Below are 72,089 nucleotides of genomic sequence, written 5' to 3' on the forward strand. Positions count from 1 at the left end.
GATTTGGCGACAGTTGAGCAAAAACGAGCTGTTTCCATGTGAAACGGTGAAAGGGTTAATCCCTGCATAGAAAACGATTATTGGAGCATCTATTCTCAGTTACAGTAAACTGAGGTAGTAGAACGACCTTATCAATCTTTGATGCAAGGGCACAAGGGCAATTGAAGATGCCATCAACGTACACCTAGACATGCAACAAATACTGAGCATATTTGACTATCATCTCTATTAAATTTAGAAATGAAAGAAAAAAACAGCTTTATTGTCAACAAACAATGTCACATTACACATCTTTGAACCAACATTTCTTACATGGTGCTTTCTTTTGGGTGCCAATGAGAGTAGATCTGAGAGATACTCATGACAACTGCCTGCAACAACTTTTACTACAGACACAAGCAGAGATTCAAGAGTTCAGAACATTTCCAACGAAGGCTCACAGTGAACTGGCATGTTCTTCAAAAAAAAAAAAAATCAGGCACGATACCTTCAACACACTACCGTCATGTCACCGTCAAATTGCATAGCATGTGGAGAAGAACGACCATTTACGAAAACCACTCTCACGACACCTTAACACCAATAACAAATACATTTGACAGCTCTAATCCGGCTCTATATAAAAAATCTTTGAAACTTGGCACACTGTCTGTCGGTCCTTAAATCAACCGGTAGCGGAAAGCCGTAACCACCAAAGTAATTTAAAGCTTTACAATCCTATCAAGCTTATTTTGGCCTTGTAACTGCTCAGGCCTTAAAACATTTAGGTTCTGGGCCATAAGTATCAGCCCCAACGGCTTAAGACCTGTACGCAGCTTATTGTACAAACCCATTCAGAGCATTGCCTTTCTGATGTTCCACATCACAGGGCTCGTACTTGGAAGTTGAAAAATGAGGAAGCGCTTTTAAATGCCAAACTTCCACAATTCAACGTAGCCTTATTAAGCACGCAGGCCATCGTACTTATTATGTAACAAAGAGCATTAATTAAACCCGAGTGGAAGTCTCGGGTGTAGAGCTGGTCAGTAGTCTTCGAAGATGGCAGATTAAAAATTATTGGATACCGTTGGGTTGGGTGTTCAAAAAGACCCAAGACGAAATAGTAGTGGATGTAAACCATGATGCTGCCTGCATGCAGTTTTTTTTCCAGTGTGCAGTTTTTTTTTGCCCTGTCAAGCCACTTTTGTCCAGTATTTATCTTATCATAACACAGCACAACGTAGGCTTATACACAAGAAGTCCATGCTAGGAGCACGCAACAATTGCCTTTTGAAGTGGATGAAAGGATGTGTACACTGGACATGGCTTACATAAACCTGCGTTATTGCTATTAAGAGGTGACAGACACCCTCCCAGATATCGGCATACGTGAAGCTACACCTCCTCCCTCTGGTATCTTTCAAAATGTATTGGTCATTGCGGTAGGAAGTTATTGGAACAAGACCTAGCTACATTAATTTCAGGCATGACATCTGTTAAGACACTTCGAGATGAATGAAAAAAGCGGCGCATGGCATCCTATACAGTGGTGGTAAGCCTTAACAGACGCGTGCCTAGATATGTTATCAGCGTATCATCTTGTGCTAGAGGAAGGAAAGAAAGAAAGCAATGAATAAGTAAAAAAAAGAGGAGGAAAACAATCACAGCTCTAATGCCTGGCTCTGCTCGCACGGTGAAACCAGTGTTGGACGAGGCCAACAGGCTAAAATACTTTTCTATATTCAAGGTTGGTTATATGCACATCCAACTGCACAACCTCTTAGGCAACACACTCAACATTCGCAGCAAGTGAAAAAAAAAAGGAACCTTGCACATAAAGAGAGTTTAAAAAAAAAGCTTTAAAAAAAATACAACAAAAGGCTTTCATCATGAAGACTAGCCTTTTGAGACAGTTAAAAAAATGTATATGTGCACCCATACGCTGTCCTCTAGGTGAAGTGCAAAAGTAGCGGTAAAGAAGCACCGTGCATCATTCACACATACAGGAGAAAAGAAATGCTAGTTGTTTGGTTTGGTCAAAGCAGTTTTCAAGAACTGTGGAATGAAGATGGAAAGCACTGAAAAATATGCAAACACCCAGAGATTATGTGAGCCTCTTACAACAAACACGTCTAAAACAATGAATGAAACGAAAGTAGGCTTGGGCGTATATGTGTGGTCCATTCTCTGCACACGCAACTTGCTTCTGCTGTGTTGTGCCTCACTACTGATACTAAATATGACAAAATTACGTGATGAAATTGAGAAAAAGAAATCTGGAAATTCAATATTCAGCTTAAAACAGCTTAGATTAAAAAACAAAAGAAAAGGAAAGAAGTGTGGGGCACAATAACATTGCTGACTCAATTTTCACACTCATCAATTCAGGCAAGTGGCTTGCTTCCCAAAGGGTCCAACTGTTCAAGAAGAAAATCATCCTTTCCAAAGGAGAGTCCTCGGCTGAAACCATCCTGAAATGAGAGAAAGTGACTGTACATATGACTTGCAAAACTGAGAAGCTTAAAGGGCCCTTCAAAGGTCTGACCACTTCGAGCTGATGAGCACAATACATACACTGGGCGCTCACGATCACGTCAGCTAAATTTCCAACGCTACGTGCTGCAAAATTCAAGCTGAACCTCGCTCATTCTTCACCTCTCGGGCTCGGGCATGCACCCCTAGATGGAGGGAATGACTTGCAAGGAAGAGCCCTATCATAGCTTTCACAATGCACACAGTAGCATCGACACCAAATTATTCAAGGCGACGCGCTTAAATTGTGTAATCTGCTGTTTCAGTATTGAGCAAAATAATAAAACACACAAGTGGAATGTGTGCAATTTTTATTAATTTATATTTTACTCAAATTGCAGCGGGATGAAACTAACCTAATCTCCCTCCATTTCAGATGCATTGGTGTTCTCGCTGTTCCCGTGCCGTGCAAGTGCCAGCCCTGACAATTGACGCGTTTTTGGTGTGTTGTCAGACACCATTTCCACGCCATGCGTTTAGGTGTGTTAAACCAGGATCTGTGCCATCCTCTCCAAACAAGTGCACACTGCTAGTTCCATCCCGCAGGAACAGGCAGTAGACCACAGAGAATCCAGCACATAACACAACACTCATGCTCGGGCATGTCGCGCACACGTGACTGCGTGCGCATGACATGTTCGCGCCCATGTGTCATGTGATCCTCTGGCTCTGATGCCAATGAGAGCAGGGAGGGTATTTGGCTTGCAAAAGCTACACTGGGAAAGTAGCAGGAGTTGCAAGCTCGCCTCTTTGCATTGCAGTTTGTGCTGCGTCGAAATAGTGATTATCTCAGCTCTTGGTGAACAGATTTGAAAAGTTCTTATGGCAAAATGCTTATCACTGGGCACACAACAAGTTGCAGTGCCCAATGAAATTTTCTTACTTGACCTGGTGAGCGACTGTTTAAAACTGCACTATAATCATGATTGATTGATTGACTTGTGGGGTTTAACATCCCAAAGCCACTCTATGATTATGAGAGACGCCGTAGTGGAGAACTCCGGAAATTTCTACCACTTGGGTTTCTTTAATGTGCACCCAAATCTGAGCACACAGGCCAACAACATTTCCGCCTCCATCGAAAATGCAGCCGCCGCAGCCGGGATTCGATCCCGCGACCTGCGGGTCAGCAGCCGAGTACCTTAGCCACTAGACCACCGCAGCGGGGCTGCACTACAATCATACCTACGGGTGTTGCAAAACGGACATGAAACTGCACGACCAGCGGTACCGCTTCGAAGAGCAGAACACACCTTCATTTCGTTAAGCCTGCGGTCAATTATGCCAATCGCATTCTCCAGCTCTTGACCTCCAAGGTTGTCCGAGAAGTCACCCATGCCAAAGGGGTCTTCCTCTTTTGTCGGCGAAAACGGCTCTGCACCAAAGAGGTCCTTGGCGGCGGCAACACTGGACGGCGTGTCCAACGTACCTGCATTCACCACACCAATGCACCAGCTGTGTCAAAAACTGTTCTCGTGGAGAGAACACACAAAATCTGGAATTTTATGAGCCGAAGCCAAAGATGATTACAAAGTGGTTGGCAGAATGGGATTTGCCAAATTAATTTTGACCACGAGCGGTTTTTCAACAAGGGCCTTAATCTAAGTACTGTGCTCATGCTTCTATTTACAGTGTCTTAAGCGATCTCCTGCCAGTCCACTATGGATGGATGACTTACCAATGAATTGCATTGGAGCAAATATCACTGAGTGACCAGATTGTCTCGAGCGACTGCGTATACGATATTATCACTGGAAGTTTAGATGAGTGATGTCGCTTTTGTTTGAATTAATATGAACTTGAAAGATGCGATACCAACTGCTATGGTTTCATTAAAACGACACCATTGCACACTGGCATGTTGATTCGAAATATTTTGAAGTGGTGACAACAACAGGCTTGACGACGACAACAAACAAAAGGAAGAGTCGTACGACTATAAGCGATATAAAAAAAAGCCGTGACCAGGCCGACATTTCGACAAAAACTTTTTTTCAAGGCTAAAACTAGACTTGAAGCCTAGAAGAGTAGTCCACTTGTCTATATGTCGGCTCGAGCACACAACCCATTTACGGATTCTTTTCATTGCAAGCTTCTGTCTTCCCTTTCCAGCCATTTTTTTTTATAAGCGACGTAAGTATGACTCAACGCTGCCCATTATCATCATGAATTACACTTCAAAATAATAATTCTAATAATGCCACTTGTAGTGAAGACACGGCAAGGGCAAAAAATTTTTGTATTTTAAGACTGCAGCAAAATCAAGCAAAATAAAGAAATTCTTTGTTAGGGAAAATTTTTTTATAGACATGCTATTTTTTTTCTTTTGCCAGTAGAGAATTGGGAAGATGCCACTCAATATTCAAGTTGACTATTCATTGAAAAAAAAAAAGACTAACTTACTTTGTTTTCTTTTTTTGTAACTATAATTAAGTGTTCTAACATCACACTGAATAAAAAATGAGTAGTGTGAAGTAGAACTTAGAAAACCTGGCGGTGAATTCACCTTCAAAACATAACATCCGAGTGCAGACTTCACAGCTTGCAGTCAATGAAATGCTGCTGTCAGAGATTTACCTTCACAAAGCTGTAGTGCCATTTTAATCATTTCATACTAAAAGCAAGAAAAGCAAGAAACAATGAAACAAGTAATGCGATTCGCTACTGCTGCCACAAGAGCGAAAAAAAAAAAATAAGCAGAAAAAAAAACTACTGGTCAGTCAAGTGGTGAGCGCTTCAATGGTGTGAGCGGTGCGACTGCAGTAGGCACGGTCATGTTCCAAGTCTTTCTCGTTCACCCATCGAAAACACTGCTCTCCTGAATGCACCATTAAGCAAAGTCATCCATCTGCACTGCCTTCTCTGCTAGCCACAGAGCCATAGCCCATGTTTCAAAAGCAAAAACTACAATGGACTTTTTGAAGCCACAAGGAATTCTGGCAAAGCTTAGATGTTCTGCATAACATCACCATTCCATGAACACAACACTACCTGCAGCATTAGTATAGTTGCCTCCCACCAAGAAATATGCCCCTGTACAATTCACTAAAGCAGTTCAAGCACATTGCAGTGTGTAAAGTGCAGTCTTGAAAGCGACAATAATGTGAAGCTCATGTGTGCCTTTACTTACTCAGTCTTCCGAGCTGTCTTCTTTCATTTGGAAGTGAAAGATGCACGGACACATTCAGAACACAACACTATTGCAAAGCGTCAAGGTTTCGTTCTTAAGTATGGCTTCGAGGGAACTCACCGTTGGTGGACGCTTCTGAACACCCGTTAGTTTTGGCTTGCACAGGCTCAGTCTCTGCTCTTGGATTGAAGTCTTCCAGGTCATCCATGGACAAGTTTTCAAGGCGTGTGCCAACAGTTGGCACCGTCAGGCCAAGAAGGTCTTGTGAAGGCTGCGTGAAAGCCAAAGCAAAAAAGAAAATCTGGACTTCACACTCCTGGATGCCCATGTGTGATGCGTGTAGTGCGCATTCAAAGAGGGCACATACGTGAAATGTGCACGACATGGGGCACAACACAGGAAAAATTACAGAAAAGGTATCCAATCCGAAAACTACACGGAGCCTCCAAGAGCCAATCTGTTACAACCAGGAGAACTCGGGTGTCCTCGAAAAAAAGAACACCGAAAGGGCAGAAAAAGCTGCAGCTCAAGAGAGCAAGGGAGTTCAAGGATACATGGCAACTAGATCAAAGGTCCATGCATTGAATACGAGCAGTCAATTAGCGTACTGAGCCTCCAAGGAGTACAACAAGCTGGAGCCTCCTGTCATTGCGTTTCCGCACGAGGAGACCGCAGAAATGGTTGGTGGGCTTTGGCTCAAGACTTGCGGATTCCAGTGCTGGCAGGCAAAGCAGCGGCAGTTGGGCTACGGGCAGAAGCTGTGCGTCCAGTAGCCTGGTCAAGATTGTTCTTGGCATCTCATAGTGTCAGCCAGCACTTAATGTTCCCTGCTGTGTTCTACAGTGAGTAGTTTGGTATTATGCAGCTATTATGGTTTTAGTTTCTATTAAGATTTTGGCGCATTTTCGAAACCAATGGCCTTATCCTTGGTTATGCTCTCTTAGGCCAACCACGGGAAGTGGTAAGAGACCACAAAAAGAATTTGCGCCACACACACCATGATAGTGAAGCTACTGATTACAGAACTGATCGATGGAGGTTAATAGCCTTCAAATCTTACAGCTGTGTAACAGGACGCAAGAGTCCATTGTAGATGGCTTCCAAGTACCGTATTTACTCGATTCTACCGCGCCCTCGATTGTAACGCGCACCCGATTTTCACCGCGAAAAAAAAAAAAAAAAACGTAAGACATCGATTGCCACGCGCACCCATTTTTCTCACTGGCCCGCACGATCACACCACTCGAAAAAACGACTCCTTTCGGGAGCGTCTTCCATTTAAATATGAGGTACGGGCGAAGCTTGTGCCCATCTGACGTGTAACAGAGCATTGCCGTCACTGTAGTTTTACCGTGGACCAATGTCAGCACGCGAACTTGCTTCGCCCCCTTCTTCTCGACGGTTGTGGTGCAAGGCATGTCGAAGTAAAGAGGCGTTTGATCGGCATTCCCGATTTGCCCAAGCAGGTAGCCGTTGTTGCGCCGCAAGTTTAGGACGAACCTCTGAAAACTGTGAAGCTTTTCATCGTACTCCTCCGCAAAACTTTTCGCATATGCATGTTCCCCTTCGGAGGAAAAAGCCTTTCCTTTTCATAAAGTTGGTTAGCCAGCACCTGCTCGCTTTAAACTGGCTCCACATTAGACCTTTTTCTAAGACTAATTGCATAGCCCGCACTTGGAGCAGTTCTGTCGTCACGGGCCGCTGTGCCGCTCGCTGCTCAAGCACATACTCGCGGAGCAGCTCTTCAATTTGCGGAAACCGACCCTGCTGTGGTCCACTGAAGCCTTTGCGTGAAGCTTTGCTGTCGACAATCTTCTGCTTTTGTTTCTGCCGGTCCCGCACGCACGTTTCGAGAACTCTGAACGACCGCGATGCGGCCCGATTTCCGTCCGTTTCTGCACACGCGATGACTTTTCTTTTAAAAGCGGCATCGTGGTGCACTCGAGTTTTTGGAGTCAGCCCTTCCACGCCGATGCTAATGCACTACTAGATGACGAACTCCTCAGCACACGTACGAAGTGCCGCACATGGGAAACACATAGGCAGAAATGGCTGATGCGCCATGCCGACGCACGTAGGGGGCGGCCATTTTGGATTTGCCAATGGCAATAGATTGAACGTATTTTTTTTTTCGTACTCGATTCTAACGCGCATGCGATTTATGAACTCGATTTATGAACCTGTGGTCGTTAACCGGAAAAAAGGTGCGCGTTAGATTCGAGTAATTACGGTAATTCTGACTGCCAATGTTGCTAAGAGCCACTCGACTAAAGTAAGCTAAAGTGTGCTCCACTTTTACTTTCATCAAAATACGACAGTTGAAGGGATACTGCAAGTCAGTTTTGCAGACTCCCACAAGGTAGCATAAGGATTAAAAAAGGAAAGTTGACTACAACCTGTGTAGCAGGAACACAAGAAAAAAATCCAAACAGATTTCTTTTGCAGAAATTCATATGGATTTCCTTGTGGCTTCGTGTTAAAAACAGGTGGCTGTCGATTTTCCTTTCTTAAAGGCATACAAACTAAAAATTTAGAAAGTAAGGGAAGCATCAAAATTAAAGTAAGTTCTCGTATGCTGCATTTTTTTCATGCATGCTTACACATTGAATTTCAGAGAATTTCGCAAGCAAGGTACCGTAGATTGATGCACTGAGAGCCATAGCATCATGTGGGTCAGCGGTAGAAATAGCAAACAAAACATTCTAGCTTTGTGTGCTCCCATCGGCAGAGCCTACACAACTGTACAAGTGTCATATATGTGTTGACAGCCATAGGTACCGTATTTACACGATTGTAAGACGACTCGAATGTAAGACGACCCCGCCAAAATCGCATCTCAAAAAAAAAAAAAAGACCGCGCGCATTTTACACAAGGGAAATTTATTCACGTGGTTGCGGAGGATTATTCATCGTCGCTGGAGTCGTCCTCGCTGGTGCTGCTGCCGTCATTGCTGCTGCAGTCCCACAGCACGTCGTCGTCAAGTGTGAGTCCACACTTCCCGAACGACCGCACCACGGCATCGCGTGGGACGGCCGCCCATGCGGAGAGGATCCACCCGCACACAGTAGCCAGGGAGGCTCTCCTCACACGCCCGCTTGGCGTAAGTTCGCGGCTTCCTGACGAAATCCACTCGTTGTATTCGCGGCGCAGGAGGAGAATAGCAGCCCGCTTAAACGCTGTCGTAAACGAGCGCCGAGTGTTCTTCGAGCCTACAGCACTCATGTCAGACAGAAGTGACTCGAGAGAGCCGGTCGTGGACACAAGCGACAGGAGCACGCGGCGACGCGCCCGCTTAGAAAATTGTATCACAAAGAGGAGCTCTTCCGTCAACTACCAATACCCCCTACGGCGGCTCTTCCATCGATTACCGGTGCTCCCTCAAGAGCCGTGCGCTTGTCATAAAGGCACTCGTAATGCGCGCAGTAGATGCTAAAAAAAGAAAAGCTTTTGTATAAGCACGCGGAAAACTATGCGCTTTGGGTTGAGCGGGAAACTATTCGAGATGACAATACATGGGTTTTGATTCTAAGACGACCCCCCAACATTGGATTGTCAAATTTGAAAAAAAAAAGGGGTCGTCTTACAATCGTGTAAATACGGTATGTTTAACACACCGGTTGCTTGTGAAGGCAATGCCACTTCTAGCCCACGGTCCAGCTGCTCAGGTGCAATAGTTTCTGAAAAGTGTGTCCATTCGTCTTAACTCTCTGCCTGAAAATAATGCTGCGTCAACTCCCTTCAGCATTTCAGGTTTCCTTTAGGCTAAAAATCTCGATGGCAGAAGTTTTGTTCCGTACCCCTTAGGGCAGGATACGGAAACGTGCGGCTCACTAAGCAGTATCCCGTGGCTCCCGGCATAACATCGCAGCCTCCTCTACTACTTCCGATATATCTGCCTATGTGAAGGCTGAGATGGCAGGTTTGACCTAAAATGAGATTAACACTTGTAATCTGTTTGATTGGAACTCCATGACATGCGCACTGAAACTAAACATGAATTGCAGTCTATTTTTGTACAATATAGTCAATTCCTCCTTTTGAGCTTTCCGCCTTTCTATTTGCATATGAATTGCTATATGTTTTTGTACAGTATTGTTAATTTCTCCTTTTCAGCTTTCCGCTTCTCCACTTGCCGAGCGGACGACCACCGTGTCAGCTTCATGCAATTCACCCCCCTGCCTGAAACCGTTGCTGACACATGCCTCAAGAGAGTGCACACATGGCACTGCACTTGCCAGCGTAGCCACATTTTACACAGTCACCGCGGCACAACGCTTAACACAGCCTACATAATTTTTAACCCAAAAGTCGATGCTGGCATCATCCCAACGATTTTAACGTCAAGACTGATTAACAATTAGCCGAAAGATTACGTAAATGCTGGCCGCACGCAACTGCTGTAGTTGGCACAGAAACAGAAAGCGGTCTCACCTGGCCGTGGTCAGAACCCCGGGGAGGAACAGGAGGTGGCAGAGGCTCTGGGACCACGTTACTTGAGCTGGGCTTGCTGGTACCATTTGTTGAGATTGCTCGAACCTGTGGTCGTTATCAAGTTAGCGGAGAGACTCATACCAATGACAATGGGCAAGTGGCATTTCGTAAGCGTTGAAAATTGTGCTAGTGTACTATATGCAAAATCTGATCCACCTGCAACTAAACTGCTGTCGTTCATTGAAACAGTGGAATCTCAACTTGTCCCTCTTTAATTCCAGCAGTCAGACAGTTTAAATGTGTACTGGCAAGCATATGCATTATTATTTATTATAATAGCGATTGTTGTAGCTCAACATCCTAAAACAACAATATGATAGTGAAAGACTGTAATGGAGGACTTCAGAAATTTTTTCCAGACGCATTGCCAGCATTCGAACCAGTGACCTTTGGGCCAGCTTCATTATAACTAGGCCACTGAGATGGGCTAAGATGAGTTATGAAACTTGAGGCTAGTTAAAGCTGATAAGTTTGGCCCCATACTAGTTTGCATTATCCTTGGTGTACACAAAGCAATAAGCGCCACGATTGTCTGACACGAAGGAATGAGTGCCAGACAAAAAACAGTTCATGCAATACAACCAAAACTCGCAACAAATCTCAAACTTTCTCAATGACCTAGTTTTCATCACATTTGAAACTAAGACAGCTAAAGTTTCCAAGCACTTTCTCAAACAAATACCACGCGCCAACCTTACGCTTAAGCAAACAAGCAAAAGTGAGAAGCCCTACCTTAGCCTTTGGCTTGTGGTTGTTTGTTTCTGTATGGGAGGCAACACCGTCCCCATGCGAGTAATCGCCGTCACGAAGGTACTTGCGCAGTCGACTGTTTTCTTCTTCCAGATCTTGTACCTTTAAACAAAACGCACATATGCCAAGAAATGCAGCAACTGTACTCCAAGTCGCGATGAGTGTACATATGGCTTTGGTTCCCCCCCCAAACACACACACACACACACACACACACACACACACACACACACACACACACACACACACACACACACACACACACACACACACACACACACACACACACACACACACACACACACACACACACACACACACACACACACACACACACACACACACACACACACACTAACACACACACACTAACACACACACAAAGAAAAAGGAAACTAAGAAACTAACTCAAAGTCAATGAGTGCTCTGTGAGGCTTTACTGCAATGCACGTCTTCACATTACCTAGCTGTCCAGATGACATAGATAACAGAACAAAACATTTGCACAACTGATGCTCAAGACTCGTCGATTTGAGCGCCATAGCACACTAATCAATCACGTAGTTTTCCTTTCAGAAACTACAGTTTAGCGAACATTTTACACAAAATATGCACTGCAGCGAGTACCTAAAACTTGGTATGAAGCATGGTTCACTTAACAGAGGCCTGTAAAAACAAAAGAGAGGGTACAAACAGATGGGGAATCTAGCTGAAGATGGCAGATTTAGGTGGTGTGATGAAATCTGACAAGTTTGCAGGCATACATACAAGACAGGTTGGATTAGAAATTACTAGACGGGGCCTTCATCCTTGAGTGGACGTAAAACAGTGCGAGGATGGTGACGATCCAAGTGCATTTCGCCCCATGAATGGATGACCCGACAATGTAGGAGTCCTTGAAATGTCGCGGGCTTTTCAAAACTTGAGGGCAAAGTTTTATCAGAGCTACTTCATCACTCGCAATGTAGTAGATGTGCAACAAAAAAGTTGCCTCAGTAGGCAAAAGCAAGCAATAAAAAGGAGTCGTCATGGGAATATGGGCTACAAGGTGCAGATATAGAACAGATGTGCTTGCGTTTCTCAATTGGCAACAGCAGTGATCACTCCTACCAGAAATAAATATAAGGAAAGCACAAATACCCACTCTTTTTTGGAGAATCATGAACTGTTTCCTCATCTCAAGGTCTCTGCCTGAGGTTTCAAGAAACTTCCTGTAAGCCAAGTCGAATGCCTGTCCTATGGTCAGCGTGATTTCTTCAGCCTGCAGGGAATGAGGTAACAATAACAACAATTGAGGCTCTGATTACATTACAACCTAAAAGAAAGCTGTACATATATAAAGAACAGCATGCTACTCAAAATATTATGTAGATACAATGCATTAGAATCATTTTGTCAAGCAGCCCGGTGATACCATAGCCTTTCAATACGCTTTCTGGTCATGAAACTTCGCAATCACGCTATGAGGGAGCCTGACATAGCATGGGAAGTTGCAACATCGCGGCACCGCAATTGTTTAGAGGCCACGTTTTGCCTCTCTGGTTTGATTCTGCGGAGACCGCACATGCAGCTGGTGCAGGCTGAAAGTTTGCATGTGTACCCTGCGTCCTTGGATAAGGGTCAAGTTCAGTTATTATAAAGCTGAAGCTGCACATTTGCGTGATGATGCCGTTCAGCTGCTCCGTACCAAGGAGCCATTTAAGGGCAGTACTAAAAAAAAATCTTTTTGCATGCCAGGTGTTCATAGAAAGTTAAAAAAAACTTGAAGTGAGCCTCAACGCGGCACGAAAAGAACGACTTCAGCATTGATTCAAAGTATGTGAATGTGTGTGCGAGAAACTTTTATTCATTGAAAATCATGTGCATGATTTCACGATAAATGGTGACACTGTATCATTGCCAAGAGAGAAGCCGTGCCTCAGGCTTAACGCCGTTACTTGCATGTTCCGGGCGGCCTGCCAGCATGCATTACAAATCTGGAGTCATGGCCGCAGTTTAAAAACCACTTGACCTCGTGAGCCATTATGTGTTCCAGCGGAGGTAAGCGGGCCATTAGCTACTCATTGTAATAACAATAACAACAACAAAAAGAAAGCATGATTTCAGAATCAACACTCCTTTAAGATGTCTTGTGAACTCCACAGAAACCTAGTGCTGAATGAAAATGAAAATAGTCCGTTATATCTCTATCATAGGCATTTGCACAGCTTCACTTAAAAGAAATATTGCAGTTAAAATTCTATCAAGTGTCCTGGCTTGCCAAAGAAGTACAAAATGGAATGCAATCGTGCGTCAGTTCTTGTCACCCTGCTTGTACAAGATATAAACTAATAAGCACAATACAGAATCACAGGGGACAGTATTCCATTCAGTTTTCATTCGGGATGTTGACAACAAAAGACGAATTAGAAAACTGTGTCCCACCATTTGACTGATAAGCATGAAAACTAGCCAGGTTTTTGAGGCCTGAAAACTACAGTTGCCGTCAAGAAATCATTTCATTGATGGTTATGATCTACCGGTTTGTCTGTTTCACACAGGTGAATATCTGCAAGAGCAAACGCACGCCCTAAAACATTTCTTTTTGCGCAAAAATAGTCTATCATCACTGCACGATTGCCACGTGTGCAATTTGAAGTTTCGGAAATACCAGTTCTTGACCTTGAGCTCAGGTTGTCAATTTAATATAAACGTTATTCTTTATACAATAGATCACTGTCATGTATCTTTTTGTAGGTATGTTGGGCCAATTAAAGACAAGTTTCACAGTAGCTAAAAGGTATATGCACGTCATCCACTGACACACTGAGCCGCCAGCTACACTTAACATTGTTTACTTTTTTTTTTTATGTGCCTTGTCTTCGGTTCGAAAACATTCTGAAAGTGTGAAGTGTTACTCGTATAGTATCTACGTCAAAATAAAATGTAAATACTGTCGAAAAGCAGCTCGTATTTTGGCTGTGACGCAGCGAACAAAAAAAATATACTACAAGAGTCGCCTGCAGCAGCCAGTCTACTAGATGGACATTCCTTTATCGTGGTGTCCCTAGTGGCTCTGCATTAAACTGAGGCAGCAGTTTCGTAATCAGAAATTGAGGAACTATGGTAAAACTGTACAACTTATACAACTTGAATGCGTTGTAGACAATTTTTTCATTACCATTGCAAAAGTTTCACGCAATTATCATGCTTACTTATACATCACAGCTCTCCCAATCTGGGCTGAAATTCAAGCAGCTGATCATGTAAATGCACACAGACAAGTTGACTCAGTGATGTCGCAAGAACAAAGATGGTGTTTGTCAAAGAAACAATTAAGACTAATAACCGCTAGGATTTTAAATGCTAAAGTCCCAGTACGATTACGAGGCACGCAGTAGTGGTAGAGTCCTGATCAATTGGAACTGCATGGCTTTCTGTAATGTGAACGTAAATCAATGCCCCCAGTGTGCTTTACACGTCACCCTAACTAAAATGCAACAGTCACGGCTGGAGACAATTGCAAAGACAGATGTGTACCAAGAAATAGGACATGACAGACAGGAGTAATGTTCAGTTTTTTTTTTCCAGATCTAACATTACATTAGACATCTACATTAAGTTTAAGTTTTCTTCAGTTGCTTGTACTTTTTGCCTTGAGGGTCCTCAAGGTGGCTTGCCTCTAACGTTCATGATAATACATTGTGTATCCTAGAGATTACAGATATTTGTGAAAAAAAAAATTACGGAGTGCTAATGCAGTTCATGAGCCATGGCAGACCTGAGCAAGGGAAACACTCTCATGCACCTCTACAAACAGTTTTCACAAGAGCTATAATCGAAGCACTACGCACCAACTTTTCGCTGGAGAACACGAAGCACGAGTGCCGTTCACCATCCGACTCCTTGGCAATGAAGCTGAATGACTTCTTGTCAGTTTTGTCATCCGCGCAGTAGGAGATACGATGCAGCGGGTGCTGGTGAAATATCCTCTGCAACATAAATGGCAACTAGCTCAATGCACAAAAAAAAAAGTACGTACTCTGCACAGCAGCACCATCATGCAAGGTGGCAGGCATAATCAAGTTACCACTCAGGCTAATCTTCTAGACAAAAATATCTGACTAGTCTTCCAGCATTTACTGCCGAAGTATAAAGTGAACAGCTGAAAACTACTGCATTACCCATGGCTGTCCCAATGATTTCGACGGGAAATCAATGTTTTTCAGGAAATGCTCAACATTTTACCGTTTACCCATTTTGATTGGAGGTTTCTCGCTCTGTCTCTGTATAGGCCAATTTTCACGCTTTTCACAAGTTATTGGAAAACAATGTAATTTGATCAAAGTTGACTGCACTAGGCAGCTGCATTCATCCCGTAATGTGAATAGCAGCCATCACAGCGACATGCACAGATACATGTACATATAAGCAACTGAAATCTGCTCACATTTAGACAACATTCGACTGCACCTGTTGCTATAGTGCCTTCAACACAGCTCATGGTCATAACAAGTGAAAATCTAATTTCTTCCTCGCAGCATTTGGTTTTTGACCAGAACAACCAAATAAATGACACCAAAAAAGCTTCAGGCCTCCAGAATAAGGACATCTAACAAAGGTGTCCTAAATGTGCATTTACTGCTTGCAGGTAGGCTACTTTACTATCGAAGTTCATTAACACTAACACTGGCATTGACAAAGATGACAAGAGCAAAAAGAACATAACTAAAAACTGAGCAAAACATATTAGTATTAATGTAAATTCTGACAGTTCGTTTGAGCATCACGGCCAAACATGACAGCATGTTCACAAATATCCACGATGTTAAGCTAGATTGCTGGATGGTATTGCTATAGCCCAAACAATGCTTTAGGAAACAAACAAAAACCAACCTTTGTTTTGGGATCTTGCACGGCAACACCATCGACTGAAATCGTCAGCTCCACCTTCGGTACCTTGCCGCCTTCAGACCTCTTCAGCTGCTGATTAAACTGCGAACGAGAGTCATGTCGTCAAGGCCTTAGCAGCAACAGGCTTCATTACACTGCAAACTGCATTGCATGTCAAATGTGCATACCTTAAGCTTGCGTATTCCCTCTCGAACAACTTCAATGCCTTTGGACTGTTCCACTTCAGTGAAGCCGAGAAACTGCAACATGAAGCGAGGCACTGTTTAAAAGGCACTGCTTTGTACAAAGACAGTGTATGAATTCTTTGTAAACATGATGCTGATGTGAAGACAAGATGTTATCAAAAAAGTGCCGTGGCACTGTTAAAAACTGCTAAAGACTAACTACTGCAGTAGACTTGAGTATAACGTGAGTCTTCAAGGTAATTTCTCAGTAAATATAACTGACAATGAGATGGCAGCCAAGCAATGTGTTACAATAGTTTTATGAAAACTAGATAGGAGATAATTCATGCCTAAATTATTGTTTCTAAGATTTCACCCTAGTTACAGTCAGACTACCTTCGAAACAAAGATCTGATATTCACAGCAGAGATTCGCAAAAACGAATTTCAGGGTTGCAGTAAAATAATGATGCATTTGAGCATCACACACACACACAAAAAAGGAGCTATGAGGTATACCATAATTCCGGGCTTCAGTGTCGCATTGCCTGTCAATACTGTAATTCTCCTAAATACACAAACAATGCAGTAAAAAAAAGAAATCTTGAATTTTCCCCTAATAAACATAATGTGTTGCGAGATGTCAACGTACCTTGACCAGATACGCAACATGTCCTTTCTGCAGAGCATCTGCTGGATGGATCCATCTACGGCCACCTACAATAGATGGGGCACAATGATGACCCATAAAACCAAATTTCTGGTTCCACAATCAGCTTTATAGAGCAACGCTCTCTGAATAATAGTTAATATAAGAGCAAAGCATGGCTAAAACAGAAATGTCGCCATAATTTCATATGCTGCTAACCATGAAATTCTGAACAGTCAGTAGAGAAGTCTTGCCAGGAACAGCACAACACTATTAAGTTGGAAGCATTTGTACACAGTGTTCCCAAGGTTAGCTATGCCGCTTTTTGATTTTTTAATCTTAAGACTGAAGAAAGCCCTGGCTATTGTGAAAAATCTATGACACCCTGAACAGTAGCACCTTCATATGTTGTGTGATATGAATATTTATACTTCAAAAAATTACTGGTTACTGTTTGGCGCATGATTAAGATGGGCATGCTCCCAACTTTGTCAACATGGAGGCGACCATGGCCAGAGTTCACCACAATAGACCCATGGGAAGAGCATTACCATTGTGAGCATTTGAGGTCAGCAATGCAATATGGCTGTTCAAAAATAATTCAGCACTAACTGTGGCCTTATATATTTGGTGTTCCCTTCGACTCCACATTATTCAACTGCTTAGAAATTGTCGAAATATCTTTCTCAGATTGGCCATCTTTCACAAAATATGAGATTGGACAAAGCCAATTTTGAGCTCTATGTATGATGTCTATGCACGCTAACACTTTTTTTTAATCCCATAGACTGCTCTCATCTATGAATGAATGGAAAAGAATGAATCAAGGACTAACTTGTTGGTTAAGCCCCACCTGATTAAACCAATAGACAATAAGGCCAAGGAAAGTACTTGAGACCATATTTGTAGTCTGTAGCATAGTAATTGTAATATTACATTAATAATCAGATCATGCGACTGCAGAAACAACTTCGCTGGCAGTAGGGTTGAAACCAACAACCTTTGGCTAACACTCCCAACAAAGTGGGTGGGAAGCCGACGCACTATCTGAAGATAGAACGTTCAATCACTAATGGCGGCAAAGTTGTTTACTGTCAACTTGCTTTCTACCAGTGTCGCAATTACTACACTACAGTTAAATAATGAAAATGTTGTTCCCTATACATTCCTTGTTTTCAATGTTGGTCTCATAATGTTGCTCTAAGCTATCGCCTTAGTAACACCAGCTTAATATGCTGGGGAGACACTTACCCCGTTCATCTTCGCTTTCTGCAAGTCATGCAAGAACACATAAAAGAATATGTGACAATGTATGAAAATGTAGAGCAATATGTACGAGAATGCAAGAGCATGCACTACACTGCTTCTTAAACTGCGCTGCTTAGCACTTCAGGCCGACATATTCGCAGCGACAAATGTCACAAAGTTCAGTTGAGACGTTTTTATTTTGTTCTAGTAAAATAACACTTCCCCAATTTACGACTGTATCCCCGAATCCTCTCTCAAAATTGTTTACCACAAGGTTCATACAAAAATTAAGCTATGCAGATGCGTGCAACTGAACCACCATTTCATCATAACACACACTGTAGGTTTACACTAACCACATAAAAAACATTAAAAGTAAAGTTCCACTGGAGAAGAATAAAGTCGAAGAAACGTAAAATTTAACACTTTGCATTAATCTGCACCCTTCAATGACTGCTCCCATGTACTTACTGCTTTTGACGGAGTTCTTGTTGTTTTGGGCCCACTTGAGGAAGGAAGACTGCTTGATCATGATGAGTGATTATATTTACATGCACAAGAACAGTACCGACAAGACAGTTCTTGGAAGGGTGAGATGCCACCTGACCAAAGAAAAAAAAAAGAAGGGAAGCAAATGTTAATGCGGCACTCCCTTGGGTAAGTTGGAATCCTGATATTTTACATGCTTAGCACAGTTAAAATTCATCACAGGAGTAAAAAGATGCATAGACAGCTACGTCTTCGAGATATAAAAAATTTGGAAGCCAATGCATAAGTACACCTTCAAGGTTGCCATGAGAACCCCATTAACATATACTGGTCCACAGCATGTTTTCCCAGTAGCACATATGTGATCTCATCTCCAAATAAAGAAGATAAGCAGTGCGGTGGTCCAATATGTTTCACTGTACCTTCCGTTTCTAGCTGTGAAAAAGACTAAGCTGTATACTGAACAGTGAAAGGTTTCATAGGAGCAACACGTCTAGTTGAGTGCTGTTGAAGGACTCTCATAGAAACAACCTTTCTTCAGAAATCAAATACATTAGGTGGCATTTTGCTCAATCAAAGCAGAACTAAACTAGCCGGAGGGTTCGAAACGCATGGCTTGACAACAGAATATGTGCAGAGGCTTTTGAACTTTAACCTTGACAAACCAGTAGAGTTAGCAAGAGTTTTAAAAACATATAGCTGCCATTAAGGAACAGTCAGGTGTTGTAGCCAACCGAGAAATCCTGACATCTAACACTTCAAGGGTGAAGTGCCAAGTGCAGTGCTACAAGATAATGCATGCCGATAAGCCAGCCCTCCTCAAAACAAGCTTGTACTACATACAGGCAGCCTAACTTAATGAAAGCAGCATGAAATATGGAGAATCAGGGGTGGAAGTGGACTTGAGTGTTTTGGAGCAGCTCAGGGAGCAGTAATAATACTGTGTTGTAGCAGCTTTTGCTCAGCAAAAGGGAAGTTTTGGAGCAGTTTCTGAGCACCAAAAAGTGTGTTTTGGAGCAATGCAATTCAGTTTTGGAGCAGCTTTTAGGGTGAAACACTATCGCCAATCAGAATTATTTCTGGTAAAAAAAACTCCAATTTTTCCCATGAATTCAGTACTAATGAACTTACCAGACTTGCCACCCTCAAAGTGTGTGTGCGAGTGTGTGTGCGAGCGTGTGCGCACATGTTCTCATCATTAAATATCCCAGCTTAGTTAACAGAAAGCTCTGAAAAAACAAGGGATAAGCGATCCTTATCTCTTGTTTTCATGACCGCTTATACTCGCGCTACACTCCACTTGGAAGAAGTTTGTTATTCCCACACTAAATCAACGCACTACACTGCTCTTCTCGGCCTGATTTAGAGTGGAGTGGGGACGAAACAATTCACACTGCAAAACCGTGCGTACGATGCAGTGATGGCACGGGCACTCCGCTGCATGCAACTTACCCAAATTCGATCGAGTCCACACGACCACTCCGTGCTTCAATGAAACTTTCAGTTGTCCCTTATTATCAAATTATAAGGGTAACTAACTGGATTCCCAGAGAAGGCAAGCAGGTTAGGGGGAGACAGAAGGTTAGGTGGGCAGATGAGATTAAGAAGTTTGCAGGTATAAATTGGCAGCAGCAAGCACAGGACAGAGTTAACTGGCGGAACATGGGAGAGGCCTTTGTCCTGCAGTGGACGTAGCCAGGCTGATGATGATCAGATTGCGGTAGAAAAGTGCACATATGTATCACGGAAAGCCGATGGGGTTCGTTCTGTTGCTATCTCAATAATTGGCATCGCCTCTGCACGCTATAGAACAATCGTGCAAGACTGCCAGCCCATCATCTTTTCTGCCCTTTGGCAAAAAAAGAAAAAAGGAAAAGTATTTTGGTGGGTACTTTGGGCAACATCTGCTGTGGTACTGTATGTCTATTGGTGGTGATGGGACCCATCAGGAAATGCTCATTTGCACTTGTACACGAGCACCATCATTTAGTTCATGACCGTGCAGCGTTCCCAACTAGTACAAATTATCGAGGTTTCACTGGATTACTAGATGGTTAAACATGACTCATGTTGGTGCCACCACTTCAGCGGGAAAACCACGAAGCACTAGCAAACCCAAGGAATGAGCCGAATTTCAACGTGATCAAACACTGGATATGGATGCGGCTGCGTCCTTCGTGTAGCCAACGCTCAGTGTTGCTTGGATTCACCCTTCTAATCGACAATTCTCGCAGAAATTGCCGTTTATGCACAGCCTGGTGCAGCAGGTCCGATTAGAACACGATGGTGCAATTGTCGCAGCACTTTTACCCCTGATAATGGATCTTAGAAAACTGTAAAGATGATTCAGATAAATGTGATTTAATATAGGACCTGGGTATTATACATTTTTATAGAGATCTTTGGAAATGACCAAAATATATAGTGTTAATTTAGTGTCGCACAACTATGAGTCAATGACAAGAAATTATAGCCCCCCCCCCCCCCCCCCTATGGAAATACTTTTTGGACTGACCTACATGAGTAGTGCATGCATGATGCATTAACAACCATATTGCTATCCGTTTTCTTTCAGCAATATTTTTTTATTTGTGCAAGTAACAATGTGACATATTTTCAATCTTTATTTCTGGCTGCTACACAATTCAAATTCTGAATTGAAGTAGCAACTGCATGGAGAGACAAACTAGGCATTGCTAATTAAACACACTAGAGAAAAGTCAATCCTGCTCAGCCTCCTAACAGGAGGCAGTTTTCTCTGGCAATCAGTTTAGGGGATAATGTCACTTTCGCAACATCTCATGCAACCAGTGCCAGGTTCGTCTATGGGCACCAGCATTCTTGGCGCCTTGCTAGGACTACGTGCTTCGAGTCGTGCCAGCACAGTCGCTGTACTGTGATGCGGATGTGTTCAAGTCGTGCCAAATGTCTCAAACAAAGACTCTCCAGAGGTGACTGCCCTAAACTTACTGCTCGAGAATAGTGTGAGTTTATGAAGACTGCCACAGTTCCGAGTTATAAACATGAAAAGTGTGCAGCACTCAAGGAAATAAGAAAAAAATAGCTAGTGAGTAGTTGAACTATGGCCCCAGCTAAGTGAGACACACCCACACACAGCTTGGAGAAAATTTTATGTTTGGCCTCCTCCATAAAAGAAGTACCTTACAGCATGAAGCCACTTCTGTGTGTTTGAAGTAGCCAGAAAAAAAAAGGGGGCTGGGTGGCAACTACTAAATTATTATTACCTCACAAAAGAAGTGAATAAAGTTAAATATATTGAATTGCCCAATTAAGTTGAAGACTATAGTAACTACAAAACCAAACAAAATAGTCCTTGTCATTGCTGGTAATGAAATTTTAATTTGGTAAATATTTATAGAACATACCACAGGAGCTTTATTTTGCAACAATATATTTTGCAACAATATATTTTGAACAATATATTTTGCAACAAAAATAATATAATGCCATTGACTGCTTGTTTTATAGTCAGGAGAGGAAGAGAAAAAGGCTATTGTTGAGTTATTTTCTTGCACTATTATTTCTGTACGTAAATGAATATTTATATTTTTATACACCTATATCTGCTTAAATATGGTTAACTTGAATCATATACAATTTATAAATGGCACTTGGTACTAACAAACAAGCAACCGAAGAATTCTGTAATAATTCAACGTGACATGCTGACATGCAAAAACTCGCACGCTTTCAGTGCATGCGGAGCATCATATGCTAAATGTAAGAACATTACTTTTAAACGCAGACTCCAGACTCGATTCTCGTATGATTTTTTTACACTAATTCAAATATTTGTAAATAAAAAGGAAACGACTCCATGATTTAGAAATAAAAAATGTGCAATAAAATAAAGATGACATCAGAGGCCAACTGAATGAGTGCCATATCTCGCCTCAAGTGAAAGCTTCCCACTTGCAATTCCAGCCACATCCTTTCCTCGAATGTGCAAGAAATTACGAAACTTTTTTTTTCTTTTTTCAAGGACGGCCTCAAGTTTGCCAAGGCGCATGAAATTTAGCGGAGAGCGTGTCTGCTTGCTCAAGGTTGGCAAAGGAGCTTCCTGACCTGCTGCCACCTCAGCCGTAAGTGAAAACAAGAGTTGCGCAAAAAGTTGAGGAAAGAGAAAATCCGGAAGACGCACGAAGCGGGTAGGAGCGAGGAGAACGCCATTATCAGACGTGACGGCCACGGGTAATGCTTGGCACTGGCTTCTAATGGAGCTATAGAGGCGGCCGGCTATCACACACACACTGCCAGGTAGGGGTAAAGAGAGAGAAAACAGGATGCAGAAACTATGGGGTGCAGAGGAAAGAAATTTTTAGACTATTCAAGTCGCTTTCCGAGTCTATATCAAAGATTGATGCATGAAAACAATCACATACTCAAAAGTTTTTCTCCTTAAAAATCTTAGAACCACCTTCTACAACTACCAACCTACATAAAAAACTATGCACTCGTGGAAGTATTAACTAACACTGTATCATAAAGAATGAATTCTTGCAAGTTTGTTCTACATTTCTAGATCCCGAAATATTATACAGCGATACCATATTGGACCTGCCTATGTTTCTATAATTATCTTTGCCCAATTATCACTGCTACCACACTGCATAACAAGACTGATATTTCCCAGGAAACTTTCTAATGACACCTCATGTGTGCACCCTTTCTACAATAGGGAGTTTTCGAATAGAAGCCCCACAAGTCTGGGACAACTTTGTAATGACACCTCATGTGTTCAACCTTTCTATCACAGGGAGTTTTCGAATTTTGGGGCCCTAAAAAAATAGCGCCAAGGCCACTGCGCATGCGCAAAACCGAAATGGCGTATGAATTTTGGGTTGGGGCAGCTGTTTCTCGAATTTAGCAGGAGCCCCACAGCCTGCCCCAAAAGCTTTGCATCAGACAAACGTGATGGCGCCCACTCACTAAAGTGACATGACCAAGAATTGGGCGAGTACCCAAAGTGCCACAGACCCTATTCGAAAACTACTCGCTCCTGCTTGACCCAATGCGTGCATGTGCAAAGGGCTTTGGGGCCCTAAACTTTTGGGGTTCCTATTCGGAAACTCTCTACAGGAACAGACCTTTGCACCATGTAAGTAAGGAAATCTGCTCAAGTGCATCAATGAACGTGCAAACATATTTCTCTCACGAGATATTTCAGCACGTGTTTGGTTGTGAAGATTGTGCTAGGGTTATTTCCCGTATATTTAGAGAAATACCAAGTGCTGTGTGATGCACATACATTGACCATTTATTGCATACATTCCTGTACTATCAGAGGTGTTTTCCCGAATACCACGCATGTACTTTTTCCGATAACATCAAGGCACACCGTATGAATACCTTGAAGCTACAACTGCTTAATGAATGGGACGATTATCTGTCCTTGCATGTAATAACTAAAGTGTGCACAAAAAGCTTGGGTTGACTAGCACTCGCGCTTGACAATGCCAATTGTTTTCTTATCGTGGTGCTTTAGAGATAGCTCACACTGGCTGGAAAGCAGAGAAATCACTGGAGCTTAGGCACATGAAACAAAAACAGAAAGCATGTCAAACCAGTGGCAATGGGAACATGGTAACCAGATGTAAAAGGGTTCCACAAATATTTGAAGCTACACACAACCTAGCAATGGAGTAGCACACGATTGACTTTCTGTGGCAAGAACTAATTTCGTCCTTGCAAGTTTCGCTCGCGCTTGCAATACAATGCACACTATTTCGCTTGGAGCTGCCGACACTGCAAACAATTTACCACGCGCAGACTCGTTAGCTTCGCGGGTCGCTACTGCAAGTTTCGACTTTGCTTTCACGAGCGCATCACAGCTATTTGCGCTCGCACTCGAATATAAACTTTCCTCGACCGCTCAATCGAGCGCAGACTCGATTCCGAACGGAGGAGCTCATGTGACGAAGCCTTCCTCATAGCACAACCGAGCGATATTCCGGTCGATCGCTCTTTTCACCGAAGGAGACGTCACGGCAATTTGAGACCGCGTGCCAGCTAGTCAGTGAGGCGAGCCGCATAGTTGTCCCCGCCCCGGCAAGGAAGAAGAACGTGATGGAAGAACAATGCATCAATAAAACAGGTCGACGAGTTAAAGTGTGCGCTCGAGAGAGGTCGACGTTAACGGCAAGGGCCGGCGACGACGGCACACAATAGCGTCTAGTGGCAGCGATGAACGCCTTGCCCGAAGGCCGCCCGAACGTCAGGTCGCGACTTCCCTTCAATCATGAGTGGCGAGGCGACAAGTTTCTTGCATGTCGCCGCTGCAGGAATCGGGGCTCGCCCCAGCTGGTCAAATTCCGGGCACGGCGGCGAGAAAAACGCACGCGAACGGAGAAGCACACGAGATTGCGGCAGCTGTCAAGACACACAGTTTACGAATTAGATGTGTGCGCAGCCAGGCTGCGGCGTTGGCGAAGAGTCGAAAGCGCGCGACCGGCCGTCAGCTGACCACAAGTTGACGCGGTGCACCACGTCCCGACAGAAACCGCGCGTTTTGCCCGGACATGCAGGCTCGTTCGACGGCTGGGTCAGACACACCGCAGCTGCAGTCCCATTTCTCACGAAATGACGGTGCACCCGGCGCGCCGTGCGTAAACGCTTCAGCGCTCAGGTCAGCGCTGAAAGAAGCGGACAGGAAAGAAAAAAAAAACGAACAAAAAGGGAATAATGCCAAAGCTAGCTCCCGACAAGAGACAGCAGCGTGCGCTGTGCGACGACGACCGCCGGTACATTCTGCTGCGCACGTAGAGAATAGGGTGTCCGCGAACAGTTGCATAACACGCCGCCTCTTGGAAACAGCATCTGAAGGCCAAATACTGACGCATGCTGAGTCTATTACCTGGCTGCAGCGAGTCTATACGAGCTCCGTAGCACACTCCCCCCCACTTCCTCCCTACAAGTCGCCGGAATCGGTTCGCAGCAACTCGCAAGACGACCCTAAAGTCGGCGCCTTCCCTTGAACGGGTGTGCGGCAGCGAATAACGAAGTCCAGTGTGCACGCACGACACGCTTTTCTCAATTATTAGGCTTACCAAATCCATTTCGCGAGCGAGGAAGAGCGTCTCTAATGAAAATTACGCACAAGGAAAAACAAACAAAGCTACCTGGCAGAGGGCTGGGGCGATGCAACCCAATGGCGAGTGCAAACGCCTCCGTTCGACACTTTTAATGTTGTTGGGAAGCAAAAAACCAAAAAAGGCTGCGCACTTACCTGCATTCAGAAGCGCCTCTCCAACATGACAGCATTCACCATTGGCATCCAAAACAGAAACAAAGTTCGCCCATGACGCCCACAGTAGTCCGCTCCCAACAGGGCTTCCCAGCTGCGGGGATCTCTCCTCGGAGTTCTGAATGTTGTTGAGGGAGAGAGATGTGGTCATGTGGCTTTACACGTTTACAAAATGTCAGAAGCAGGACGTTTGCTAGCGCCATGCATAACACGTTTATTCCACGAATTCACATCATTCTGTTCATCAACAAAAATATAAACTTACTGCTGAGTTTTATTTGTGAATAAATAGTAATAATTACTTCAAAAACTTATTATATACAAGGTATTCGCTTTTTAACTCATGCTTTGCAGCTGCGTTACGTCCAGTAGCAGGATTGTGTCGGCCATGTTTAAAGGTAACAGGCAGGCGTATCGGCAGATAGCGGGTCACCGCGATGGCTCTGGAAAGTCAGCGTCGTCAGCAAAAACATTCAGGAAACGTAAAGAGAGTGATGTATACATGGCGACGTGGACGAGCGTCTTTTCTTCCGTGTTAGAAATGTCATCCGTGCTTTACTGCTGATTGATCGTCGCCGCGTTGTGCTTGATCGTGACTGAACTCGTGCGTGCGGAGGGACCAACCCAAAAATCGATATGTCCACCGCGTTCTCGGACGAAGGATCTTTGCCGGACAGCAGCGATCAAGATGATCGGGAACCACTCGATCAACGTGTCCAGGTGAGTATAATCCACGCAGATGTTAATGACGGTTTGACATTGTCAGCCCGGATGCCCAAGCACGCGGTGCTGAGTTACTTTCGCTTTGCAGTTTGAACTGGAACGCCTGAACACGGCTACCGAGCTTATAAACAAGCTGGAAATCGAACTTGATGTGAGTACTTCCCGCTAGAGTTTCTTCTAACAAGCCAAACGCCGCTGTTTACGTGATGATACGGGTATGTTTAAAATGGTGTGGATTTCCGCGTTGACTGATCTACGTCAAGTGCACGCATATTGAGGCAAGCTGTGGAGCCATGGAGGAGTTGTTTCAACGAGTACGCTTTCATTGGTCCGAAGAATTCTTGTTCGCAGTGACAGGCACACTGATACCCTGACCGCATAGTTTTAGGAACCGGGCCTGTAACCCGCGATCAAAGGCATGAACGTATGATCTTGGGTTTCTGAAAGAGAAATTGTCAATAAAGGGTAAGGAAATAGTCCCGGCAACTCACTGTTAATCTCAAAGTTCACTTTTGTGTTTACATGTCCTTACAAACAAGCCCAGAGGCAGTCTACTTCTTTTGTGCAAGTGCCCTTTCCACTTGACCTAGGTTAATCTGCAGTTAACAATTGGAAGATGTATACATTTTCGTCGAGGTGAGACCCTTGTAGGCATAGTTATTACAACAGGTGTACCCCTTAGGTTTTCCGTGCACAAGGCACTCTTGCTCTGTACATCTGTGTGCATGACAATCCTGACTAAACGAATTTAGTGGACCTAATAAAGTATGCATAAAATGTGTGTAAGTTGAATGGTGATTGACTCGCAACACAATGTCTTATGCCATTCTTATTCGTTGGTATGTTCTTCTATATTTGCCATCATCACCACTGTTATGTTTCCTCTACACGCTGCAGGAAGCAAGATCCAATTTTCGCCTGCTTCTCTCGGAGTCGTCACAAAAAATTAACCAACTTGCCAAAAAGCTGGGAAGCCATGTGGAAAAAGCGCGGCCTTATTACGAGGCTAGAATGAAAGCGAAAGAGGTGAGGTTGGCACACTTTCAAACTACAATTTGCAATGTCAAGTTTATTGCAGTTGCTGTGTAGACTGATGGGATGGCTGCAAAAACATGCTTACGCATGGGGCCTGCTTTGCAAACATGAGGTGATTGAGAGCTATGCATTGCGCATCGGAGCAGTATAGTTCAGTTATAAAAAAGATCTGTATTTCACCCTTTACTAACGGAGGCAAGCGTCGGAAATCATGGTAAGCTATAGCACTCATTCATCTAAGTTCAGGGACCTAACTAATTACAAAATATAATGCAGCCATTTGGAGTGTCACATTTTGTGCTGCAACTAACTAATAGAACAGTAAATCATTATAATGGTGAAAACTAGTTGTGTATTGCCCTGCAAAAAGGCACAATCTATGTACAATGACAAGACTGACCAAATCACTGATGAATTGCCCACTAATGTAGTGCTGCAATTCAGTGACAATAACATTATTTTGCGAATGTTGTGGGATCGATTCTTATTTGTGTAGGTCAAATTCTGTAGGTGAAAGGCAGAATGCAAAAGAACGCTTGTGCATTGAGCACTGGGAGCTAAGCATTAGAGCGCAAATTTGGTGCGGGATATTGAAGAGCACGCACAGCACAGGACAAGTGCTGTGTTGTGCGCTCTTTTAAGTTCCAGCCACTCAAAAGAGAGCAGGAGCCCTCGGCTGGGGCGTATTTTGCATCCTTCACGTTTCCCTTAGTTATACAGTTCCCCGGTGGAACATGATGTGGCTCAACAGTGAGATATCGCGACATGCAGAATGGCACCGTCAAACCATTTCGTCATCAGCTTTTTTGTGGAAAAGCGATTTCATGCGATATTGCAACCGGTGTTATGAATGGCTTGCGCAGCTTGAAGACGCAGCACGCAAGGCTTCTCTGCGGCACGAACGGGCGACGTTGGCCCATTGCACTGCTCGTCAGATGGTGGCACTGGCGGAGGAAGGCCTACGGCGCCAGGGGGCCCAAGGTTCTCTGGACCCGATGTTTCAGGAAATGCTCAACCAGGCTACTGTCCGGGTCAGTGAATCGTTGGCAGCTTCGCTGTCCTTGCTTCTGATCTTGCACTGTGTTATATAGACGTGCTTTGATGCTTGTGTTAAATTTGGCAGTAACTGCGCAGCTACTGTAAACTGCCACACCAATCCCGGTTCTAATAAATTTTTCTTTCTTCACACAGCAAGAGTGTCGAACAACTTGCTTACTGACACTGTGCACACTACTGAGCCAAGTAAGCTCGAGGAATTTATTACCCCTGTACCTAGTTGACTTCTGTCTATCCACACTTTTATGTAATCCTCCTTATTCATTTGAGATATTGCTACCAATTAGTGACTAATAATGTGAAATAATTGTTTAATTATTAGTAAAATAAACAAGTAAACAAACCATGCTATCAAGTAAACAAACCTTGTATGTGTGGGTCCAATATCATCACAGCTTGACGATAAGTAGTGCTTCCTGTGCCAGCCACAAAGCTTGAAGGGTTTAGGAGATGCCATTAATTAATTACAGGTTTGGTAATTCATGCTTTTGAGTAATTCAAACAAAATTAAATTTTTGTTGGCCCTCTATTCCTTCAATGTATTTAAAAGCCTCCTAATTCAAACTTCATTATTTGGTTAATTCATACTTTTTGCAGTTCTATACCACAAAATATCTGCTGCTTTTCCACTATTGTTTAAAAATTTGCGTACCTATATAATTCAAACAGTCTAAAAATTAAAAATAGGCATGTCAGGCCTTCAAGAAAAAAGGCTTTGCTAGTAAACAAATGTTTCAAACAAAACACATGCATGGTAAACCGTGATGCTTCTCAACTGGTATAGATGGCTTTGTGCTGAAGCCACATACCTATAGCAAAGAAGCAGTTGGCAACCCACGATTTCTTTAAAAGGTCTGATCGGCAGTAAATAGCCTATAACCTTATGGACCTTGCACCTCTGCTTTCTGTTCATTGCGTGCAGTTAGGGTTTAAAAGCACTTAAAAACTTTTTAAATATGGTAAAATTAACGCCTAATCATAATGTCTGGTGACACCTCACCCAGAGTCATTGTCTGAGAACTTCTGATGATTAAAACTTATTGATAATTCAAACAAAGTTCAGAGGTCCCTTCGAGTTTGAATTCACGAGAGTCAACATATATATTACTGCCTCTTTACTGAACAAGGTATCACTGGAAAATTGGTTTTTCAGAGGCCGGAAATAAGGAGAGGGTTTCAGGGAAGGGAAAACTGACACCCACTTCTGCTTTAGCGTAAAGCTACGAAGGATTTAGAAGTAGCTCAATGTTCGCATTGAATGATGGAATACATAGAGCTCTTTTATTGGTGCAGGTGAACGAGGCCGAACGTGAGCGGGTGCTGAGCGGGGCTGAGCAGGGTCGACTATGGCACGCCTGTAAAGGCCAGCAACAAACAGTGCTTGATCTACACCATGCTATCAAAAAGTCTATCGTCAAGGCCAGGTAGGGCTTTTGAACTGCTTATCTTTTGTCGCTGAAAACGGGGACTGGGAAGGCATTTCCACAGCACTGCAGACACCATTCTGCATATTGAAGGAGTAATTAATAGGGAAGTCACAAAGGCACTGCAAGGCTCTTATCATATTCTATTTTGTTTCAGTTACACAGAAAGCCATGAAAATTGCTAACTTTTCCAGTGAAAAGACTTGTAGTCACTATTCGCAATGTTCCCGACCTTGCTCAGAGGATTGCAAGGCTCCTGTTTATGTAACAAGTCCTGCAAAGAATTACTTGGCATATTTTTATTTTGAGATGACCTGTAAATGACATTATCTATGTGAAAAAGGTGCTAATTTTTTGTCATGATGTTATTGTTCTTGTCCTAAGTGGTGCTGTGTAAATAAAGGTTTTTTCACAATTACCTTTTACACTCCATACGTCATTTCGAACACCTTAAAACTTTATGAAGAACTACAAGTAATATGCTAAAATGAATTTGGTTTCTGGAATTTCAGATTTTTCTGCCATTTAGCTTCGAAGGGCATTGAGCTCAATACATCGTGGTTCCATTAGCTGATCATTCATTTGTTAGATCCTTATTGCATATACAGTCGAGGCTATTGAGGAACATCTTTAGCTGAGTTCCTGTTACATTTTTTGTAATGGTGTTTTTTCACTCAAGTATGGTGACTCAGCCTATTCGGGCTAGCGCACACAATTGGCTGATTAAGACAGAGGCTTTATGTCCACTGTAGCCATGAAAACATAGAGGGGAGATCCCATTGTGTCCCCTCGAATTTCATTCATGTGGTATTAACTTGTTGCTTTGTAACCCCAACCTTGCTCCCTAGCTGCAGCAGGATTTTAAACTATAGTCATAGTAACATCCACCGATACACAAATATTTTGATGTGTTCAGTTGCATAGAATGGAGGAATGCCTGCAAGTTGTCATGTGTAATGTCGAGGGAATGTCATGCTTGTTCACTGCATGCTGTAAGGCCATTCCTCATATGGGTGTCATATATGGCTTGAAGTGGTGTGTTACTAATACCGGGTTATCTAGTCTTTGAGAAATAGACTTGTACCCCTGTCACATGGCAAATCTAATGTCATGTACAACGAATGACATCAGGCGGGCCTAATGTGTATTTTACCTGCAGGCTGTCACACGTCGAAAACAAATGTAATTTTAAAATCATGACTATGACCCTAGTCCTCCTGAGCCGTGGCTTTGCGAGAAATAAAAATTTATTAATATCTGTACGAAACATGCACGTATTCAATAATAAAAGAATTTTTATGGGTTAAAAGGTAGGTTAAAAGGGAGGCATCCACGCGAAGTGCTCACAGGCAGCTTCCGCATCCGCTGCGCCAAATGTCGCATGTTCACACAGGATGGTAGCGCGCTTTTGGCTGGTACGACTGGGCGGAGCCTAGCGCCGCGACGTTACTACTACAAACCAACACATATAGACGACCGCTGCAGTTGTTTACAAACGTGCAATAAGTCTATAACATCATATTGTCATCCCTGATTTATTAAATAGAGGTATTGTGCTAGGCATGTATGCGAACTGCAAAATTAAAGTTGTGAAGCAGCAAAGCAATAATAACGTAGCTGGAATCCTTCGCATAGCAGTGGGTTTCAAAAATCATTCTTCTAGAGCAGTAGCAAAACGCCTTGATGTCTCGAATTATACCCAGTTAATGATGAAGTTGCATTTACCAGCTGATATCACTCTGCGGTTGATCTCCCAACTGGTTTCTGCCTTTTCAAGCATTGAAACTGTTGACGTGATGGAAATCGCAATATCTGCAACAGGAAATTTTCATAGAGTCCATTTCTATTCTGATAGATAGATGGCCCGGTATGTTCACACTATGGTTTGCCTTATTTGTTTTTTTTTCTAGGAATGCTCTATAAGTTTGGCAATTGCCATATTTTTTTGTTTTCTTCTCCTCCCTTTCACCCTTCCCCTTCAACCTCTTAGTCTGTCAGCACGCAGAAGTTTGCTGCAACTTAACAATTTAGCAAACCAGCATGAACTTCAGTTGCTGTGAGTACCCCAGCCTTACATATTTTATACACGTGTGGTTTTACTTTCGTCCCCACTATTTTGTCGTGAAGTCCTGTTGTGGTTTCTTTCCACGAATTTTTCATCCTGGATAACCAACCTTGGTTACCTTTTCGAGTCTTGCTTGTTTTATGTAGCCTAAGCATGCTCCTTCTTGCATAAGAAATTGTTTTGGCTTCTTGGCCCGTTTATTGCTTGCTTTCATTAACACTGTGGTTGATAGGAAATTGAATGCATTTTTTTTAGAATGCAGGAAGGTTAAAAATTTGATCTAAGTGATGCTGTGCAATACACAATGTCTATGTTCATGTAATTGAAGTACAATACTGAAGGTTGTTTTCAATGTAGCAGAATCTCACTGTCTCAAATAATTGATTTCTAAGGGGCTGCAATTTGGGCCTTGTTTGGAACTTCAATTCAATATCCCCCGGTTCCACGACGAATCAGTTTGGTGTCAGCAAAATCGCCATAGGAACAATGTATTAAAAACCTTGGTTATAGGACGTAGTTTTACTTACGCCAGCCCTGCATCTCACAATGACTTTCAGATTCCCTCCGAAAGAAAAAAAATGCCTTTACTCAGATCAAACGTCGACCAAATATTCGCAAGTGCCTAATATTAACTAGCATTACCCTAGGTTGACGATTAGAAAAGTTTAAAAATAGGGAGTAAGACATGTCTTTTTAGAATAGAAAATTTATTCTTCTGGAAGTTCACATGCTTCTACATATTCATTGATCGCGTGCGTACGTATCCGGGGTCTTTACCTAGTCAAGCTCCATCCGTACAAGGTAGCTTCAGCCGGCCGAAAAGCTGATATTTTCACGTTTCCAGCCTGTCAAAAGTTTTCCTGGTCAACGTACAGCTGATCTTCTGCCTTCGTCGCACTCACCGTCACAGGCTCACACATAAGTGTGTGACGCAGCTGTTTTCATTGTGCAAAATTACTTCCGTCAACGCTCACACTCGAGGTCAATGTCAAAGTACGAGGGAAACATCAGGAGTTGCAAATCACTAGGCAACAAATTACAACACGCACAGCTCAGTAATGCACGAATCACACGAACGCATTCTGTGTGAACTCATGGTCCGTCGCCATTATGTGATAGCGATGACTGTGTTATGGTGACACTGTGTCTGACTCTTCTGACGGGAAGCAGTTGGCAACGCGGTTTCATTTTCGTTTTCGCGTGCAGGCAATTCTCGGACTCCATTTATTGTTGGAAAGATGCTCGTTGGATTCGATTTTTTTTAAGCTTGAGAATAAAGATTCACTCGTGCCTCCTTCAACTAAGTAATGATGTCATGGCTCAAAGTTGTGCCGTGGGCTTATTCAGGTGGCCTGTACCCGTTTTCTAGGCAAGGCTGAGTGTCACTGCCTGTAATCTTGGTTTTATGATTATACGATGCCCGGATTATACGGCGGTCTTGCATGGTCCCCTGAAAGTCGTATAGTAATCGGGGCTTCACTGTATTTAGAAACAGTCATTTTGAAAGACTGTTGATTCCATCAGTGGTGGTGACGCTGTGGTGTTGGCTGACATGTGGTAATTCACCCATAATTAACAAAAAGTGGTTAATTAGCTCAACCTAATAAGTTCTTGCTGGGAAAGGTCTTAGTAATTGGGAAACTGAAGTAAAAATCACTAGTGCTTAAATCTCAAAATATGCGATTACCAGTGGAACTTTTGCAAAAAGTAAGCAGAGCCCTGTATGTATGCACGTAGTGTTGTTTTACTCCACATTTGTGGGAGCACCACATCTTATAAAAAGCACATAACTTCTTGTCGATCATTGAGCACTATACCCAAGTGCGAAAATTTATTCTACTTTGAGCTGTGTATAAAATGGCACACAGCAAAACATTGCTTTTGTGCAACTTCAAACATTGCACATTTAAAAATTATACAGACATAGCATGTACCAGACAACATTGTTTCACTTAGAAATCATGCTTTCATTGTCCAGAAACATAGTCAGAATGGTTAGAATCACTGGAGGTCAGTAAGCAGGGGAAAAAAATGCGTAGATATTGTTAGCAAATAGTAAAGCAAAACGGGAGTCAATGTTGTGTGAATTTCTGTTGCATCATTTTCACTAAATGTGGGCACACATGTTGTTATGGACACAGATACATGCCACTGCTTTTGGTCAATACCTGAATAACTTAACACCACACAAGTGCTGTAATGTGATTGTATCTGGTGGCTAAAAGTATTACTAATTGAAATAATTATCACATTTATGTATAGTCATCACTGCACTGACTAAATCAGTTCTATGTTATTATATGTACTACCAGTTATACACGAGGATTTTTTTTTTTGGAACCTGCATAATATTAGAGTTCACATTTTCTGCATGTGTACCATTGCTTCTTGCCCAAAGCGACACTAAATTGGAACAATGAGTTGGTTTAGATTTACAAACTGTGCTCTGAGAACTCAAATGTCGCATGTTTCATTATCATAAGGCAATTATTAGTGGTAAAAATCAAGGTAGAAGTTCACTTTTTAAATTTTGTGCCAAATTCTCCGCACTTGACGTTCGAAATTTCACAATGTAGTTTTGGTATTTTCGTGGCATCGGCTTGATAGTTTTCTGAAACTTCGCATGTTAAGTCTGTGGCACCCACGGATGATAATGTATTTCTTGTTAATCGATTGGAAGCTGCGTGAAACTCGGTAGACGTCATCAAAATTTCTTACTTCACTGTTTTTGGTGCAGGAATCTCAAGGTGGCGTCGCCACCCGCATTTTTTTTTTTGCGCGTTTTCTCTCTTGCCAAGTGTCATGTCGCAGTAAGAGTGGTGTAAATTGTAATTTACTGATACGCCAAAAATCGTTTTGCTCTTTAGTGTCTCTTCGATGTGCGAGTCTTTGAGGTGTTTTATCACCAGATGCTTCAGCATTCGATTAACTTCTCACGGTGGTCTAACGGTCTCTATGCTAGAGTGACAGAGCAGGTGGGAGAATGTTTGTGTGCTTGATCGCTTACAGGCCATACTTTGAGATGAAGGCTCAGCTAAATGAAGCTCTTGAGGTAAGTTTAGCACCTCTTAGATGTAGTAACTGTCTCGTTATGTTTTGCAACAAATGGTTTTGCATGGGTTCTCCTTCAAATTAAAAAAAAATCCAAGTGAAGCTTGCTTTACAAATGCTTGCAATAGTAAGTTGATCTGTATCCTCATTAATCAAGTTGCCATTGACTTACATGCTTGACTTGAATATATAGACTTACATATGTTTGCATGTGCATGATTTTTGTGGCATGCGGCAGAAAAGTGTGTTGGATACAGTTATTTTTAGGAAGCATATAATTTGTTGTCCATTTAACTTATTATTGAAGATTTGCTTGTTTCTCTCGTAAGGATGTCTGAAGTTAATTCTTTCTATAATATTGCCAGATTAGTAGAAGTAAAGAATTAATTTATGCTCATTGATGTAATTTTGAAATAATAGGTAAATGCTAGATTTGAGCAAAAGTACTAATTGTTGCCGAGGTTAGCACAATACGCACCAAGTGTGAGGGACTCAATAACACAATGCGAATGTTACAAGGTCAGAGGTTAATCATTTGCTCGCTGTAGAACTATAACTGAAACTAAGTTTGCTTTATATTTACGTCTTCTTTTGCAGAATTCACTTAAATGAATTCTGAGGGAAGAAAATGAAAAGAAAATTCTCAATATTTCATGGTTGTTTACGGTATCTGCTAGAGTGGTGTTTGTAGAGTTTCAACTGAGTTAGCTGCATGACATTGTTTATGTGTATCTGTAGTATGTTCATCTTGTAGAACAATGTGTTGCATTTAGTTACTGCAATATATTGTTCTTGCAATTCATTGCCCATTCCAACTGAATTTGTGTAACAACAGTCTACCCCATAGGTCCCCAAACTATCTGGCCCTGGCGATTCTGAACAGCTGTTCTAGAGTGCCACGAAACTGCTAACTATTTCTGAGCATGGAGACAGTCGATAGCGGGGAGTGGGCAGGTGATAACGCCTCTTACACGGGCAACCACAGTATTAGCATAGCCCACATTGGCGTGTTTTGTTTTCTTGAATATCGAAGGTCATCGCTGTTGGCGTATTAGCATAGCCCACATTGGCGTGTTTTGTTTTCTTGAATATCGAAGGTCATCGCTGTTGGCGTAGAACTTGGAACTCCCGATAATACATAGACTTGCAATATGCCCCTGCACTGCTCTACAAGTCGTTTAGCGCCCGCTGACCACACACTACATGCTTCAGGCACCACCCAGCACAAGCAATATATTCACACAAACGAAGCGCTGGACGTACAGAGGCCTTAACTTTTTTTTGTGAAAAATAAATAAAGAAAAAAAAGGCATGCCATTTGCACAACGAGATGCTCGTGGACTGACACACCGATTGTAAAGCAAAGCTTTCATGCCCGTGTAGCCCACAGTCATAAGCGTATAAAAGTGCTTGCTGCGCATTTTGGTTACGAAACCAACATAGTGCAGTAGCGAATCAAATTATATGAAAAGTGCCGGCTGATCGCCGACTTGCTGTGATCCGCAAATAAATAGCTGATGCGCCCGTTATTGTTGTTCAACTGGTTTGAACACTCTCGAGTATGAATTATCAGTTTTTCATGCATCCTGTCACTATGGTTCTGCAAATCATGCAAGTTTCATGGTGCACACTAGGTGACGAGTTCTTAGTGCTGTGACCACCTGTTTTTTTTTTTTTTTTTTGCTGCTCACAGACATTCGATGTGTAGATGCTGCCTGGGACGCCTTCGTTAAATGCATGTCTAATCCAATGCAAGTTAGCTTTTTCAAATAAATAAACTTGAAGTTTGAAGTTTACTCATAATTGAAAACATACAACATTGATTTATCAAGTGGTTGGATGAGAAGGGGTAATGAAAACGCAACTGAACGCCTGACAGAGCATGGACCCCTGCCCTGGCCACAATAATGCACAACACTAGTTGCTAATGGGGGTAATACGGATGCATACAGCATTCATTCTAGCTGCCTGCGAAATCCCAACATGTCCTTCATGTAACACTTCGGTTTCACCAACCTTCGTTTGAGAACCCATGGTCTACACCATACAGTGCAGCATTAATTGATGCTTGTGTTTCTATGTGCTACATGGAATCGAGAACTTTGCAATTGAATTGCCTGGTGGGGTTATTTTTTTAGAGGGCTAGGTTAATGTTGTATGGTTCAATTACAGAATAATATCATCAAATATATATAGAACAGCCATAAATTTCTGCTCTCATATGTGTGACCAGCATCAGTTTAAGGAAAATTTGGGACACAAGTTTTCTTGGCTCTGTCTCCCCTTTTTCTTAGCATCTTGCGGATCCTTCTTTGTGGCACCATTGACAGTGTTTTGCATGTCATGAAGATTGTGCCTTTCCCATGTTTTTTCTTGGATTGGTTATATTTTGTTTTCCACACTTTTTGGAAGTCCTGAGTATCAGCACAGCACCACGTGAATTTTGCCAAGTACTTTCAGATGCTTAGTTAGTCCTAGTCTTGTGCTTCTGTAGTCTTCACTGCACCCATCGTATGTTATTGTGCCTGAATTGGCTGCTCTGACAAGAATGTTCATTCCGATGACTCGCTGGCATGGCTGCTGACTGATCTTTGGCTATTGTTTGACAACATTCACATTGCCGTACATTGCCTCCACTGCTATCCGAGAATTGTGCGATTCCCTTAGTAACAACTGCGCATGTAAAACTGAAAATCTGACCCGCGATGGTGGTCTATAAGGTACTCGGTTGCTGACCCGTGTGTTGCGTGATCGAATCCCGGCTGCGACGGCTGCATTTCTGATGGAGGCGGAAATGTTGTAGGCCTGTGTACTCAGATTTGGGTGCACGTTAAAGAAGCCCAGGTGGTCGAAATTTCCGGAGCCCTCCACTACGGCGTCTCTCATAATCATATGGTGGTTTTGGGAGGTTAAACCCCACAAATCAATCAAACAATCAGAACTGAAAATATAATGCATGCTAATGACACTTTAGCGCTTTAGTATTTATTCATCTTATCTACGAACTCGCTTGGTGGATTCTGTGCTGAACGGTACTGTCGTCGTCATCTCCTCCGCCAGCGTAGCCCTCACCGATCGCCCCGCCATTCATGAACTCCTGATGCCGGGCAGCTCTAGCCAATCGGCGCCTTCTCCTGGGACTCCTTCGACAGCCCGCCATTCATGAACTCCTGACACCGGGCAGCTCTAGCCTTGTCCTGGGACTCCTTCGACCGTATCCTACTTTTTTTCATTTCTCGATCTTTACTTCTCACTCTATCTTCTTAAATCCCTCCTTAACCCATTCAGTCGTGAGCTATTGTTGAGGTGTCACACTTAGCTGCAGACAGCTGCGGGGCTCACTTTTCTCTTCTTTTCATCTTTTACAAAATTGCCCCCCCCCCCCCCTCCCTTCAATTACCCGATGTTGTCCATTGCAGGAGCAAAAGAAGCGCGTCTTCCACATGGAAGAGGACGTCATGAGGGTCAAGTTCTCGTACACTGAGGCCCTGCACAACTTGGAGCAAATCAGTGACCAGATGCATCAAAACCGGCTTCTGATGCCGAACAGCAGCAGCAGTGGCAGCAGTCTGCTCAGCAGCGATGACTGCTGTGGCCGTGGTAGCAGAGACGACACCTTTGCTCATGCGCTGGGTGATGGGTTCCCGCAGCGGCTAGTGAAATCTTCTAGCCTATCTAGTTCGGAGGTAAGGGCGCAAGGTCACGCATGGTTAATGCCGACTGCTGTCAATGCACTCAAACCTCAGTATTGTTGCGGGTGAAACAAGACAGAAAACGAGAAGTTGACATCTGCTCCAAATGATGATTCCTGGAAGAATCACAACCCACTACGGGGAACCGGGCACGAGGCATGCGGCAGTAAAAGTTGTGAAACAAAATAAATAAATAAATAATAAAATGAGAAAGACAGAGAGAGCAGACAAAGAGGGCAAAGAATATGCGAAAAAGATAATCTCTAGAGAAACAAAAATATTTGTGATAATTTTAGTGGTCTTTGATGCAATGTTACTTAAAGTTAAAATGTGTGATTTAATTAATTACCAGAACATCGAATAAACCTACTTCTTCTTTCCTAAATGTGTGTGTGCCCTCCGGGTAGTTCATAAGTGATATGGTCAGTATATCAGACCCATATGTAACCAAATTTTTGTTATAAAGAAGTAACTGAAGAATAGTCTTCTAATATATATCGTGTTTGGAATATACTCCATTATAACGAATTTTTATATACCACAAACTTATTTTAGAGTAAGATGCAATTCCGTTAAAGTGAGGTTTCAGTGTAGTTAGGTTTGAGTGAAATACTTTTGGTGACTTTGCCATGGCTGTCATAGACAAAATCATGATCAAGTAATCAAGTTTTAGTGGGCAAGCATAAAGAAATGCCCATACTTGTTCATTGCATTCTCTAGCTGGATATCTGCTTGGACATGACCAGTAGTGTACGTCTAGCTTCTGATAATCCTAAATTCTGGTTCCATTTTTTGTTTTATTCAAGTGCCAAATGAAATGAAAAACATTACTTAATTGGGGCTTGAATCCTGTTTTCCCGCCAGCCTCTTGGCAAGTGCAGCGCTAGCATACATAGACACCTGAAACGGCCTGCGACGAATACTACATGACGAGCTGATTTTCTGTGTCTAGCAGTTAGACCTAGAAGACGACAGTGGGGAGTTGTAGTTTTAAGAATGCAAGGAGGGTTCAAAACTTTAGGTACGTGAAGCCATTTAAATGTGCTATTCCTAAAATTCACTAGTTTCGATGATTCAGTAACAATGTCGCCAGGATTGAAATGCACTAGGAACTGGGGCTGTAAAGCGACTGATGGGACTTGTGAAATCGTACCACTGTCTTCGCCTCCATGGACTTAATCCTACACCATCATCGTTCACATAGTCTGCCTTACATGTATATCAAACATCGCTGATTTCTCTGTAGAGTGAACATTCTAACTACTGTCTTCGCTAAAGTGCACCAAGTTGGCGCTTCCAACCTTGGAGGGTAATGCTATGTGCCGCTCATTTAGGGGATGAAGAATGGGAGAATGGATTGGTTCCCGAGTCGCCATATGATATTTGCTATTGTGATGCCGATTGTCGTGCCGTGTGTTTATATTGTACTGAATACATCAGTCTTTTGACATCTCCCCATAAAAATGCATAATAAATCCCTATTGCAATAATGGTATGCACAATCAGAGCATGTTTGTTCTTTTCTGTATATGTGTGTGTTAATAAAGCTCCACCATTCACTTTAGAAGCTCGCCGATAAACATGGTGCCACTTGGCTTGTTGCAGATGTTAAAAATATATGAGGATATCTGCTGTGAAGAGACGTATAAGAGATTGCCGGAGCCTAGAAGAATTCAAAGGCATCCAGCGGCCATTCGAAGAGCGCTTTCTGAGGTAACATTCCATGCTTCACCTGTGTTTGTTCATATTTGCGTTTGTACAGATACCTTAAACAAGTTTAGGTCTTTGAAGGAAAGGCTGTGCTACAATACACCTATCAAAAGGGAATGGTGACTATGTATTGAAGAAAAAGCCACAGGATGATAATCTTTATGGCTGAAAAAAAAAATAATAAAGATGATGATGATCAGAAACTGTACACAAGTTTGAATGTTTATAAGCGTAGTCTATGAGAGTTGAACTTTTTGCAGACATCCTACTTCATCATGTTCAGGTCAAACTGCATTTTGGTAAGTTTCTTGTGTTGTTGATTTGGTATTCCAGCTGTGCTAATGAATTTAGACATTCCTAAAATCTTGAAGTCCTTCTACATTTGATATTATCTCAGCACTTTTCACCTTTAATTAACCCTAAAGTTTATCATGGGAAATTTTGTTGTAATAAGCGAAACACAGAAGCCTCTGATAGATACACTTGTCGCCATCCCATGTAGTAAAATACAGTGAACTTTCTCTAGAACTCTGTCGAGACGAATTCCTGCTTAAGACGAACAACTCGGGAATGTTTGTTTGGTTTTCCTTAGACTCAGTGCAAATAAAATCTGCTTAAGACGAACTGCGTGACACGCCTTTTCTGTTAAGACGAACTGTCACAGCAACCGACAACGACGGCAATTCTGCGCAACAAACATTAGTCTTGATAGGGGCATTCAGGCGAACAAGAGAAAGCAAAATGAAAAAAAGAAAGTCAGTTTACTTGAGCTTGTCTCCTTTAATCTTCTTCTAATCGTGAAAACAGAGTCATGCTACAGTTCCACTGTTAAAATGTGGTAGCAATTTATTCATGAGCATATTATGAACTTGTAAAACCGAGTACTCATTAGATTGGCGTATTTCAAATACTCTACTTGAAAGCATAGTTTTTATTAAGCCGAGCCAAATAAATGCTTTTTCTTGTTCTTTTCCTGCCCACTGTAAGTATACTCCAGTGTTTTCAAGCAACATATCTAGGCACACTTGCCATGTTAGCATTTGGTTTTTGGGGGCACTTCTGATAAAGCGAACTTCTGATAAAACGAACAAATTATACTGGTCCTTTTGAATTCGTCTTAAAGGGAGTCTACTGTACACTGATAGCAAGTGTGCTTTCTGCATCGCAGCACTGCTTTGAAAAATTTTCTCGTAGCTGTCTCCACTGAAGTAGCTTTTAAATACATTACAATTTCTCATTACCTGTAAAGACAAGAATATTTGCCCAAATATTCTTGTTTCTTCTAGCACACTCCAAAGATCTGTTGTATTACATCTGTAAGAGATAACTGTTTTGTTATATTGAGAGAAATATACATGACTTTCAGTGGAAGAAAACAAAATTACAGCATATCCACGGATTGAATGATGATAAGTGGGGCGAAGCGTCCGTGCCTCTGTCTGTCTGTCTGTCTGTCTGTCTGTACATCCATCCGTCTAGCGAACACTCCAAATACCACCATCTCGGATATTTTCATCATATATTGATTATATACAAGTGCCACCATCTAGCGGACATATTAAGAACTAAACGAGAGGTGACTACTTACTACATACATCGAGGATGCACTCCGACAACGGGTATGTGCCACCGGTGGTTACAAGCGATAAAGGGAGGAACGGATGACGCCATAAGGAGCTTTGCCCCTAAAAAAAAGAAGGGGGGGAGGTGACAAAGAAATGTTCATCACATTGCAAACTTTGTTGTATTGAGGTTTGTTTGAGATTTGATTGTATTTATACAAAAGTAGTAATGTCAGCAAAACTTGGTGACAGAGATCTAAGTGCCATTGAATCTGTTCAATATGAAATGATGTTTATTAAGGAACCCTCTCGCATAACTAAGTAGGCTTGTGGCTGCTATTCCTTATATTATTTATTAATTTCATTGCCTAATCTCTCTGTGCCCATGATGCATTACAGAGAGAAGCGGGATTTTTACATCTTGTTGAACACTTTCTTAACATTGATGAGATCAGCTTTAGCAGTAATGGAGGCTAGGGAAGACTACTAGTGCACAGAAACTAGGAATGTTTTTTTTTTTGACACAATTGCACCTTTCATTGCACAGGAATGTTCTTGTGAAGACTTAGCAAATTCTGGGTCAGTATACCGCCATGCATGCCTGTCTCACTATTTAAATGTGATTATGTTTCTCCGACAAAAACTATCACACATGTAATCACTCGGAGCAAGCAATGCTTAATTGTACGGGAACATTTTTTTCATTTTGTGAATGATTTTCTTCAATTGCCTACTTAATGTGAAAATGAATTAGCATTGAGTTCCTTAAAAAAGCACAACTGGCAGAGCCTGCCCTACCACTTGGGATTTTTTTAAAGAACTAGACATTGCGGGTGGTTCTGGTTACGGAAAGATATGAATTTTTTTATTACAATTGCGGAAGTGTGTTTTGTGTGTTGCCTAACACGCACAAAAATACAACACATCACAGGCTGTTAATAGTACTTGTTGCTGGGCTAGCCGGTTCTTGCACACTTTATAATGAACCATAAGCACTTTGGCGACTTAATGCAAATAAACATTGTGCTAAAATACTATAAAGGAGGTGACACAGGGAGACAATTGCCTTTTACCTTCTTCCCATTAATTTAGGTCCATTTGCTATATTGGTCATTGTGTTCATGGTCTGTAAAAGGAACCGTAATAGAGGCAGGTGTTTCATTTTCCTGTTTCGGAAGTTCTGATTTACGCAGAATGTTCTGTAGCTCATGACATGGTTGGGAGTATTGCATTGCTATGGCTCATAGGCATTTTCGTGTGTAGTCCTATGTTACATATTGGTTTTCACTTTCACACAGGAAGGCCGTCAAGCTCACGTGAGGTACCCATCGTCGCCGCCACCAACTAGTCAGCACAGAGGACTTGTTTCATCGCTTGTCGACCGAGTGTTCACGGGCAAGACTCCTCAATCGCAAGTCGCAGAAGAGAAGTGTGCAAAGGTTCCGCAGTATGCCGTGCCAACATTAAAGCAGCTGGTTGCTGCGGTGATAGACCGGATGTTCCCAGACACCACACAGTGCAACGGCAATGAAGAGATTGTGCTCGATCTAACTACAGCAGCTTCAAACAACAATGGGTAAGTAATTTAACCAGCACAGGACATGTGTATAAAGAAGTGCGGCAGACTCCAGTAACAGTTCTGTTCACTGATTGCGCCGTGCTAGCTGTTAAAGGGGTACTGACACCTTTTTTCGAAGCCGAGTTTACTCTGCCATTCATAGTTCCTATATACAGAGACAGATCTTATAAAGTATGGTGCTCAGAAAACGCATATAAGATATTTGATTTTGATATTGAGGTCAATTTTTATGGCACACTTACCGCATCAACACTAACATGACGTCAGGTTACAGTACTAGTAATTCCGGTAACTTCACAGTGTAGTCTGGCTAGTTTTGATGACATAGGTACCGAAACTTCCACGATGGGCTCTTGTGCATCATCAAAACTTTCAAATTGACTGTTGGTGTATCACCAACGAAGCCACAGGGCGGTGCAGTCATGGACACGTCACCATATCTTGCACAAACATGCGATGAGAAGTTTGTACTGTGTTGTGACGTCACTGTATAGTAGGAACCGAAACTAGCTTTTAGAAAGCCTTCTGTAATTACTTTTAAAGGGTGCACTCGCGCACAGCGCTACATTTTTGAAGCTTTTGAGGGCTTGGTTTTTCGTTTGACACAAAAAAAACAAGAAATGAAAACTTTCGTGTGAGTACCTCTAATGCCAGACATGACTTGATGTGTTGAAGTAGTGCTATCAGATTTCATTAAAGAATTGATCAAGATAGAAAATGGTATGCAAAAGTTTCATACCTCAGTGCTATTGACTGCCTTTTTTCCTGTCTAAGAATAGAGAATTTAGTTGCTTTAAGGGGAAAGCATGCAGTCGGGAAACTGAAAGACCAGTACAAGATGATAGTTTTAGCGCGAGAACAAAACGACGACACACGTTTTGTTCTCGCGCTATAACTATCGTCATGCCATACCAACTAGCCCAAGCTGCCACACCAGTACAAGCTTGCCTCATTGCGTAGCAGTCTCTGCGCCACAGCTGCATGCTTATAAGAACAACTTACAGTTTCTTTCATGGGCTGCCAGTGCTCTGTCTTTCTATATACTTATTGGAGGGACCATGAATTATTATGTTTATGGTTGCAACTTGGTATAGAGAAACCAGTATGGTTAACTGACAATGGACTTCTAGTACAATTTTTTCTTGATGTTTTGTCAAGGTTAAGGGACAGTCCTCTCCGTTAGCTGGCTGAATAAAGGGCTGACTTTGCATCCTTACTGATATCGAGTGGCTCGTGTATTCTGCAAACGCAGTGCCCCTGGGGTTCCTCTCGCCACGCTTGAAGATCTTTCACCAGTCGTTGCGCTGGACATTGAGGCATCATTGGCGAAAGCAGCACGAAGACTCACTCTGGACGGCACTTCCCAGCGGCTTCAAACTGTCGAGGAAGGCTCCGACACGGACAGCCTCCTAAGCACAGGCACCGGCGGTACTCTCGACGACCGGCAGATCGACTGTCTTTTGCTAGACCGTGTGCTCGAACAAGACTACCAAGAGGTGCTGAACTCATGCAGGGACTCATCGAACTTGTAGGGATGCCTGTTTAAGGACAGGCCAATGAATGTTACTGTTTATGTATGTTAAAGTGGGAGGTTGGCAGTGGCGTTGTATGCAGGGAACAGTGCGCGAAATTGATGCGATGTGGGGACGCTGCTGAGTCTGTGTGGCCACCCCTTGTACAGCGTACCGGTGAAAGTCCTTGTAACTACGGTCAGACACATTATTTCAGTACAATTTGTTGGCCTTTCTCTTTGTGTCCAACCTTGCATTCCGAGTGCACTGAATTGTTCAGGAATCGCAGGGCTACGTTGTACTGCATTACCTAGAGAAAAATAGCACCACTGCAGTGATGTTGCATGCAAGAACTTTTCAAAAACCACTGGCTCCAGATCGACTTTTCTCAGGCAGCGTAAACAGACTGAATGCTTAGCAAGCTGAAAGTTGTTCACACAGTGACTGTTGTTCTGCCTTTGCAATGATTTAGCCTGTATCAAAAGAACCTGCAAGGTGCTATATCTGATACATTAGTATAATTAAATTACTATAATGCAGCTATGTTTGTTCTAGTCCACATAATTGCACACAATGTGAACATTTTCACCTTCATTTTTCATTAAATTTTTCAAGCGAAATTGCACCATGCCAGCATTGCTTTCTCTTTTATATTCCCATTTTCTTTGTTTTTTTGTGATGGTGCATTATAGTAAACGTCAGTGCGTAGTTCATTAGAAAGAATGGGCGCTTTTTGTGGAGACTTGGGTATGTCATTGGTTTAAAAAAAAAGCCTTGCTTGCATTTTAAGTGGGACTACTTCCAAAACAAGCCAAACATTCCATATGTCCGGGCACTCCCTTTGCGTTTGCTAAAACACTACCATCACAAGTGACACCATGTTTTCTTTCAGGTATTATTTCTACGTGCATGAATATGTTGTCGCGAGGAAAAATTTGTACTATGCGCTTTCTTCTAGCAGAGGTCAACATGGTGTCCTTAGTTTGCTGGATTTCTGTGATGTAACCAGGCAAGTAACAAGTTGTTGGTGTGCCTAGAGTGGTTTTTTGAAGGAGTACTGACACAAAAGTTTTGCATGTTACTTTTTCTGCTGCAATAACTTGCTAGTTATACCTGCTTCTCAAAACTAAAACCCTAGCTTGTCCAAACATGAAATTCCGACGGTTGAACAAATGCACAGTCGAAGTTTCAGTTTCAGAGAGCTTTAGAAAAGGTGGGACTCTGTGTGTGTGCCTGCACGTGTAAGCATGTGCTCGTGCATGACAGCTGTGGCACAAAACACGTGTAAGGTGCATGGCTGACTGCTTATGTTAAAACCAAGTTAATGTCACTATTGCAAGGTTCTTTTGCTTTGCATTCAGTCACGTAGCATAGGCTTTGAAATTGATTCTAAACAGGTTCTTGGCTTTATTGGCCATTGATCTATTTTAGACAGTGTATGTGAGTCTACACGAATCTGTATCTCCAAGTTATCTTACCTTCAAACTTTTGTGTCAGTACTCCTTTATTAACGAAAGTGATGCATATGAGCATTTGTGGCCACTGTAACGTCTGCAGGATTTATAGTGCTCATCTCAAATTCACAACTTCTCGCTGGCAATCAGGGTTGGTCGTTGTTAGCTCACACCGTGACAGCTGTGTAGTTGGTCTTATTGGACATTTTTAGTTGCTATGATCACTTAGGTGACATCACTAAGCGTTTGCTGCTCTTGCTGAGGTGTGACAGCCTCTTTGCTTGAGTCGCTTGAGATTTCACTGGCCAGTGCCTACCAAGTTTATCTTTGCTATTGAAGTGAACAGTGGTAATGCTCTTATCAGTAGTGAGTGCATTTGTTAGTGTGTGTGCAGATTTATCAAGAGTGGTTATGAATAAAGTAGCTCTCACCATACTGACCGAAGTAACCATGGACAACTCAGAAATATCCTACTCAGATATCATTGACCCATCACAGGGTTACATGTGTGCTGGATGTCCAACTGATATTTTCATAGATTGTATGCCCTTGTAGGAATAGTAGACGTATAAAAATGTAGACATAACAATGGCTATCCAAGCACATTACAAATGAAAGTATAAACTCCTCTATAGATTTAACATACTAATACTTATATGCTTGCATGCAACCCCTTATTTTCTCATGAATTCATATTCTCAGAAGGTGAAAGAACGGTAAAAATTGTAGGAAATTTACGTGTCAGTGAAAGGATAATTGTCATTGTGGTCTATCTTAGCCACATTGGGTTATATCATGCGTTTGACAACTTCCCAAGTTTTCTGAATTCTCGCGCTATTGTCTTAAGTGGTTTACACATTTGTGGCCTGACTGTAACAGCTTTGCATACACAATAATATCGTGTTTTATATAAAGTGAACGTGCACAAATCTTTTCATTCCCAGTTCGCAAAATGCAGCCATTCTACGTGAGCAACTCTGTTGCGGACCCAGTTCTAGTACGTGCTATTATAGGTTCCGGCCTTCTCTAGAATGGTGTGGAGTTTTTCATCTTCTACTCGTGTTTTTCAGCACTTGGAGCAACCCAGCAGAAAGTACATCCTGCCATCACTGAAACACGAGTTTGGCATTAGATTTTCAGCCTGAGTTTTCCTAATGTGCAGAACACTCCATATATGGCATTACATACCGTTAAGAGGGCCTTTATTCCACTTCCACAAAATTCAACAAAGCCTTCATAAAAAGTATTATTTCTTTAACATTTGCACCACGGGTAATTTTATTATTGCACTAGGTTTTGCACTGTGGGTACATCGCATTTGTATGGTTCACCTAGAGTGACATTCTTTGAGTGTGTGGTGTAGCCCAGTAATTGGGGCATTCACTGTTGAAGCTTAAAGTCTTGTGTTCGAAACCCAGCACCGTCGAGGAAAATCATTTTCTTTTCTAGGTTTAAATTTTTTATCGTCCTACGTCATTAATATCGTGACAGAGCAATAGAACGATGAACAGCTTTTGTTTATTCGGCATAGAAATGTGTTTTTAAATATAATATTCTTCTTATAGGCATTAAAATGCCTTATGCGATTTAATTAAGAGTAGCTGCTTGGTAGCAGATAAAAGGGCATGGACAGCGTATCCAGTTGGCATGTGGTAATAAATTTTTTTTTGGCTAAATATGCGCACATATCCAACTTGAAGATGTTACGTGAAATATGCTTGCCCTAGTAGATTGTTGCGGACATCGTCGTAAACTCAAAGATACCTGATATATCTGTAGTGTCCATGGTTACTTGAGGAAGCTTTTGTAATGCCCTAAGACATAACTGAATTTTCGTTCACTCATCACTGAAACTGTAGGAATAAAGCAGTAAATTGTCTATTACTTTTTTCTCTGTGTCGCACTTTCAGACAATTTGCTAGAGATTCGCAATGTTCTTCCTATAATAAAACAAAAGTAACAGAAAAAAAAGGTGATTTAGGAAAATCACTCTTACAATATTACAAGCATTTAAAACTTGCTAAAGAAAATTTTTGTGCCTGAGAATTGACAGAGCTGTGTAAAAACAGTGACACCTAGCCTTGTTGTGTTTGGTGCGTGTGATATTGAGCTGTTCTTGCATACACTTCAAGGAACCCTTTTATTGGACGAAAATAACTGCAGGAGGACAAAATAACTGCAAATAACTGGGGCTTAGTAATGAGTAGCATTTCTCTTAATTGTCTCAGTTATGTACTGTTGCCCAAATATCACTTGTATCAAGTGATTTGAAGAGGTAACCATAAAGTACTGTATTTCTGACTCATTCAAAAAGATGGTATTTATGCCTGCTAATTAACGGTTGAGGTGTAACTGATATAATTAAATTTTTTTTTATTGTTCACATTAGAAAACAGACATTTAAGCAAAAAATTATGATAAACTGAATTGGGTGATCAAGTCAACTGTTTCAAACTATGTTGCAAGAAAGCGTAGAAAAGCGAAATAGAACCAGGACACGTGGCTTTGTTTTGTGCTATGTTTTCCGGTGCTGCAATGTGAAATGGGTAGAGAAATGTTTGTTAAATTGTTGAATTGCAGCCAAGCACAGATAAATGGAATGACATTGGATGTAATGAGCATCCTGCTGCGATTCATGTTTACCTGTGTTATACTGTTTAGCCTGACCGTGTTTTTGTACCTCAATTACTCTGCACATTCCTGTGAATGTTCCTTTTTTTTGACCAGCAGTGTGATAGTTGCTGATTCTGACCATTGCAAACAAGGCACAGTATTGTTGCTACAGTTTCAGCCTAGTCAAGAAAGTTGAATGCAATTAAAGTTATTGTTGCATTGCCTTCTGTGAGCACATTTTTATGCAGCATTCTGTGTTCTGCCTGATTTTTAAACATTACATGGGTGCAATATTATGTTTCTCTGGTGTGCTGTTATCTGTGGTTATGGGACACTTGCAATATTTGGTTGATTCTAAAAAAAAACATTGCGAGAGCTGCCCTCCATGCTTTTGGTGAAGGGGCACTCTTCTCCTTTCGTCCCAACAGGTATACATCGAATTTATGACCTCAATGAAATGTGCAAGTGATTTTAATTTTTCTCATGTTGGAGGGATATAAAAGGCTTACCACATATGTACGCTACATATGGAAAACTGGCTTGTGTGTTGCTTCATGTGCAATGAATAAACAGAGGAGTGAAAATTCTGCAGTGAGTGGCACCTTTTGCTTTGTGGAACAGGCACCACTTAGAACTAAGAGGCGTGGACATCATTTATAACATTTATATTAGGGGGGGGGGTAGATGCCAAGCTGCACCTCCTCCTCTCCCCATTTCTCTCTTTCCTGGAAAGAAAGAATGGCCGCGCAGAGGAACGTACCGATTGACCTGGCAAGGGGCAGTGGAGCAAGTTTACACTGGTTTAAAAAACGTTATTAAAACATACTTCGGTATTGGCAGTGGCTTGGCTCACCGATGCTGCATAGAAGGCAAAAAAAAAAAAAAAGAGGTTGCTGCCAGCCTTTTCGTCGCAGATCCATCTTAGTTAACTACGCAGAGATATGTCTAAAACAGAAACAGCGGATGCAGTCAAAGAAAATGCAGCACTTATTTTTTTTTTTTTTGCAAGCCAACAAAGATGTGGCTCGTGCGTAGCTTGGGGAAGTGGTCAGGATACATAAAATTCGTTCGATTCACCTGCACCGGTTAGAACCGGTTCATGGCTGGGCACGCGAAGTTCAGAAATTGTGCAGCGTGAGTTCAGCGGTGCAGGCAGAGCACGACACCTGAAACAAATGACGATGTGCCGACAAGGTGTTGGCCTTATTTCTTTTCGGTTAATTTACACCGTTCATCAGACACTGACCTATGGCGAAACGCACATGCGGACAGTTTATGAGGCGCAAACATCTTGAAAATACACAGCGCGTTTGTAGAGGCAAGTATGGCGCCTAAGGCACCTACGTCTAAGTGTGCGTCGTCTGCTCAGCTGCACGCGCGGCTGCACCAAGCCGGCACCGTCAGCGAAGGAGGTGCAGGAAAATCGTGAACCGGTGCTGCACCTTTTCGGCACCTTTCGAAACGAATGGCAAGGTTCAGCGGTCGTCAATGCTGCACCGCTGAAACGAATGGCAAGGTGCAGCACCTTGTGAACTGGTTCACATGGTGCAGGCAAATCGAACGGACCTATAGATTATTCCGCACTGTGCTGGATTCGTACTCCAAGTGACACCTTCTTTGCCAGAGGCGCATCGCGACAGCTAAAGTTATTGGTGAGTATAACAACTACAGGCTACTACTACTCTATGTTTTCTGGTCAGAAAAAAGCGTGCGTTGAAAACATGGTTGAAACCAACGCACTGTGAGAGCATTTCGTCTCGTTTTTAGGGAGAGGCTTCATATACTCATGAGAAAAAATTCAATAATATTTAATAAAAAAAGCCAATCAAGCATTTACAGCCATGTGCAGTGCACAGGAAACGAAACCGAAACCCCATCAAACTACCTTGACAAGTTGCAAATAATGATATAAAATAAAAGCATTAATATCAGTTTACATTACAAACTTGTACTTGACATCACTCTTTATTTACTTTTTTTAGAAGTTTACACAAACGTGTAAAAAATATTTGCATTGTTTTTGTTAATTGTCACTTTGAACCAATTCAAGGCAAGTCAAGCCGTAGATGATGACCGGAATCAAAATTGGTGGGAAAAGTCTCGCAGGGTTTATCGAACGTGATCCCGTCTCGTCGTTTCGTATTCGTTCTGAGTGGCAATGATACGCAAAAAGGCGACGACTACTATCGCTTTCAAGAAAGAGAAGCTGCAGCTTCGCTGCGAGTGGGACCAGTGCGACTATTTGTGCGACGACAGCCCGCTGTTATACCAGCACGTAAGGAAACACTTGAACGATGACCTGACCTTTGTGGAAACAAACCAGTGTCCTTGGACAGAGTGCGCTGAAACGCTGAGTGGCACGTCCGAGCTACGCACTCATGTGTTCTATCATGCTTTCCATACCAAAATCAAGTGCTTCGGGCAGAATCTTTTGGACAGGCAAGACGCGCCAACTGTGCGCTGCCTCATGGATAAGAGCTCTCGCAACATGATCCCAGACACACCCGACAAGTACCGGTGCCAGTGGACGGACTGCGACGATTGCTTCGAAAACCCGGAAGCCTTCTACGCACACGTCGACTGTCACGCCGAGGAGGTGTGCGACGGGGTGCGACCTTCGAAAAAGGCGCCCTGCGGTTGGAGTTCCTGCGACGCGACCTTCGCGACGGTGCACAAATTGAAGGAGCACGTTCGCACGCACACGCAGGAGAAGAGGCTGGCGTGTCCAAACTGCGGCGGCGTGTTCTGGTCTCGCACCAAACTGCTGGACCACTTCGAGCGCCAGGACGAGCGCTCTGGCCACAATTGCATCTACTGCAGCCGCAGCTTCAGTTCGGAGCGCCTTCTGCGCGACCACATGCGGCATCACGTGAACCAGTACAAGTGCCCTCTCTGCGACATGACCTGCCCGACGCCGTCGGCTGTCAAGAACCACATGCAGTGGCGTCACACGTCGCTTCGCCCGTACGCCTGCGACCAGTGCGACTACGCGGCCAAGCAGCAGTGCGACCTGAGAAAGCACATACAAATAATGCATTCCAACAAGAGCCTCGCGTGTCCTTACGCTGGTTGCGACTTCGTCGAGCGTAGCACCCACTTTCTGCGTAACCACGTGCGTGATGAACACCTCAAGTGTCCCAAAGGCATCTACATGTGTCACATCTGCCAGAAGCAGTACACCAAGGGAAACTCGCTGTCGCGCCATCTGGTCTCTCAGCACCGCTTCAAGTGGCCGTCTGGTCACATGCGCTTCAATTACTGCTGCAACAAGGACAACATTTTCACGGTGCAGACTGTTCGTTATGAGAGTCTCGACCTTGCTGAAGCCAGAACGGAGATTCCAGGAGAAATGAATGCGGACACGGCGAGCACTCTGTCAGAACCCCAAGTACTTGCTGCTGCAGTGACGGGCGAAGTGTCAGAGCGGCCAGTGAAGTTGGTACAGATTGTACAGACAAACGAAGATGGCTCTACTGTCGTTCAGGTGGCGGAGGTGTTGGCTGAGCGGCCCTTTGAACTTGCTCAGGGAATGCAAGCACACCAAAGTGAATACAGTGAGAATGGTTCAAATGGGTCAGATGTGCCCATGCAGTCAACTGCACTGTCAGTTGGTAGCGAGGATTAGCATTTCCAAGAGGTATATTCAACTTGGAATGTTTAGACATGTTTGAAAGTCACAATTTGATACTGTTATGCTTGTAGCTTTTTGCATTAATAGAGGCTCTTTGGGAACAAAGATGGAGCCAAAATGTATGCTTGGCAGTGATAGTAGAGGGGGTACTGGTGAGGTAGTTGGTTGTAAATGATCATAGTGATTCACATAACACAAGTGCTTTCCGTAAATATTGCACTGCTGTTCTCAAGGTAGTAGAGGTTCTTCAACAAAAAATATGGCAGGAATTTATATGGTTGGCAGTAGTAGCAGCATAACTAATTTGGTGTTTATAAAATGCTTCTTAAAATGGCTGCCCCAAGCCTTCCTGGTTACTTTTTATCTCCCTGTTTTAGTCTTGGTTTTTCAAACAATTGTGCAATATCTCAATTGGCTAGTGCTGGTTTCCCTGTTCAGCAACCAAATTCCCTGTTCAAAGCTGACAAAACTTAGGTGTACCTTGAGGATAATGCCTACTTGACAGTGTGTGGTCATTAGGTAGATCAAACTTAGTCCAGCTTTCATGATGGCACATCTGGCATCGGCACCTTTCCCATTTTTCTAACAGGTAAGGAAGGACTTGACGCCTATGTGCCCAGAACTCATGAAAGTGAGCTCAATCAGTGAAGTAAATCACCATGTAAGGACTCTTAAGCCCTCTCATTGTGTTGGTTGTTTAGATTGGAAGAAACTGAATCGAGTAGTGTGGAAAAGAACATGCCACTGTAGTGTTCTCAGGGCTTTGAAAAATTGGGGGAGAGGGGGGGGGACAGGTCTTCACTACAGTTTAACCATACTAAACAGAAATATTGTATGGGTCACTGCCATGCAAAAGCCCCCTTCAATGAAAGCAGACTGTAAGTCCCACATGTTCTAAATAGAATAATAAAGGTATTCTCTGTGCAACATCAAAGTTTGTCATGATAATCAAGCCAGAAGTGACCTCAAAGGCAGACCCACTTGGCACATGTTTCTGGCAAAAAGCATTAGCCTGGAGGCTGGCAGCTGAGATAAAGCTGTTCTCTGCTGATCAAGCTGGTCTTGATATTTCTAGCTGCCCACCCAAAGTGGCAAATGCAAGCGGGTGGGATGTCCTAATCAGGACGCAATGCATATATATGACTTACAGCGATAAAAAGACTGAAATTTCGGAGACTCCTGTCTATTTTTTATGGCATATATGTGCAGTATGACAAAGGTAACTGGCCAAAAGTGTGCCAGTAATGTTTGCTCCATGTAGGTTGGCCTTAAGTGTCCTTGTACGGTATCAAACACATGTGAATTTAAATGAGAAAGTTATTGACGGATAAATAAAGACTAAGTCATCTACTATTGTTCATGGAAATTTCTCTAAAGCTAATATCTATTCTGGAAGACTTCGTCTTATTCTGTCAAAGCAGTTGGCCTAATGCATGCAGTAATGAAACTTGCGCGATTCTTGCTTCTGGTGACAAGTCGCTTTGTCAAAGGGGCTCAAAACACTGCTTGCTAGAGAGTTGTATCTCTACCCATCTGCAACTTCATTTATGTTCATTTTCCCTTCACGACTGATTCAATAGACTACAACTTGTTTGTCTCACACGTTATATGACCCACCTGGCTCACACTAAATATCCAGATAATTCTCCCAAGCATTCTATCTGTTCACTGTTGTGTCTATACTTTTCCTGGCCTTTACTTGTGTTGGTTGTGAGCTTCCTTTTAGTTGTCTTTTCTGGCACCTGGCTTTTTCATCCCATAAGTTACTAGTTGCTAAAGGCAGCAATGATGTGCTCTTTGGCAAGCATAAACTAATAAAAGAATTCTGGAAGTTGTCAAGATGATGGCCTGTCAGTGTCTCCTGCACTTTTCTAAGAGTTGCCATAATTGGTTTGTTTAAGCTAGGCCACTTGACTTGAAATTGGGAATCTGATCCAGTGGTCAAAGTTATTTATTACTGAGTATTGCAGAAACTGTGTTAGATATGGGAAAGCAAAGAAATTTAGATGAAAATGCAAATTTTATTTCAAAACCACATTTGTAATAAGCTGGAGATTTCTTCAGCTTTATTTGCTACTGATTTAGTGATTTCATGATCAATTTAATGTAATTGGTGGAAGTCATAAGTCCTAACTAGAGAGATTGCAGGAAGGTGTGGATTTGAGGCAATCAACAGCAATGGAGCAAAAGAAATGTGATGTACCAATGGGTTGAGAACGAAGCCTGTTCTTTCTTGTACTTGTCAGAGCTGCCAAGATGAAGGCAAGCCACCTTGTTGTAACATTATTGCAACGGAAGGCTTTAAGAAGACAGAAATGTTGTACGTTTTTGTTCCTCATAGAGCTATCTGAACTCCATGTTTTGTCATCATTGTGCAATGTGCAGTTCGGCAGGCATGATTTAGCACGAGGCAACTGTGCACCCATTACAGGAAATTGTGAAAAGCTGTAAACATTTCCGACTAAAGTACCTACTGCACCTGCTATAACCACTGAAGCAGGCAAAGTGAGATAAATACACTGTGACAAATTCAGAGCTTTGCAAGCCGCACGTGTTATGTCACATCTCATTGAGGACATTATTTGCCGAAGTTATGGGCTTTGAATATACTGGCCAGTATATTCTAGCCACCCCAGTCAAGGGTAGTGTTGCCAGTGAATGGCGAAGTAGATGTTTTTGATGGTAGACAGCCTAACATTGGGATACAGCTGGATGCTAATTTTTGCAAACACCGACACCTTTTCAATGACTACTACTTGGGTGCCACCATCGTCCCCCCAGGCTGGGATAACTACTAGTGAGTCCTCACCCATTTCCAAAAAATGTGGGAGTCAGCTTGCAATAGTGGTGCAAGGCTGGACTAACAGCGGAGTGGGTGGCCAACCTAGCTTCTGTTGGAACTTGGCACAACTTGGCATTTCCTCATTCACACACGCATGCATGCATGCAAGAACGCGAACCCACTAAAACCGCCAAACATAGCAACGACAAAGCTGTTGATGGGTTTCGGCTGGGCATTGCAAGGCTTTGCTATATGTGGAGTGTTGAACTATATTCATTGTCCAAACGTTGTAATGACTGCGTGAATGATAAATTAGCGCGGTCATATTTAGTGAGGGCTTATTTAAGGTGTTCTTAATTGAAGTTAACCTTATTTAGCAAGGCCTTAGGCAGAGGACGAAGAGCATGCCCCAGCTGAGTAACACAACAAATGTTAGAGGACTATAATGACAGTTTCTGTTCACTATGCATGGCCTAACATTATAGTGAACGAGAATACTGGAACACATTATACCCAACGTCGAGATTTAAGGGCTCCACTGTTAATACGTACACTGCCGAGGCAGTGACGTCAGCCTTTGTACTTTCGGCATCAGCCTTTGTACTATCAGCCAAAGGCATCAGCCTTTGTACTTTCGTTCCACAGTTGTTTCCTCAGAGTGTTCCCTCTCTCTAATTAACTAATGGTATGCAGTCACATCCAGATCTCAGCTTTAACCAATACCTGTGCAATGTTTTATATAACGACCAGCTGGACTGCAAAGTTGGAACAACGCTGCGTCTTGCGCTAAGTGCAATGCACCGGGCTCCACAATAAATCATTGGAAAACAAAATCTTTCGTGAAATAACTAAATTTTCATCGTACGCGAACAGTTTCGCAGCTGTAGAGAAAGGACAGAAGAAAACTGCATTTCATGTACGTTGATGCCACGAACTTTCATTCGTCACATTTCATAATCGGTACACACGGTCGCTCACTAAATGTTGGATATGCAGTTCCTTAACACCATGAAAAGTGAATATATTTAAAATGCAGAAGTGCACAAACTGAGCGAGTTGGTTGGAATTCATTATTGCAAGCTTCACAACGCGCTCACAGAAAACAAAGACGTGAGGTAGTAAAACAAGCGCTTTTTTTGTCTTCATATCCTACATTCTTGCTTGTTGTGTACGCGCTCAAAAGCTTTTCATAATGTAGCGAATGCATATTATAGCACATGTGTGATGAAACTGTTGTTCTTTGCACGGCGCCACCATAAGCACGGAGTGCCGCGAGCGCATAATGTGATTGATTGATGGCCTATCCAATATTTCCCATGTCAAAGGCATACAATTAATTTTTTGACGTGGGGGAGACTTGTCACATTTTTATAATTTGTATATTATGTACACATACAAGACTAGACCAATGGACACAGCTACAGGAGTTACAGATTGTGAAATATATTTCGAAGCACACTTTTACATATTATTGCGATAGCAATTATATGGACACTATTGGCTGGATTTTACCGCCGGCGTCGGTGTGGGCGTCACCGTCACTCACCGTATATGTATCTGTATATGTGAAAATGCAAGGAAGAAAAAAAAAATCCAGAAAAGGACTTCGGCGCGCGGAATCCAACTTGGGGCCTCTGAATCGCGCGTGCAAGGCGTTAACCACTGAGCCACCGAGGAGCACGTCCTCCAACGTTCAAATGGCAAGCTATTTATATATACCACTTACCGCTGATGACGGGCATCTCGGGTGGGAAGAACTATCGTGCTTTCAGCATTACCAGCAAGATGGCGCAATGAGCGCACGTAGCAACATCGTCACGACGCGGCGGCGCGCGCTTCCATCTCCCACGTGCACTTTGCCCCACGAAAAGCAGGCGGTCGACGCTCACTCGCGCACCTTTATCTCACGGTGGTAAAGATCTTTGGCTGGCCTTCAGCTACAATTCTGTTTCATTTACAGGGCGCACAAGTATCACTGCAATCGTTGCACCGTTTGCGAAAAAAAAGCGCGCTTTTCAGACAGAGTGAAGTAACAACTGAGTCCCTTATTCGCGTTCATCTGTACCTGAGAGTACGTTTCATGCGTCATTTGTGCGGGAGAAACGTGGGGAACGTTTCGATCTGCTGGCGATTCTGCGCGTGACCTTCCAATTTCTTGCTATCGCGTTCATTGCTTCGTCTTTGCGGCAAAGTTGTGACTTTTTTTCCCCTCTGCCAAGTCGTTAACGATACATCACTCTACTTTGTCTCCTTTGCAAAATTGGATTCAAATTAATATTTTATTTTTACTAAGCCGTATTATATATTGTAAAGATCTTTGTAAGGGCTAATGAATGCTGTCAATGATTCTTCAACATGTGTGTGCCCACAACGGCTTCCAGACATGCACAACTGCTCTAGGCGATAGTTCTCGCAGAGTCACTGGCTATAAACACAAGCCACGTACCAATGGCATGTAAAAAATATAAAAAAAATTAGATGATGCTTTGCCTTCAAGAGCAGATCATGATGGCGCAATCGGCAATGATGCGCATCGCCTTCTGAACCTACTGCTAGCCTGCTTCGATTCACGGTGCATGCCAACCGTGTCGTAAGGAAACGATTGACTGTGATTGTAACATAGACCATTTCAAAATATCATTGAGTACCTACTGCAAGCACAGGTGTTGCTTCTAGTTCACTATAGCCATAATTAACCAATTTTTGGGAATGAGCGAAGGGCCCACCGCACGTCCGTAGGGCAACACGTGAACCTACGAAGCTGTTCACTTTGCTAATGGTTCCGCAGCTGATGATACAGTATGTCGGAGCGCTTTGTGATGGGTGGACCTTTAAAACGCCTCCTCGTTGCTAACTTAAAGGGGTAGTGCCGCCATTTTTGTGGCTTGCGTGTTCCTTTCTGCAGACATTTCTTATATGTCCAGGGAGAATGAGACGAGCAACCAAGACTAATTTATTCACGCCAAATAAATTAATAACGCCTTTTCTATGTCGACAGTTTTCGGTTTCTGGGGGCCGGATGGGGCGGCGACGTAACAGTGTAGCTTGCTCACGTGACTACACAAGGCTGTGATGCACGCTCTCGTTGGTTTCTCACACACAAGTACCTGCAAAACAAATGTGTAGCGGCCGCTATGCTTCGCTGGTACGTGAAATATGGGTCATGGAGCACTCGAATGAACACCATCAACATTGCCGCGAGCATAGCTACGTCTAGCAGCGATATAGCGACGACGCTTTCCAAGTCATAAGCGACCACCACTCTCTTTGTTGGTTGACCAACATGAAAGACCCATCTGGACGTTTGGCACGATAGAGCTTACGGCTCCAAGAGTACGACATGGCCGTAGTTTACAAATACGGAAGGCAACACTTAGACGCCGACTGTTTATCAAGGTCACCGATTGAACCCCCGGCTACAGAGGATGACAAATTCAGAGGTGTTTTAGGAGTTGTTGATGCGGCTATCATTTCTCGGCAACAACAACATGATCGGGAGCTCAACTCGCTTATAGAATTCTTGAACGGACGAGACGCCTATGCACCGAAATTGTTTTCGAAGAACTTATCATTCTGTTTACGGGACGGATTTCTCCACAAAAGGAATTTCTCACCAACAGGTAGCTATCTGCTGGTAGTTCCTGATACTCTCCGCAGCGAATTTTTACAAGCCTGTCATGACGAAGCCACTACAGGTCACCTCGGTTTCACAAGAACACTGACACGCGTCAAAGAAAAATACTACTGGCCTAGAATCGCAGCAGAGGTGAAACATTACGTCCGAACATGCATTGATTGTCAGCGGGTAGCACCTGTCAAACCTGCTGGGATATTGCATCCTGTGCCAGTGTCAGAGAGGCGCAGCGCAGGCGAGGGAAGAAGACGACAATCTTAGCGACCCTCTTTTGAGAGCGTCTCAACGAGTTCTACTCGTTGCGCACAAGATTGCCCATAACTTAAAAAACGTAGGCAATCGCTATGGCCTAGAATTAGTTTTTTCGGCACCCAACAAGCTTAGTAAAATATGTTCCAAACTAGACCGTAAAGTTTCCATAGCAGTAAACACTAATGCTGGTAGTTGTACGGTAAATCACACAACAAAGTTTGTTAAGTGTAGCCTATCAGTCGTGTATTGCTTGCCGCTAACGTGTGGAAAGGTATACATCGGCCAGACGGGTCGTTGTTTGAACACCCGACTTTTAGAACACAAGCGATCATTAGGAACTGACATTCATTCTCACATAAAGAGACACTGTTCCCAGTGTGGCTGCTCACCACTGTACAGTGACACAACAGTAGTCTTCCGTCATGGAAACCAACTAACCAGAGAAATTGTCGAAGCCTTTCACATTAAAAAAAGAAAAGAAGGATGCATTAGTCAGTCATCGGTTTCGTTAAGTAACCGAGAAGCCAGCTACCTCGAAGGACTTAATTGAGATCAGTGTTTGCATGTGTCATACTCTCCTTCTTGTCGTTTCAAAATTTTGTTTTAAACACGTGTGAATTCCCGCAAAATTTTTTGTGTTTTTGTTTTTTTGATTTGATATTACCCAGAGATGTTTTAGTTATGTCATCTAAAAGTGTCTAAGCTTAACTGCCGTGTACTATCGCTTGAGTCTGCGCAAAAGCTTCTGTTGGCAATGATTCAGTGTTCGTAGTTCTTTTCTGTGTCGCTAGGGTTATGGGTTATATATGAAGTGCTGCTTCTGAAATAAAAATTAGTTGCGAGTGTAACGAGTGTCGTGTTTTCTGGTCCTCTTCGTCCCCGTCGAATTCGCGCTACTACACCACATGGTTAAATGAGTTCTACTCTCCGTGTTCCTAAATAAACCCCATGCATTTTATAACCCACGACAATATTTTCAGCCCTGTAACAGCAAATGGCTAAGGAAACAGTCTTCAAGCACTCCACTAATCTGCCATGAGGAGCCAGAACTCTAAACCACCAATAATCTTATGCAAATAAAAGCCACTGTGCTTTTGTAAGATAGGGAAATCTAAACATGCGGTGCACGCAGGTGTTTTCTTTAACAGTGGACGCGTCTGTACGTTGTGGAGGCCTCCGAAGGCCTCCAACACGTACAGTGGTGGGGGCGTGTGCACGGGAGGGCGCTAAGGCCAAAGGGAATATAAGGCTCTGGGTTAAGGGGGCGGTCGCTCCCATAGTCACCTGCTATGGGGGGTGTGCAAACACAGCCCCACGCATTGACATAATAGGGAAGGGGCGCGAAGTCGGACGCATGCACTGACATAATAGGGAGGGCGTGCGCTGCGAAGAACCTTTGTTAAACGGTTTAAACAAGTACCATGTCTTTGTGGTACAACACTTGCTTTCCACGCAGCCAGCCAGGATTCGATCCGCACTCTGACCTGAATATATATATTATTTTTTAGCAGCTTTCCCTTTTTTTTTGTCACGCACAAGATGATTTTTCGCTCGCAACAAAGGACTCCAACGCGGATGCCATAATTTCTGTGAAACGAGCTTTTTAACGTTATCATGGAAAAATTAAATAAAGCCTTTCTTCGATGCTGTAACAGGGAAGCAAGCGAACAACTGTCGAACAGGTAATGTTTCTATCAAGGATATATAAAGCATATAAGAGCAATTGAAGAGATTTTGGGAGCTTGCTCGCCAAGCTTCTTATGCTCGGGAGGCATGTCCCTCGGCATGTAGGTTAGACACGCGACAGCGCAGTGTACCAACTACACGCTCATCGTAACGAATTAATGAAGTAGGGAAGCACACTGGACCACTATGCCATTCGTCATTCTTCTGAATAGCGAGGTATCCACTACACATCTTTAAAGCATGTGCACTTTGTGCTGCAAAGAAGACGCATCGACAGACGGACCCTGAAGTGACAGCCCAAAAAGCAGAGGCGGCAGGAAAACCTCGACTCGGACTCTGTATTGACACATCCCTCTCCAACTTCAACTGCAATCTCCAATTCAAGATCCCCGCGCCATATACTTACTTCACAGACCCCACAATTGTAATCTTTGAAGAAAAACACACGAAGAGCTTTGTAATCAGTAATGTAATCTTTGCATACAGTTGCATTGACATGTAAATGATGACATCTTGTGTATATATGTGTATATGAAAGCACTATTACAAGAATATGTCGCGTCTTCATATGATGGTGAAGGATCAGTTCGTTGCTTGCTTGTTTGTACCTATGTTGTGGCTCGTACCCACCAAGTGGCCATTGAACCGGCGGTTAATGTATTGGGGAAAACGAAATTTCAATTTCAGATGAAGAAAAAAATTCAGTCATCTAGATTTCAGGCAAGCTCCTCCATCATCATTCACCTCAAGAAGATTGTAGGACTTCTTTTATTGGGTTCTGTGGGAGAGATGTACTTGTAGGAAGAGGCCGAGAGGGTCAACAGATAGCATCTGGTTTTGCTATTCTGCACTCGTTTTCGAATATTTCACATTTATCACCTCTCTAGTTAGGACTATATGTTTTATCTGGCCCATCCACAATAGCGGATATGAGCCCCCAACACAGGACCAACAAAGAAAAGGTGCAGCGTGGGGCATGCGAAGAAGAACAAGATGGCGGCCGCACCTTATGGTAGACTGCTTCTGTTGCTGCTTCTACTGACCTGTTCCCAGGGCTTTGTTGACGGTATGTGGAATGGCAATGCACAATAAGCTCTTTAAAAGAGGAAATATCACTTTTTAACTGCGGAGCTACTCTAGAGCTGGGCCTGACGGCAGAAAGGTGTGCGCGTCACATGTCACACTCTGGTTCCCAGATACGCCCATAGATAACGTAACCGCACACTCAAAACGGGCAAGAGTGGCTACAGCATAGATATAGGGCCTGAAGTCACTAACAAGTGGAGGATATAGCAGGGGCTGTCATACGTTATTAACGCGATAGCGTTAAAGAGCTCGTGTCGCAAAAAACCAGCCGGTGGCGTCGGCCCCGTTGGTTGTGAGCGAAAAATCGTCTGTGCGTCTGAGACCGAAAAATCAAGTTACCAAGATAGCCGCGGGAGGCCGCTACTTGTCCACGCATAAGCGCGCGATCACACTGAGAAAGCCGCATATTCGAAGAAAAAAAAAGTGCTCAAGGTCACAAGGTGCGGTAGTTTCTATTCACATGAAAAACCCCAAAAGCATCCAGGAGGAGCTACGGAAGGTGACCGAACACTTCCAACTCATCACCAAGGTGCAAAAATTTGGTCGTGGAGGTATTCTGTGCTGTTTCCCAGACCAGGCCTGCGTGTCAGATCTGCTAAAATGCACATCGTTTGCCTCTCTCCCGCTGAGCCCTTTTGTTCCTCCTGACTTGGCCTGTGTGAAAGGTTTGGTTCGTGGGGTAGACTTGAGCCTGTCTCCACCCGAAATTCTAGAGATGTTTTCTGCAGCAGTCGCGGTGGCAGTTTTTCGCTGTTCACGTAGTGCTGACGAAAATAAGATCCCGACAGAGTCGATGATAGTTACCTTTGCTGGAACTACTAGACCAACAGAGATCAAAGTGTGGCCACTGATATATCGGGTCGAAGCGCTATCTCCTCGTCCACTGCAGTGCCATAAATGCTGGCGTTTTGGGCATAGCATAAAGGGTTGCCGATCAGTAGAGCGGTGTCAAATGTGTGTAGGACAACACAACTCTAAAGAATACACAGCTCAGGAAAGCTCTTGCTGTCTCTGCGGTGGCCCTCACCTATCTGACGATGGCACATGCCCTGCGAGAGCTCAGGAGATTCAAATTATGGAAATAATTGAGCGAAAACGTTGTTCAAGACGGGAAGCTCGAATGGCCATCGCAGAGCGCTCTCGTGGGTACGCTGTTGCTGCGATCCGTAATAACCATGTTATGGACTCGTCACTCTCAGACGTGATAGCCTCGACCGTTGAGAAAACGATGACAACGCTATTGGAGAACCCTTTTGTGACGCTGAAGGAGTCATTTGCTCAAATAGTAAATGCACACATTGCTGAAATTTTCATGAATGGTAATCATCCACACGCAGCTTTCATGTATGCTTTTTTTCAGCTAAAGAGGTGAATACAGGGTCTGTAGAAGCAAGGCCTTCTAAACCCAGCCACCCGATAACAACACCTGTTGAAGAGTTATTCATCAAGAGTTGGTCTGTTAGACTGCGGCCGTAAAATAATCCCCATTGATCATTCGGATTGGAGCTCTGATTCAGGTTTGCAGGACTCACAAATGGAATTCACCACAGACACACAAAAAAAATGAAACGGCGGGCGTCGCCACCAAAACATGGATCTCCAGTGAGTCCTAAAGGGAAAAGTAAAAAAAAATATCAGAAAGAAATAGCATCAAAAGAGGATTTTTCGAAAGATAGCTTATTGCAGAAGGCAGTGAACGCTGCCGGCATATCCTCAAAATATGTGAATTGAGAATCTTGCAGTGAAATTGCTGGTCCATTTTTTCCGCAACTACTGATTTATTTTGCCTTTGTAATCAGCATTCCCCAGATGTTATCGTGTTGCAAGAAAATTGGCTCTTTAAAGAAAAAAAACCTTTCATCTTAAAAACTACCGAACATTTCGCTTAGACCGCCCCTCTCAAAGAGGTGGTTTAGCAATGTTTATCTCTTCAAAAATTGCGCATCGGGTAAAAGTTACAGGTCAAAATGAATTTAGAAACTGAAATTTTAACATTAGATATCTCTCTTCCGGGACACCTTCCCTTTTCGTTAGTAAACGCTTATTTTCCGTTAGGCGTTCAAAATTCTAGTGTTTGATACCGTATTTTCGTCTTGCAGAAAAGACATAATAATTGTAAGAGACTTCAATTCTCATCACTCTTCGTGGGTATTCAGAACAGATATGAGTGGAAAGCGCTTGTAGGATTTCGTTGCTAAAAAGAATTTAATATGCATTAAGCAGCGAACCCCCACGTTTGTATGCAATCAGTCTCATTCTGCGATTGATCTGACTTTCTGTAGTTCTAGCCTCTGTATTTCTACATGGTCTACTTTAAACTCGGGTACAAATATATATAGCGATCATTTTCCTATATTGTTTGAGCTTGTATGTCCCGTGACTTCAATAATCAGGCAGCCCACTTCTCACATCAATTTCAATACATTTGATCACACACTACGTGTGACTGTCAAAACGAATCGAGGTAAATAAACAGCGACATGTTATCAACTTACAGGATGTTATAAAACAATCTTTAAATAAACCTAAATTCACAGTTCAAGTCTCTAAACAACGTCCTTTGAATCGTTGGTGTAACTCTGATTGTTCACGTCATTACAGGCTAAGAAAAGCAGCGTGGCGAAAACTGCTCTATGATCAGTGCCCTAGAAATTGGAGCGATTACAAATACGTGGCTGCAATTTTTAAGCGAACAGTTGCCGCTGCGAAGGATAACTATCAAAGCCAACGCTCCAATTCCTTTCAAAGCCTGGCCACAGGAAATCACTTTTCAACTTCCTTAAAGCCCAAAAAGTAATCTTATGATCAACAAACCTCGAATCGATTGTTTCAACGCCAAGTGCGTTGCCTACTTTTCTGGAAAATATTGCTCAAGGGCTGGAAAGCCGCTTCACGGCTGCTAACTCTTACAACTCACCGTGCCCTGTTAACAGCGGTGACTTTGAAGAGCTTACAGCGTCGGAAATAGCACAAGTAGTGAACACATTGCCCGATTCTGCTCCAGGTCCCGATGGACTAACTGTATCGGTAATAAAAATAATCAATAAAGGATCACCTCAAGATTTACTTGCAATAGTTAACCACTTCATTAGACATTCGTGGATTCCGCCTGAGTGGAGGATCACGAAAATAATTACTTTATTAAAGAAACATGGAGCTGGGTTTACTTTGGATAACATTAGGTCTATTTCACTCACATATATGGTAAAACTAATCGAAAGACTTCTACACATTAAGATAGACAACTGGTTGGACGAAAATGAAATTTTAAGCCTATGCCAAATTGGATTCAGGCGTGGCTGCTCCATTTGGTGTGCCTCATGTGTATCTGGAAAGCAGGATACAACTAGCTCGTTCTAAGAAACAGGTTTCCGCCTTATTAACTTTAGATAATGCAAAAGATTATGACAGTGTGGAACACATTAAACTAATAATTCGGTCTACCAAATTACTTTGTGGCATGGGTTTACTCCTTTCTAAAAGATAGAGAATTCTATTGCTCTGGCATGTCGTCTTCAAAGTATAAATAAACTAGAGGTCTCCCCCAAGGTTCGGTATTTTCACCATTATTATTTAATATTTTATTGTGCACAATTCCAGTACAACATAATGTACAGGTGTATGTATACGCTGACGACATCGCATTTTTTGCTACAGCTACAGATATACATACATTATATCAGATGCTACAGTTTTATATAAAAGCTGTGGACACATGGTTAGGCGACAATAATCTATATATCATTAAGCACCAGGAAAAGCGCAGTCGTAGTTTTTCCTATAAGTGTTTCAGTGCAGATTTCCGTACTTCAAAGACAGGACTTTATCCCGCAGGTGAAATCGAATAAATACTTAGGAGTGACTTATACTGAAAACCTAAATTGGAGTCCGCATATAAAAAATTATGGTAGCTAAAGGAGCACATACACTTGGGATGCTTCATAGACTCAGCAATAAACGTTGTGGTTTATGTCGTGATGTGCTAGTCATGATATATTGTATGTATATTCGCCCAATATTAGAGTTTGGCTGCGTCTTGTTTTCTGGAGCACCCGCCTACAAAATTATACCACTGGTACTACTAGAACGCGAAGCGTTACGTTTATGTCTTGGGCTCCCTAAATTTGTGGCAGTTAATATTTTATATAAGGAAGCGCACTTGCCTTCTCTTCGTGCTAGATTCCAAATACTAGCAGTCCGTACCTTCCTAAAAATATACGTATCCCAACATAGGAGGTTGCAATATGTTTTCAATAATGAGCCGACGTCCTTTTTTAACCAACAGTGTTCTATAGATTAAAGTGTCCGCATGTCATCGCCGTACAGAAGCTCTTGAAAACATTACAAGTTAACCTTCGTGAAGTACGGCTACTATAAGAACACCTATTCAAACAATGAAAATAGAATTTCACAATATTTTTCTTAATAAATGCAAAACACTTCCCAGTAGATATCTAAATGCCATTTTGAAAGACCACCTGGCAAGATTAGACATACAGATTGTAATAGCAACTGATGCTTCAGTTCGCGAAGAGAAGACAGGAGTCGGAAATACATCTTCAGTGTTGGATTGGTCTTTTTCGATTCGTTTACCCAATTTTACACCTATTTATCAAACGGAATTACTGGAAATTTTCTTAGCATTGCAAAAATTACCTCATTCAATAACAGATCCTATTATTCTTTCAAACTGCTTGTCTGTGTGTAGTTAATTACTGCGCCTAATATGTCCAATGCTTTAAAAGTATTTTACGACCTTGCCCCAAGACATTTACGACTCATTCACTTGGCGTGGATAGCAGGACATAAAGGTTTAACTCTCAATGAATATGCAGATGCACTCTCAGTGGCCTCACATAATTATCCTATAATTTATATATTGCCGACGCTAGCATTTATCGCCGTAACACGCTTTGAAAAATTGTCATGTCAGATCAGTTTGAAAAATATCGCTTGGCAACATCGGATTTTTCCCATCTTAAGTACCCTTGAAAAAATCGATGGTGCTCCTCTAGAACAGCGGAGATATAAATTACGAGACTATAAGATGCCGAGCCCCCCCCCCCCCTCCCTGAACTTTTATCTGCACAGGTCTGGTCTAGCACAGTCTCCCCTATATACGCCTGCACTGCAACGAGAGTGAATCCTCTATCATTTCCTCTTAACATGCAGGTTATATACAAACCAAAGGAAGAGACTGTTAGAAGAACCTCCCCGTAGGCTGGCTCTAAATTTATCCCTTCCGGTGGTCCTTTCCTTTGGAGCAACTTAAAAGGGATTTAGCCACAGGAACGTTTGCGAGGCCGTATGCAACTTTCTAAAGCCAACAAAACGATTAGAATGTTAAGCTGAGGCATAAATTCACTTTATTTCAATTCTCATTTGCTTGTTCGTTCTTTGTATTACCCCTATTAATTTTATTTCAAATCTATCGTTTACCAATTGGTTCTTTCTTTAAACATCGTTATCTAAATAATCCGGCTGGTAAAACAACTCCACCTCACAAATGAGGCACCGTCCGTTTCATGGCCAATCCCCGGTGGGGGGTTGCGCCAGAACTTTGAGGAACAACCAACAACCAACCAACCACCCCTCCCCGCTTAGCTGCCAGTGCTTTCGTCAGGACGAGAGCAGGGATAAGGCAATTGCAGCATGCGACAAACCTTTGTAACTGCACTCGTACTGGACAGATTATTAAAATTTTTGCGGCGTTGAATTCGTGAGGCAATAAGCTCTTCTAGTGAATTCATTCCATATTTACTTGAAAAAGTGTTTCAAATTTCCTTTAACGCATTTTGTTTGACAGGTGTCACGACGAAAACTAGCCCATTCAGTGATAATAGCGCGCGCTGGTCCAATCTACTGCGTGCGTGTTTGTGTGCGTGCGTGTGTATGTAACAAAACATATGAACAACTATGCACTTAGCGGTTGACGGGTGCACTAGGGGCCGGATTTCGCTATCGCGTTCAACTCCTAAAGGCGACACTTAAGGGTGCTCCAGTTTTTTTTCGTGCATATCAACTCTACAAATACTTTAATCACAGGCACCCACACAAAATCACAAAAAAAACAAAGAGAATCACAAAAAATCGAAAGGAAAAGGCTGGAAAATAGTAGCTCAGCTGTTTCTGTAGATTTCACACTTTGTAGAACTAAGATGAGTTTTTTTAAATTAGCCCTGACATTTAAGTGCGGCGCCATTCGCGTCGGAACCATCGTTTGTCACGGCCTCATTCTGATATACTGTGAGCTGTACTAAACAAAGCACGCATGGTTCGTTTCTTGTGACCAACAGAAGTTTTACAATTAATCCAAAGATACAGATGTTAGAAGTTCTTACTGCTGCTTATATAGGCGATAAGCTGGTCTGGTAAAGTTCCGTAGGAATGAGGTCGGTGCAGGTGTTATCTAAGGAAAGCATAATTTCTCCAGCGGACATTATTGGCGCATGCAATTGTACTTTATCTATCAGATTTACATGATATTAAGGCAACGTTAAAAACGAACAGGAATGTTAACTTGGTGCTTGACAGTTACATCACTGTTTTACGGCGCGTTAGTAACTGTGCGTATATAAAAAGTACGGGAACAAGAACTCACAAAATGATTATTATAGCCCGTGTTTTATGGAGTTGCATGTCAAACCTATGTTTTAATGAAAACGATAAGGAGAACGCAATCGAGAAACGGAAATAACAGCAAGAAAAAGAAAGATAAACAAAGTGCAGGTTAATATTTGAACAGAACGATTCAGCGATGTGGAGGAATGAAGATGATGTGTGATGAGGCTGAGGTCGACTTTAATTGCTCCATTTAGCATTACAGCGCGACATGGCTTAATCGTTGCTTGAATTTTGGTCACGTCGACGCGCGGACGTTTAGCTACTCCAGCGGTATCTTTCATTAAGAAATTGAATTTTTTTTTTCTGTGGTGGTAAATACCGAGTCACGTATTCTGATTTTGCGCATCCAACCTTTAGCAAAAGTTCACGAAGCCACTGTGAGCGGGGCTGTAATAACCCGGCTAAGGCACGACAGAGACGGGAGCTTAGTCTAATGCATCTGGAGAACCTTTTTTATTTTTTATTTGAAAATTTAGGACAATATAGGCCTTGCCTTAGCTGATGGAGGTCGAAGAACTATGCAGTTGCATTGTAGTTTGAAGAGTGTGTTACGTAAAACAGAAATTAGGATGGTTTCCGGAAATTAAAGAAGTAAAAAAAAACTAACATAACAAAGTGAAGAAAAAATGCAAGACAGTTGCACGGTCACATGTATGCGGATCAATAAATACATCGCCCGAAAAGATATATAAGATGGCTTGTACAAGTGAGTTGTCTTAGGCGTATGAATGAGGCACCATGCGAGTTTGTCTGGAATACAGTATTGGTATCAGTCTGTTTCAATCTGTAATCTAAAGCAAAAAATATATGCTGCGCTTTCAAAAAAACTACATGCGGGGGTGATCTTTGTGTCCCGTTTGACTCCCTTTCGAAGCTGCCTTGTACTTCCAGATTGACGAAACTCTGACAGAAGTATGCCTTTCTTCGAGGCTCATACATGACAGTGCTACACATGACACATCATTATCCGTGGAGGCCACATAAACCCTAAGAGCCATATAATTCAGGCTCCGAAAGCGATAACACTTTTTGAAAAAAAAAAACATAGACGGGGAAGGGGGTGGAATTGTTAAATTCTATAAAGGGAAATGCTTCCACTTTTTTTCGTTCCTTCTTATTTTGTTTGGCTTGTAATGATTGGACGACCAACTTGTTACGCAATTCAAATTGTGTGACGCCTGGTTGTTACTTTGCTGTTCTAAAGCGCTTTATTATTCATACTAATGCGATTCCTTTCCCGACATCAAGCCTGCCTAAGGAAAGTTTGCAACGACGTAGCTCTGTGGTAGAATACTAGGCAGGCACGCAGGGGACCCGGGTTCGAAATATGTTGTGTCCTTGGTGTTTTTATTCGCGAAGTTTTTTCTCATTTCATGCAATAGTGGTTACGGGTACCAGCGGCGGCGGACACACGGTGGAGCACGTGACTTTTGTTGTGATTTTTCGCTGTAAAAAAGAATTATACCGGAGTGAGGTTGATAAGCGCGGACTCGTATGCATTTGCAGCGCGTCGCCTCAACCGTTACGTGCGCCACTTCGAGCCCCTGTCCTACGAGCCACGGCGGGTGCACAGGGAACACGTTCGCGTCAGGAGATCCCTGGGTGGCAGCAGCTCGCAGCACGGCATCGTTTACTTCCGCTTCCAAGGATTCGACAGGCAAGGAGATACAACGAAACGCGAAGACCCTCACCCCCGCATTCACAAACGCCCGTCGACTCGACTTTCACCCTTCACTTGAGAGAGTTGAGCACTGCACCGCTGCACGGCTGAAAGTGCCGCTACGCTACTCAAGAATCGCCTCAGATTATCGCTGATATGCAGTGACTTTCCCTGCCTAGAGACGGCGCTCCCATCAGCCTTCTCAAGTGAAGGTGAAGCGTTGAGTGGAGGGACGTTCTAGAATACGGGAGTCAGTAAACGGTATATTCAAGGGTACCTTAAAGAGCCAGTTGGTGTATGTTATACATCAGCGCGCAAACAGTGGGGAAGGAGTTGCATGCTACAGCTCAGGACCGTGACTTCTTTTAAAAGCCGACAAAGCACTTTTGACCTAACATTATGTTTTCGCTTGTAACCCATGCTTGATTGGAACGTATGCTTTATGAAAATAAACATGAAATTAATCCAGTGTTGTTTGTTAATGTGCATTCGTCTAAATTTTCTCTTCGTTTGAAAAGCCTCCGACCCTCCTCAATTTGCTGTGAAGCGAACCGCTGTGCCAACTCCCTGCAACTTGGCCTTTCGCCTATTAAGGTTGCCGAGCCCTGCGCTATATAACGAATTTGAGATTGCACCGAGAAGCACTGTCAACGAAATAGTTATGGTGGGAAAAGTTAAATAGTAAATGAAAAAAAAACTTGGCCGCGATGTTCAGTACTGATGCAGAAAGAGTTGTAACATTGCATTTATGTCAGTATATGGTAAATTCATTACTGGCTGCACATGCCAATAGATGATGATGTGTAATTTTTTGTCGGTTGCACAAAACGCTCGGGAAGAAAGCGTCAATAACGGTGCAATGCAGTCCAATTAAAATTGTTGAGGTTGAACGTCTCAAAACCACCATATGATTACGAGAGACGCCGTAGTGGAGGCCATAGGAAATTTCGACCACCTGGGGTTCTTTAACGTGCACCCAAATCTGAGCACACGGGCCTACGACATTTCCGCCTCCATCGGAAATGCAGCCGCCACGGCCGGGATCTGAACCCGCGACCTGCGGGTCAGCAGCCGAGTACCTTAGCCACCAAACCACCGTGGCGAGGCAAGTGCAATACTGTCTGAGAGCACTAAGTGAAAATACTTGCATCATTGACGAGTGTTTCGAAGAAAGGCGTCAATTTCTACGTATTTTTTGCACAAGTGAGCCGATTCATTTGAAGCTGGTGCGTATAACGGCCGTCACTAGAGCTTCAAGACAAAAAAATTAATTTTGGTTGTTCAGCTGTTCTTTAACACGAAAACGTTTTATGCCGGGGTGCCCCATGACTCCGCGGACGTACTTCCGCCATAGAAGTGACGTTCAAAAGTATATTTCGTTAAAAATACGCTTTGAAATTTGTTTCTGGTGCTGAAACAGTGCACAATAAATGTTCTGTAAATACACGTTTAACTTTCGTGTTATACCGATTTATATACAGGAGGATCAGCCACATTTTGTTTTTACATGCCATGAATGTGAAGAAGAGGCTGTGTCGATAATCCTTAGAAAAAATGTCAAGGGTTTGATTCCAGGAAGCGTATTCTTCTTTCGAACACAATCTACTGATAAACAAATGAAGGAAGGCAATTTGGAGGGCTTGAATCTTTGTTTTTACCGAAAATTAACA

General features: G+C 42.8%; 2 protein-coding genes and 1 pseudogene across 6 annotated transcripts; 2 read left to right on the forward strand and 1 right to left on the reverse strand.

Annotated features, from left to right (window-relative positions):
• Positions 1-241: 241 nt before the first annotated feature.
• Positions 242-25,728, reverse strand: LOC119172264 (PTB domain-containing adapter protein ced-6). Of its 2 annotated transcripts, XM_037423306.2 has the most exons (13): positions 25,572-25,728; positions 18,308-18,438; positions 17,840-17,857; positions 16,592-16,656; positions 15,944-16,015; positions 15,759-15,857; positions 14,717-14,854; positions 12,028-12,144; positions 10,866-10,985; positions 10,074-10,178; positions 5,762-5,912; positions 3,765-3,940; positions 242-2,450 (listed from the first exon to the last, which is right to left on the reverse strand). In XM_037423306.2, exons 2-13 carry the CDS (start codon positions 18,366-18,368, stop codon positions 2,364-2,366), a joined length of 1,209 nt encoding a protein of 402 aa, XP_037279203.2. In that variant the 5' UTR covers positions 18,369-18,438; positions 25,572-25,728; the 3' UTR covers positions 242-2,363. The 2 variants fall into 2 exon arrangements, with proteins under 2 accessions (XP_037279203.2, XP_037279205.2); XM_037423308.2 differs by lacking the exon at positions 17,840-17,857.
• A 104-nt stretch (positions 25,729-25,832) lies between these two features.
• On the forward strand, positions 25,833-49,655 carry LOC119172265 (uncharacterized). 4 transcript variants are annotated; one of them, XM_075884451.1, is made up of 12 exons: positions 25,837-26,309; positions 26,401-26,463; positions 27,210-27,338; positions 28,211-28,378; positions 28,539-28,589; positions 29,697-29,827; positions 31,818-31,883; positions 34,902-34,944; positions 38,363-38,629; positions 40,241-40,348; positions 43,206-43,483; positions 44,739-49,655. In XM_075884451.1, exons 1-12 carry the CDS (start codon positions 26,226-26,228, stop codon positions 45,016-45,018), a joined length of 1,668 nt encoding a protein of 555 aa, XP_075740566.1. In that variant the 5' UTR covers positions 25,837-26,225; the 3' UTR covers positions 45,019-49,655. The 4 variants fall into 4 exon arrangements, with proteins under 4 accessions (XP_075740567.1, XP_075740566.1, XP_037279207.2 ...); XM_075884452.1 differs by lacking the exon at positions 31,818-31,883 and having other exon boundaries at positions 25,833-26,309; XM_037423309.2 differs by lacking the exon at positions 28,539-28,589 and having other exon boundaries at positions 25,848-26,309.
• Positions 49,656-51,117: 1,462 nt separating this feature from the next.
• On the forward strand, positions 51,118-54,534 carry LOC142786800 (histone H4 transcription factor pseudogene; annotated as a pseudogene).
• Positions 54,535-72,089: the final 17,555 nt, after the last annotated feature.

Source organism: Rhipicephalus microplus, unplaced genomic scaffold, assembly GCF_043290135.1.
Source record: "Rhipicephalus microplus isolate Deutch F79 unplaced genomic scaffold, USDA_Rmic scaffold_32, whole genome shotgun sequence".
Classification (NCBI taxonomy): domain Eukaryota; kingdom Metazoa; phylum Arthropoda; class Arachnida; order Ixodida; family Ixodidae; genus Rhipicephalus; species Rhipicephalus microplus.

What these genes read in the sequence shown, in the direction of transcription:
- LOC119172265 (XM_075884451.1), top strand. Translation starts at nt 26,226, where the DNA reads ATGTCCACCGCGTTCTCGGACGAAGGATCTTTGCCGGACAGCAGCGAT. An exon ending in CTAGAATGAAAGCGAAAGAG is followed by an intron (nt 27,339 to 28,210) that starts GTGAGGTTGGCA and finishes TGGCTTGCGCAG; the next exon opens with CTTGAAGACGCAGCACGCAA. An exon ending in CAGCATGAACTTCAGTTGCT is followed by an intron (nt 31,884 to 34,901) that starts GTGAGTACCCCA and finishes GATCGCTTACAG; the next exon opens with GCCATACTTTGAGATGAAGG.
- LOC119172264 (XM_037423306.2), bottom strand. Translation starts at nt 18,368, where the DNA reads ATGATCAAGCAGTCTTCCTTCCTCAAGTGGGCCCAAAACAACAAGAAC. An exon ending in TGCAAGATCCCAAAACAAAG is followed by an intron (nt 14,855 to 15,758) that starts GTTGGTTTTTGT and finishes TTTATGTTGCAG; the next exon opens with AGGATATTTCACCAGCACCC. An exon ending in ACCACAAGCCAAAGGCTAAG is followed by an intron (nt 10,179 to 10,865) that starts GTAGGGCTTCTC and finishes TAACGACCACAG; the next exon opens with GTTCGAGCAATCTCAACAAA.